Source organism: Erinaceus europaeus, chromosome 14, assembly GCF_950295315.1.
Source record: "Erinaceus europaeus chromosome 14, mEriEur2.1, whole genome shotgun sequence".
NCBI classification, from domain to species: Eukaryota; Metazoa; Chordata; class Mammalia; order Eulipotyphla; family Erinaceidae; genus Erinaceus; species Erinaceus europaeus.
The window spans coordinates 12843676-12915764 of NC_080175.1; the positions used below are offsets into that span (position 1 = coordinate 12843676).

General features: G+C 40.5%; 1 protein-coding gene across 1 annotated transcript; it reads right to left on the minus strand.

The window, feature by feature from the left end:
• Positions 1-1354: 1354 nt before the first annotated feature.
• On the minus strand, positions 1355-48655 carry FHIP2A (FHF complex subunit HOOK interacting protein 2A). The gene is made up of 18 exons (XM_060171224.1): positions 48276-48655; positions 40552-40630; positions 31615-31784; positions 29172-29276; positions 28382-28504; positions 24511-24804; positions 24112-24308; positions 21829-21943; positions 20614-20690; positions 20328-20520; positions 19974-20143; positions 18216-18359; positions 15948-16038; positions 13129-13272; positions 5421-5561; positions 4769-4872; positions 4555-4656; positions 1355-3218 (listed from the first exon to the last, which is right to left on the minus strand). The coding sequence occupies exons 1-18, from the start codon at positions 48318-48320 to the stop codon at positions 3212-3214; spliced, it is 2301 nt and encodes a 766-aa protein (XP_060027207.1). The 5' UTR covers positions 48321-48655; the 3' UTR covers positions 1355-3211.
• Between the last annotated feature and the right edge of the window lie 23434 nt (positions 48656-72089).

A 72089-nucleotide genomic window follows, 5' to 3' on the forward strand; every position in this document is an offset into this window, starting at 1 on the left:
CCATGGAAATGAGTGAACACTGGGAGTTGGGCTTGTAGCGCAGCGGGTTAAGCGCAGGTGGCGCAAAGTTCAAGGACCGGCATAAGGAAATGAGTGAACACAACATGGGTACCATTAAGAAACTAACCATAACAACAAAAAGGAAACAACTATAAACATTAAAGGCTATCTTGCTTCTCAAGATTCACTTCTATAGCATTGCCTTCACGTCCTTTCCACTTTGCTATTGATAGGACGAAATAACAATGAGACACTTTGATTCCCTGGCAGTCTGAACTAGGTTTGGGAACTGAAGATCTGATTCTAAATCCCTGTTCTAAAGTAGCTGAAGGCTAGAAGGGTAGTTTCAACCCATAGTCCCTAAATCTTACTCCCCCCCCTTTTCAATTTATTATGCTCTTATTTTCTTCTAAATCTCTCTGGTCTAATACTGGCTGAACAGAATCACAATCACGAGCAGACAGGATTAGTAACTAGATTTTCCTCTCTATGGTTGTAAAGATTCATTATGTTTCTTTCAGTTCCTAACTAAGAGACTGACAAGTACTCAAGTGAATGAAATAATCCTAGTGGCGAACTGTTTTAAATGTCAAAGAGAAAAGTTGTTCTTCTTGAAAGTTTTTATAAGTATTTGAAGACATAGTGTTTTGAATTATTTTCCTGAGACTTGCATAAACATTTCGTCCTTAGAGAAGTAATTATCAAGGAGTAGGGTGGTGAATACATAGGAAGGTCATTCACCCAGGAGAGTTCTCGTGGTATACACATCCCCCCACCCACACACCCTCACACACACACACATACACACACCTACACACACACACCCTCACACACACACATCCCCCCACCCACACACCCTCACACACACACACATACACACACACCCTCACACACACACATCCCCCCACCCACACACCCTCACACACACACACATACACACACCTACACACACACACCCTCACACACACACATCCCCCCACCCACACACCCTCACACACACACATCCCCCCATCCACACACCCTCACACACACACACACACATACACACACCCCCACACCCTCACACACACCTACACACACACACCCTCTCACACACACACACATACCTACACACACACACCCTCACACACACACACACATCTACACACACACACACACACACACACACACACACACACACACACACGAATATTATTCCACCTTTTCTCCCCAGAATCAGTGCTATTGAGGTCCACTGATTATTGTGCCTTAACTTTCAGTATGTTTTGAGTTACTGTCCCCTCCCCCCCCTTCCCGGGTTACTGTTTTAGACATCAGTGAGCAAAATGTTTCCAGAAAGAAATCTACAAAAACATAACTTTTTAAAATTACGTTATTTATTTTTAGATGATCCCTCTTATTCCTGCATGCACTGTTAGCACAAAGAATTGAACTTGATCACAACCTCCTTTGAAGAGAGGGTAGGTACACAATGGCCATTTGAAGAGTTTCTCCCAGATGGTTCAAGAATTCCAGGCCTTAATAACACTGTCAGTAACCTACAAAAAGCTCCAATAAAAACTTTACCAAATTTCCTTTGTTTAATGTAAACAAGGCAGGAGGCAAAACAGTATTACAGTAACACTATTTTACAGGGCCCAGAAATATGATTATCTATCATGTTTCAACACATTAAGTGTCACAATGACATGCATATTCTGATTAGCTGTGCAACCCAAAATGCAATTACCATGTGACCTGTGGCTTTGGTGTTTCCCTGTAACTTCTGTCGATATATATGGACTTCATAATTAAATGGCAGATGTGCTTCAATGCAATAACTTATGGAAATGTTACCATGAATTATGAAGTAATTCCGTAATTGGTGCCCTGGAAAATTAGGTGTAACAATCTTTACACTAGCAATAGTGTAAGCAAGCTAAGGATGTTGGTCCTTATATATAGATATCTATATATACATATATACACATGTACATACAAAATAATATACAATTAAACCAAAAAGCTATGAACCCATCCATAGCTCCCATATTGCACAGATACATTATGAGAACATTACATCGCTTCAAATGTGACTATTACAAATAATTGACTAAAGACAAATATGAGATCTATCACGTAAAGAGTGTGTGGCTCATTACTAAAAATAAATTCAAAAACTACCAATATAATGTTAGAGAAAATGTTAAATAAAAAGTATCACCTATTTCTACTAATGTGAAAGCAAGGCTAAAATTCACTTTGGAATTTGCTATGACGACTGATAAGGTGGTACATCCCACCCAACAAACTGAGCATGTTAGCCACTGGCTTTGCAAGTATTGAATAACAGAAATATTCACCTTCCAAAACTCAGCCAGAGACAGACTAGTGACATTGTGTACTATTTCCTTGACAAATGCAACTCACTGTGAGAACTTGTGCTGGTTCTAGGTCTGAACTAAACATGGGGGGTGAGAGGGGAGACTCAGAAGAGAAATTATACCTTAGGCTTTAACTGATTACAAACCAAAGTCCTTACAATAACTTAGGAAAATAATTACAATTATGTATATACACAAAATTAAAGCTTATCTGAGCTTGGCTTCATGGATTAACTAAAAGGTCCCACTGTATATAAATCAAAGATAAAACAGTATTTGGTTTGAGAGGTCACATCATTGCTAGTATATCTACCGAACATCAGGAAAACATCAAAAATATCTCATATCTCTCAATGCTGTTTTAAAAACAGTCATATCATGTCTAAAGATGGAGACTTTGCCATGTTCCTTAAACAAACTGATCAGCATAACGGTCAACTGAATGTTTCCAATCATGAAAAACCATTTAAAGAAAATACATAAAATAACTATTTCCTGTTTTGTTGCTCTTCATTGTTTTATACAATAAAGTTTCTTAGACCGAGCACTGAAAGAATTGCATTAGGTGTTGTTGTTTGATCAGTGGTAAGCATTCTAGAATTACTAATAGTCCTATCCTTTTGATATTTTCTTTTAATAAATAGCAAAAAGTGTATATAAAGTCAATCAGGAAACTGAAATAACAAAATTTGTAGGGGCTAAAAAGCAGCTTCTATGCACGTGCTGCTTTTATGCACGTGCTGCACGGTGTATATATGCAAATGCGCTACATTGAAACACCTTAGAAGGGGCAGCAGCAGCTCCTTTCTGTCTGACTGGAAACTTGTGACAGTCTGCTCCTCCAGGTGTCAATAACTGGAAAGATAAGCAAGAATATGGCATTGCTAATAAGTGAACGGAGGAGGAGGAGGAGAGGGAGGAGGAGGGGAGTGTGGGAAGGGGAAAGAAGAAAGAATAAGAAAGTTGAAAAGCTGTATTTGTGTGACAGACATCACTTAAGGAAAAGGACAGGAAATACAGCTTTGCCAATCAAGCACACAGGCACACATTGTGCACAGCCGTTTTGCTACAGGACTCCCACCCACAGATTGGCTCCTGCATATATACCCGTTCACATGCACATCCAATTCACCCAAAGCATTTCATGTATAAACAGGACAGACTGGCTTGTGTCTTAAATTTCTTTAGAATTATTTCAAAGACTGAATGAAATGAGGGGGAAAAATGTAAACATGAGAGAGGTCACTGGCATTTTGACTGTTCCCTAAGAGTTGTCAGATACTAACACACTCAGTTCAGTAAGAAAAACGGATTATAAAGCAACCTCATAAATCAATTTTCTGAGAGGGAGAGGGGTCTTGTGTGGGGGGGAGTAGGGGAGGTTCTCAACCCAACATATGTTAATTCGTTTAAAAAATATTGTTTAAGTAAACTACCGAGGGTGAGCGCAAATTCAACAACACAGTTTAAATAAACTGGGACCCATACTGTGAAAAATTAATCACTAACATGGCTATATGCACAAAAAAAGTAAAAGAAGAATGTTTGTTTTTTAAAAATATATATATTATATATTAATCAAGAATTTCTTTGTCATATTAAATTGTTATCCTTAGAAAAGCTGAGGAAAATTAATGGTGCCCTACACATTTTTATCTACTATTAATACATTTGATGGTTCCTACATTGTATTTTATATTGGTTTTTTTTTTTTTGCTCATTTACAGTTTTTTTTCCATATTTTGTTTGATAAGAATTCTGACCTTAAAAAGTTATAAAATTAGTTATTTTTTTGCTGTTTCTTAATTCAAAATAATAGAAGCATTTGAGTCCCAAAGAATGTCAAAATGCCTTGCTACCTAAAAGGATATTAAGATAACAGAAATATCATCATCATAATGCCAGAATTTTCCAGCTTTTCAGTTATCAGCACTGCTTATTTCCTGAAGTTCCTTTGATTGTATCCTGGATTCAAGGATGTGCAATCTTACATGTAGAACCATTATAACAAAGTCAACGAGAAGAGCATTTTATATTTTACCAAGTCTCCACTCAATAGATCCTTAATGGTTCTACGTCTGGTTGACAGCGATTCTTCTTTTAAAAAGGCTTTTATCCTCTCTTGGCTGGCTGGCTCTGGACGAAATGTGTACAGTTCTGTTCCCTTCCTTACTTGAAAGGTGCCACTTACGGTGTGGAGGAAGCATGGAATTTCACAAATGCAATTGCAGCCAGCTCCTTACAGAACTCTTCTAAAACGATCACCCCCTCGAGCAGTGTGATGTGGTCAATACTGGGAAGAGAAAGCAGTAGTGCATCAGTTCAAGACACTGGGAGACTGTCAAATTTGGGAGAAGTTTTTGGATTGAGAAAAAAAAAAAAAAAGGTGCAAAAATCTGACTTACAGAGGACCTTCAGGTTCCAAACCAAGTAATCGCTTTCTGACTAGCAGAAGTTTAGGGGTAAAGTCTTGAATGCGCTGGATGCGAACCATGAGGTCTCCAACCACCTGTGTCACAGAGACAAAAGGAATTCAACTCTAAAGTGCGCCACAGACTTTCAGAATACACCAAGTGTGCGTGTGCACACACTCTACGTTCACAGTCCATTTCCTGTTATTCACAAGTGTCAGGCTGGAGTGAGAGCTCAGTACTAGAGGACAGGACCTGTAAGCCTGTGATCACAGAGCCTCAGGTTCAATCCCCAGCTCTGCTATATACCAGAACTGAGCGATGCTCTGGTCTCTCTCATAACAATAAATAAATAAAACTTTGCATAAAAATAAATACTGTATCACCTTTCTCTATTTCTATAGTCATCTTTGATGCAGGACATATATCTAGCTAGTCCTTAAAATTCATATTTAATTTACATATCAAGTTACACATGTCATTTAAAAGAATGCACTTTTCTTGTCCCTTTCACATTCTGTAGTAAAATTACTCTGAAGCAATAGATGTGTAATATTTTTCATTCTGTGGTGCCAATGCTCAGGGTGTGAACTGGACAGGTTAGGTCAGCTCAAGGGAGTAGAGCAAAGCAAACTGAGTAACTCACCCTGACAATTACAGAGAAGAGAGACCGGCAGCCAGAAGCCAGGTTCACATACGGATCCAAAAGGTACTCGTGGATGTGTGGATGAGGGAAGAGAGACAGTCTAGACAACACCGAGGTTACTTGCAAATTTACATCGTATGGCTGTGGGGAGGTGGAAAACAAACATTTTAGTGCGTGTACCTGAGCACTGGATTTATCATTTCAGACCGTCTTCTCAGGTCAAGGAAAACCTGACACCTACTCATTCTTCCACACGATGAAAATAAAACTTAGCTCTTAACTATCTTTCCCAAAATGCACTGACATACATAGTATAGTCCAAAAACTCTAAAAAGTTCATAGAAAGACAGAGGGGATGCATTCAAATCCTTTAAAAATATCAGCTTAACTTTAGAAAGAATATTCTAGGGGGCCAGATGGTAGCGCAGTGGGTTAAGTGCACATGGTGCAAGGCCCAGGTAAGGATCCCAGTTCAAGCCCCTGGCTCCCCATCAGTGGTTGGGGGGGGGGGGGTTGCTTCACAAGCTGTGAAGCAGGTTTGCAGGTGTCTATCTTTCCCCCTCTCTTGATTTCTCTCTGTCCTATCCAATAACAACAACAACAACAACACTAAACAACAAGGTCCGCAAAAGGAAAAAAAAAAGCCTCCAGGAGGGCACCGAGCCCCAGTGATAACCCTGGAAGCAAAAAAAAAAAAAAAAAAGAATAAGAAAGGAAGGAAGAAAGAAACCATATTCTAGATATCTTTGATTTTCATTTATTACTGGAGCACTAGCCCTCACCAAGCAGTAACTGTCTACAGTTCCTCATATCTTTCTTTGGTACTCAGTATAGCATTTTTACTTGAATTCTACGCTTTTATTTTCCATTTGTTTATTCTTTATAGGAGTAACAACTTAAAGAGGCTTTGCAGAGTATGCCAAAATCAAAGCAAAGGGCACATAATAAATAGAAAGTCACTGTGCCTTGAACTTTCAAGAGAAACCTCTCACCCCTTCCAGTTCTCTTCTTCCACACAGCCAAGAGGAAACTCTGTGGCCAAAACAAAGCTGACTTCAGAAGAAGCTGACCAGAAGCTGGGTATGTTGCAACATGGGGAAAGATAGTAAGGTTCAAGGAAATAATCAACTATTAAATGTGGTCTCTGAATGTGCTCTTCTCATTCACTGAGTAGCTTCTAAAACCCTGATCATAATTAATATTAATTAAGGGGTGAATATCTGGTATTCCAAGGACAAGGAATGCTTAAAAACAGATGCAAAAGACATCAAAGATATTGTTACAAAATAAAAGCTCAAGCCCTGTGCTTTTTCTTTCCTTTTTTTTTTTTTTTAGCTTACTAATAAATTCAGGAACACAGATTTTATTTTTGGAAAGAAAAACTATCCTTGAGTCACTCTTATTCAGAAACCTAGTCTTAAACAAGATAAATGAAAGATGTGTTCAGACTATTACAGTCTGAAGAGTGTCTACAACAACTATCCTACATCAAAACACAACTCATAACAATGAATCTTAAATTTTTTAATCTTAAAATTTTAAGAATTCAATTGGCAAAAAAAAAAGTAGATAAAACAATGTAATAATAATAATAATAAACAGAGCACTGCTTAGTTTTTGGCTGATGGTAGTATGGGGGATTGACCCTGGAACTTTGGAGCCTCAGACATGAAAGTTTTTTTTTTTTTTTTTTTGTATAAGCACCATGTTATCTCCTTCACTCTGAGCAAAAATATAAAACATAGCTTAAGTACAGTGTTGCATGTGACTCATTATTTCAGCGAACTCAGGGCTTCAGATATATTGCCACTTAAAACTATACTCCCCTCATAATTGAACAAGAACCTACAGCTGTGCTTGTTTAAGAATTTAAAGTTCAGGGAAATAACACCAGCCCTAGTGCAACAGACAGGCACATCTGAAGCACTAGAGAGAGAATATGAGAATTTAAGGGTGACTCAGATTATTTCCTAATATTATGAAAATGAAAATGAAAGTTAGCTAGGTGGAAACTACCCCATAATACTCTTGAAATGGCCTCTCTCCTTCAGATTGGTAATAACTTTCAAACAAACTGGCTTTTTAAAGGGATGACACTAGTATTTTTTTTAAATCTATTTAAAACTAGGGGCCCAGGAAGTGGTGCAGTGAGAAGAGCATTGAACTTGGCAGCACACAGTCCCTAGTTCAATTCCCAGCGTGCTTTGTGCCAGAGTATGTTCTGGTTCTCCTCTCTCTCTCTCTCTCTCTCTCCCCCTCTCTGTTTTGTGTTAATAAATACAGCTAAACTGATGTCAGTCTTTGACTTCCTCCTTTCTTGCTTTTCTATTTTATACCTTTATCTTTTATTTTTAATTTCCTTATTGGGGGATTAATAGTTTACAGTTTGACAGTATAATCAGTCTTAGCCTTCCTACTAGACCCAATAGGCAAGTAATCAAAATTAAAAGATTCAAGTAAAAATTGTAAAGCTTCAATGAAGGGGAGGGGGAGACAGCATAATGGTTATGCAAAGAGACTCTCCAGCCTAAGGCTCCAAAGTCCCAGGTACAATTCCCCGTACTACCATTAAGCAGAGCTGTGCAGTCCTTTGGTAAAAAATTAGTTAATTAAAAAATAGAATAGAAATGTAAAAAATTTCAATGACTTGATAGTCTCTGAAATATCTACTAGTACTTGCATCTAACAAGACTATATATTTTAATTTTTTTCTCCTTTTGTTGCCCTTGTTTTGTTTTATTGTTGTTATAGTTACTATTGTTGTTATTGATGTCATTGTTGGATAGGACAAAGAAATGGAGAGAGGAGAAGACAGAGAGGGGTAGAGAAAGATAGGCACCTGCAGATCTGCTTCACTGCTTGTGAAATGACTCCCCTGTAGGTGGAGAGCCAGGGGCTCGAACCAGGATCCTTACTCAGGTCCTTGCACTTTGTGCCATGTGCACTTAACCTGCTGCGCTACCACCCAACCCCCAAGACTATATATTTAAAAAAAAAAAACAGCTTTTAAACTGCTTACTTCATTGAACTCTTAAAAGGCAATTTAAGTAGGTGAACACAAATAATACCAACTTCACTTTGACAATAAAAATCTGTGACAAATGCTAAATTAGTTCCTCATCAAAACTTTCACTGTGAGCTCCTGGATAAGACCCTATCTATAGGGAGTCGGGTGGTAGCGCAGTGGGTTAAGTGCACATAGCACAAAGAGCCAAGGACTGGCGTAAGAATCCCGGTTCAAGCCCCTGGCTCCCCACCTGCAAGGAGGTCGCATCACAGGCGGTGAAGTAGGTCTGCAGGTGTCTGTCTTTCTCTCCCCCTCTCTGTCTTCCCCTCCTCTCTCCATTTCTCTCTGTCCTATCTAACAACGACGACATCAATAACAACAACAACTACAACAACAATGAAAAACAACAAGGGTAACAAAAGGGAAAATAAATATATAAAAAATAAATTTAAAAAAAAGACCCTATCTATATTCAAGCCTGCCACCACCACCACCCACTCACATCGGAAGAAGCTTCAGTACTGTGGTTTCTTTCACTTTCTCTCTCTCTCTCTCTCTCTCTCTCTCTGTCTCTATCTTAAAAAAATTAAAAAGCAAAATAAAATAAAAAGCCTGGGTGTCCTCTTTTGGTATTTATATTTGTTATGAACTTCAGCATTTTACTATTATCTTAAATCACTGTAGTTATAAATAATATTAAAGGCCTGCTATAATGTTTTAAAATGAAATTAATGTTGTGACAACATAATCATGCCATGAATATTTTATGGCATTAACTTCTCAATTACACATACAGAAACCGGTCCCTTTAGTAATTATCTGTTTCACAGTTAAGCTACCTAGCCTGGTTATCTTGACTCTATTTGTGGGTATTTCCTAAGAAAATATAAGCAAACATCATCCTCAGCAAAAACAGTGAGAAAAGAAAATGAAACTGAAGCGGGCTTGCTCAGCACACCACGACAGATCTTTAGACCTGACTATATCATGTTCTCACTAAAAAACAAGTGGAAAATTCAGGGCGTTAAAGACAAAGGTTTCAAAGGCTGGGTTTCATAGCTTATCAGCTGTTAAGTCACATTACCTGAAACTAAGGACTTTATTTATAAAGGAGTATGAGAAATATATCTTGCTGTAGTTAAGGGATACAGGAAGAATGAGCTGAGGTGCTACTATCAATCAGCTGTGCATCAAGTGCTACCCAGAGAAACAAAAAGAATTTTTAGGGGTTAAGAGAGAATTCTCTTTCCCAGCAGAGCAAGCTCCTCCCCAAGAGGGAGGTCCAGGGTCTAAGTATCTGCAGTACAATGGGGGCACCAAAGAAGACACACAGGGTGCTTAGGGGTGGCAGAGTTCTCTCTCTCTCTCTCTCTCTCTCCTTCCCCCCCTCAGAAAAATGAAAATGCTGGCCTGGGAAGTCACAGCATTACTGTGCCTGCGCAAGTCACTCCTCATGTTAATAAATAAAGGGGGCCAGGTGGTGGCGCACTTATCATGCTCCCAGTCCCCACTGCAAGGGGAGAGCTCCACAAGCAGCAAAGCAGTGCTACAACTTTCTCTCTCTCCTCTTTATTTCTCTCTCCCTCCCCACCCCCTTTACCTATCAAATTTCTCTCTGTCCTATCAAATTACATAAAGTTAGGGATGCATTGGATCGACCTTCTCGTGGTGCATCCCGTGAGTACCCATTCATTGGGGAAACTGACGATCCTTCTTAGCCGACTGAATCCACATGGATCCCAGTCACTTTCAAAGCCAGCAACAAGCAGCTCCTGACAGTTTTCAACCTGACCTGTTGACTGGCTACAGAAGAAGAGCAAACGCTAGAAGAAGAACATAAAGCTAAAAAAAAAATCTCTAAAAACAAGTGTGTGAAATCCTTAAATATATAAATAGAAGGAAAAGAAGAGAAGTATATTAAAGAAGGAGTTTAAAGTAATTCAGGATATCGTCTTCAATGTATCCAGCCTCCACCAGCTAGAGGGAAAAATGCTTAGGTGTGATAAAAATGCAGAGAATCAGTTCCGTTCAGAAACTTTTCACACTTGATACTTTTTTAGTGTGATTGGTCAAACTTTGCAGAGAACTGACTTGACACTGGTTGTTGATGCTGCATATTAACCTAACTAGGTGGTCCAGGCGGTGGCACAGTGGATTGGGCTCTCAAGCAAGAGGTCCCCAGTTCAATCCCTGGCAGCACATATGCCAGAGTGATATCTGGTTCTTTCTCTCTCTCCTCCTATCTTTCTAGTTAATATATAAAATCTTAAAAAAAAAAAAACTTAGGCTCAAAATAACCTCAATAACACACAGACACACAAAAGACCACAGACTGACAAATCCTACCACCCTGAGGGCTACACAATCATCCATTACAACTATCTAAGTACTTTGGTTGTTAAGTTTTAAAACAAACCAACATACAAAGCAATAAATGGATAAGCAACTGAATTGTAGGAATATAGCACAGAACTATTAAGGAGTTAAAAGAAGAAAAGAGGCCTAGCGAGACAGCATGTGGTTATGAAAAACGCCTTTCATGCTTAAGACACCAAGGGCCCTAGATTCAATCTCCAGCACCACCATAAGCCAAAATCAAACAGTTCTCTGCTGGAAAAGGGGGGAGGACTGGGGGAGGCAATCATGTGATGGCACAACCAGTAAAGCACATCACCATGTGCAAGGACCTGGGTTCAAGTCCCCAGCCACTACCTGTAGTAGTGGGGAGGGAGCTTCACAGGCAAAAAAGGAGTGAAGCAGAACTAAAGGCATCTCCCTTTTCCTTTCCCTCACACTCTCTCACCCTTTTTCTCTCTGTCTCTATCACAAAAATAAAGTTATTAGTAAGGAAAAAAATGATTTGACTACTATTAGAAACAATACTAATGGAAGTCCTATCTACTGCATGGTGTATTGCACCAAAGTAAAAAGATTCTGGGGTGGGGGGAGGGTCCAGGTCCTGGATCATAATGGCAGAGGAGGACCTAGTGGCAGTTGAATTGTTATGTGGAAAACTGGGAAATGTTGTGCATGTACAAACTATTCTGTTTTACTGTCAACTGTAAACCATTACTCCCCCAATAAAGCCATTAAAAGAAGAAAAAACACTACTGCAACATTTCTTAAATTAAAATGTATTTACTTGGCTTTTTGGCTAGTGAATACAGCCTACTTAAAAAGTAAATTTCTTTCCTGATTCCCTGTGCTCACATAAATATTTAATTAAAACGTTTTATTTATTTATTTATTTAAAAGGCCACATACTCTAATATATCACATTGTCAAGTAAGTCATGACATATAAAAACGCAGTTATGACTCTTTGGACAACCCAATACAACTTAAAATGAATTTCAGGTTGGTTAACTCAATTTCTAAGAGGCAAATACTATGCCCAGCTGCTTTACCTCAGGTGGATGTCCCTATGTGGAAAGTGCCTTAGTGTTCTACGCTTTACCTCAGGTGGATGTCCATATGTGCAAAGTGCCTTAGTGTTCTACGCTTTACCTCAGGTGGATGTCCGTATGTGGAAAGAGCCTTAGTGTTCTACGCTTTACCTCAGGTGGATGTCCGTATGTGGAAAGAGCCTTAGTGTTCTACGCTTTACCTCAGGTGGATGTCCGTATGTGCAAAGTGCCTTAGTGTTCTATCGCCTCTTTGTCTATGAGCACGTCTATAATCCCAAATTCATTTTTGACATTCAGTGAGCACATACAGAAATATATCAGATAAAGGTAACTTTCCTTACCTTGTAATAGAAGTAACCATTTTAATGGCATCTTCCCCTTATGAAAATAGTTATCAATTATTAAGTTCTTGGCAGAAGCAGGTTCATCTATTATTCTAAAATTTATAATTACTGTGCAACTTTAGTGAGACCAAAGTATAAGGAATTCTGAGTTGGAAGTGCCTGGCAGTGGTATACCCAGTTGAGCACATACATTACCATGTGCAAGGGCCTGGGTTCGAGACCTTTCTTCCCACCTGCAGCGGGGACACTTTATGAGTGGTGAAGCAGGTCTGCAGGTGTCTCTTTCTCTCCTATCTTCCCCTCCCCTCTCACTAATAAAAAATTAAAATAGAGAAGAAGAGGAAGGAGGAGGAGGAGGAGGAGGAGAAGGAGAGGAGAAGAGGAGGAGGAGAAGAGCAGGAGGAGGAGGGGGGGAGGAGGAGGGGGAGAAGGAGAGAAGGAGAGAAGGAGAGGAGGAGAGGAGAGGAGGAGGAGGAGGGGGGGGGAGGAAGGGGGGAGGAGGAGGAGGAGGAGGAGGAGGAAAGGCCACTGTGGTTATGCTGGCCCAGAGCCCCAGCTACAACTCTGGTGTGGGGGGGGGAGAATTATGAATTGAACTCGGAAGTTTTACTCATCAGTATTTGCTACTAATTGTACCAACAAAAAAGGTTTTCTGAGTTCCAACATAAAAGGAAACCATCACCTCCACACCTCCACCCCATGTTCAGGACCTTAAGGCAGTGGTTGGTGATAGGAACAACACATACGATTCTGACAAGACAAAGCCAACAGGTCACAGAAATGCTTTCAACACAATGAATGTGTCAGAAACCTATCAGTTGTTAGCAATCACATCTAGGAGAAGGTCACTGAGTAGCAGAACTGAGCAAACAATAAAGCCAGCTTCTTAAAGACATAAACTAAGACTTGTGCTGAACCAAAGGTTCACAAAGGACTAGGAAAATGTATTACCTGATCCAGAATTCTTCCCATTCTGTCAAATAAAACCTTCAAAAAATGACCTTCAAAGAAAGCTGCTTCTAGATTGCACTTTTCCAATGCTTTTGGCGACCCAGGCCACTCCCATCTTAAGCAGATAGCGCAGTAATCCCGGAACTGGAGGAAAAAAAAAAAACAAACATTTGGAGCATTAAACAGGGGGAACATCAGGATGAAACAGGAATGATTTCTTCAAATAGGCATATCAAAGTCCATTTTCTGTGAAATGTCAGAGAAGGAAGAAAGAGATGACTCAAGATAACACCCTAACCAGCACCATAGTAGAAGATTATACTTCCAGTGACCTACGTATGTTGAAGAAAATAGACATCCTTTAACTTAACCAGCAACCCCTTTAATTGCTATGTGTAGGTTCTTCCCTTTCAAGGAGTTTAACTCTTATTTTTATCATAGATTCAGAGTATTCAAAAAGCACAGGGTGGGACAGATAGCAGTGGTTCTGCAAAGAGACTCTCATTCCAGAGGCTCCAATGTCACAGGTTCAATCCTCCACAACACAAGCCAGAGCTGAAGAGTGCTCTGGTATAAAATAAAAATAAAAAAAAAAAAAAGGAAGAAAATATCTAAACTTAAAGAGCAATGTAAGTCTTAGACATGCCTTTTTGTTTGTTTTCCTTCTCTTCTTTTTGAGGGATTGGGCCAGGGGGCAAACCAAACCTAGAGTCTCATACATGTGAACCGAGCCATGTGCTCAAATGCCTTCTGAAATGTCACATTTACCAGACAGGAAGATGCACATTATTAAGAAAGGAAGCTGGATCTTCCTGCAATGTATTTACACTAGTGTGTTGTTAGGACATGGTGCTGCTGTTCAAAGTGTGGCCCATGGACCAGGTTCGGTCCCCCAATTATTTGCTGCCACTGACATAGATGAGGACAAACAGATGAGTGAAAACAGACAGAAACTTGAGGGAGTTGGGTGGTAGCGCAGCAGGTTAAGCGCAGGTGGCACAAAGCGCAAGGACCGGCTTAAGGATCCCGGTTCAAGCCCCTGGCTCCCCACCTGCAGGGGAGTCACTTCACAGGCGGTGAAGCAGGTCTGCAGGTGTCTGTCTTTCTCTACCCCTCTCTGTCTTCCCCCCTCTCTCCATTTCTCTCTGTCCTATCTAACAATGACAACATCAATAACTACAACAACAATAATAAAACAAACGGCAACAAATGGGAAAATAAATTTTAAAAAAAACCCAGGAACTTTTAACAGTAAATTTTATGAACATTAAATCTAATCAAAGGCTTTTTATCTTACTTCTCACTTTACTGATAACTCAAAAGCTTCTTCAATATGCAGTTTACCTGAATTTAAACAAAAGTGTTAAGCAATTTTCTTCCACATCCTTTCCCTTCCCCTACTCTCCTCCTGTGTATTCAGCAAAGCAATGTTACTGATCTCTTTGGTTAGGAAACTATCCGGAATTAAAACAGAAGCATTCATTTCAATCTTTAGGTGAACAATGTATTCAAAACAAATGGGAAGGTAACTTCTTCAATGTGAATTTAATTTTATTTCCTTTTTTTCTTTATTGGGGAATTAATGTTTGCCATTCGACAGTAAATACAATTGTTTGTACGTGCATAACGTTTCCCAGTTTTCCATATAATAATACAACCCCCACTAGACCCTCTGTCATCCTTTTTGGACCTGTATTCTCCCCACCCACCCACCCCAGATTCTTTTACTTTGGTGCAACATGCTTAATATGAATTTTAAATTATTTGGCTTTCAATTTTCTTTATAAAGCCACATCCTAGTTATTTTACATTAGTACTTCTGAAATTCTGAACCAGAAAGTCTTACTAGGGGCTGGGTGGTGGCGCACCTGGTTGAGCGCACACGTTCCAATGCGCAGAGACCGAGGTTCCAGCCCCCAGTCCCCACCTGCAGGGGGAAAGCTTCACAAGTGGTGAAGCAGTGTTGCAGGTGTCTCTCTCTCTCCCTCTCTCTATCACTCCCTTTCCTCTCAATTTCTGGCTGTCTCTATCCAATAAATAAATGGAAGATAATAAAAAATAAAATCACATATTTCTCTTCTATGCTTTTTGTCTGTTTTCTAGTATTTCTGAAACAATCACGGAGAAAGCAGTTTCACTGAGGGAGAAATCAGTCCCAGTATAAAGGAGGGCAGCAGAATGTGAGCAAAGAGAGGGCTCTTGTAACCTCATGTCTGTGGAAAAACGGTGAGAAAAAAAGGGTTAACAGCCTGGGGGCTGAGTGGCGGTGCACCTGGCGGAGCACACCTGTCAACCTAAACTGAGTCCCAGGGCCCCACCTGCAGGGAGGAAGCTTCACAAGCAGGGGTGCAGTGCCACAAGTGTCTCTCTCTCTAAACCCCCCTTGCTTCTAATTTTGCTGTATCTATTGAATAGATAGTTATTTTTTAAATCATGCTTTGGATGGACATGGGAAAAGATCCAGGGAAGCTATACTTTCAAAGAAAGGAGAGAAAATGGCAAGAGGGAGAGGAGAGAGAGAGAGAGAGAGAGAGAGAGAGCAAGCAAAGGTGGGGTGGGTGGTGGCACACCGGGTTAAGCGCACACAGTATGAAGCGCAAGGACCCGCACAAGAATCCCGGTCCGAGCCCCTAGCTCCATACCTGCAGGGGGGGGTTGCTTCACAAGCTGTGAAGACAGGGGACAGGGGAGAAACAGAGCAGTGAGAGTGGAATTTCATGTCGGGCAGAGAAAAAGAAATCTTTGGGGAAATGGCTGTGTGCGAAGTGACAAGATAGGTGTTTACATTAACAGACTTCGTCTCGTGACACTTCACTGACCTGCCTGTGAGCATCTCGGAGGTAGGTGTCGTATCCAGTGCCCTCCACATGGTAGGATGACTTTGCTTCATCAGGTACCAGACAGAGAAAACTTGAACAGAAAAGTCAGGATCAGTAACATAAATGTTCTATTTGGCTTCTTTACTTGTATGAAAATATCTGGCAGTGTGTTCAATTCAGTCAAGTATTATTCCAAAGAGAAACTCAAAAAACAGAATGTTATATGAAGTCTTATGATTAGCTTATCTTCAGTCAGAACATTTACTGATTAGTCCATTATTTTAAAGGTTTTATTTTAAAAAATAACTATTCCCTATAGAGGGCACACATTACCGAGCACAAAGGCCTGGGTTCAAATCACTGGGCCCCACCCGCAAGGGGGAAACTTTAAGAGAGGTGAAACAGTGCTGCAGGTGTCTGTCTCTCTCCCTCTCTATATCCTCTTTCCCTCTCAATTTCTCCTTTTCTCCATCAAAAACAAACAAGAAAAAAGACATCATTCCGGTACCGAGCCCCACTGATAACCTGGTGACAATTAAAAAACAACAACAACAAAAAAAAAACGAAAGCAAACAAACAAAACCCCCTAGTCATTCCACTTAAAGTAGAAACCGCAGACAAGAGACACTGTTTCCCTTTTTACATTATAGTACACCCATAGATTATCGCGGTATTCGACAGCCTCAGGAAATCAGCTCTCCAATGCTTGTACTTGAAGATTTATATATCCTAGTTTTACATTCTGAGCCACAAGCAACTTTCTCTAAAGCCACCTGACAGAACCAGGTATATCAATGAATGACAGACAACACAGCAAAGGGTGGGCAGGGAGGTAACTCATGGCAGGGCACAAGAGAGCAACTAAAATAAAACTACTAGGAACTCCATGGGCGGGAGAGCAATGCTTTGCATGCTCTTTCTTTCATTAAAAAATTAATAGGGGGGATCGGGCGGTAGTGCAGTGAGTTAAGCGCACGTGGCACGAAGCACAAGGACGAGCTTAAGGATCCCGGTTCTAGCTCTGGCTCCCCACCTGCAGGGGAGTAGCTTCACAAGCAGTGAAGCAGGTCTGCAGGTGTCTATCTTTCTCTCCCCTTCTCCATTTCTCTCTGTCCTATCCAACAACGACACCACCTACAACAACAATAAAACAAGGGCAACAAAAAGGGTAAATAATAAAAAAAAAAAAAATTAAAAAAAAGAAAGCTGTAACTATTTAAAGCATATAGTTGGACACTAAATGTATGGCATGAATACCACTATTGTCTGTATTATAAACATATCCATCACTTCAAAAAAACAATAATAATAGGGTAGGGCTGGCATAATGGTTATGCAGAGACTCTCATGCCTAAGGCTCCAAAGTTCCCAGGTTCAATCCCCCACACCACAAGCTAGAGCTGAGCAGTGTTCTGGAAAAATAAATAAATAAAATTTTAAAAAGGGGGGGGCAAGACATGGTTCACTGGGCAGGGCACCTGCGGTGTAATCATCATGGACCAGGCTCAGGCCCTAACACCACAGGGGAAGTCCCTTAGTACTGAAGGGAGCTGGGCTCTGGTGCACTTCCCTTTCTCTCTCTCCCTAGATCTGAATTTTAAAAAAAGAAGCCCAGGCAAAACAAAGAAGTAAGTAAGTAAATCGACCAACCAATCAATCAATCAATCAATCAATCAATCAATCAGGGTTGGGGGGTTAGCACAGCGGTTGTGCAGAGGACTTGCATGCAAGAGGTCCCAAGTTCAGTCCCCAACACCACCAGAGTCAAGGCAGTGAGCTGCTAAACAAATAAGCAAACATTAGGCTGGGGCAGTGGCACAGCAGTCGAGCACAAGCATGAAACTCTGTTGATCTCCAACGCCACACACATTAGTAAGTAAGATTAGAACTATAAAAACATCAGCTAACGAGAGAGTCCCGATGTTCAACACGCATGAGTAGAGTGAGTCTAATGACTACAATTTGTCAAACTGGGAATCTGCAATGTTGCTCTGATTGTGAATCAATTATTTACTAAAAAGTAGGGTGCTCTGGAGTTTCACTTAACAACTATTACTCATTTTGTTTCTATACTGAGTAGTGTTTCCCTTTTGGTACTGATTAATTCCCAAGCTTGTCACTTGTTATATAAATATGCCACAAAGCTGACATGATCTTCAAAGAAAGGAAAAGTGAGTTTGTAATTTATCTTTGCCACAAAGAGCAGAGCTAGTCTATGTTATGAAAACACGGTGAAGAGACGCAAGTCAAACCTGTGTAGCAACTCACCTATTTACGATTTTGTGGACTTCGGTTTTTCCATCACTTTTGGGGTGCTCTGGCGTAGTGGGAGGTGAAGAACTCAGCCATTCTTGGTTGGGTAAAGTGTTATCTGGTGAGATGTCAGTAAACAGTGGATCTTCTTCCAGATCTCTAAGTTTAATTTAATGATACATGGAAAAATATTTTTGTTATATTTTCTTTAAAAAAATTTTGTTAGTATTATTTTATTTATTGGATAGGCAGGAGAGAAATCCAGAGGGAAAGGGAGACAGAAAGACACCTGCAGCCCTGCTTCACCACTCACGAAGCTTTCCCCCTACAGTGGGGGCCAGGGGGTTGAATCTGAACCCTTGCACATTGTAACATGTGCCCTCAGCTATGTGCACACGGCCCCTTTTTTCTAAACCAAAGGATTCTTTGTTCTTAGAAAATATTGACTAATTCTCCTTATCTGTGGGTAAAGAAATAGTCTTATTTATATTTTAGAGAGAAATTAAGATTTTAAACTATCATCAAACTCAAGAATAAATGGGGGGGGGGGGTACATGGGTGGTGGAGCACCGGGTCGAGCACTCAAACTGCCATGTGCCAGAACCCAGGTTCAAGTCCTTGGTCACCAATCTGCAGGGCGAAAGCCTCAAAAGCAGTGAAGTAATGCTGCAGGTGTCTATCTCTTCCACTCGTTGTTCTCCCCCACCCCTTCTCAATTTCTCTCTGTCCTACTAAGTAAAAGAAAAAAGAAGAAAGGAAAAAAGGGGGGGAGGGGATCACCCACCACCAGCACTAGATTTGTCATGCAGGCACTGAGCCCCAGCAAAAACCCTGGTGGCAATATTAATAATATAAAAAAATTGATGGAATCTGTTAAGTTTTTGTTTGTTTGTTTGCTTTGCCTGAGCTGGACAGCTAACAGTCCACCTTCTGCAACCCATGATGATCCTGGGTCTATACACCAAGAGGGATAGAGAATAGGAAAGCTTTCAATGGAGGGGGTGGGATGTGGAACTCTGGTGATGGGAATTATATGGAATTGTATCCCTCTTATCCTATGGTCTTGCAGATTTTTTTTTTTTTTACCCCTCACCTGGGTATTTTTTTATTTCTTTTTTTTTTTTTTTCCCCATTTCTTAATTGGGGAACTAATGGTTTACAGTGAACAATAAAATACAATAGTTTGTACATGCATAACATTTCCACATAACGATGTAACCCCCACTGCCATCATGTTCCAGGACCTGAACCCTGAATTTGTTAACTTTAATGAACAGACAGTACCACTTGCAATTTAAAGGGACAATAACATTGGGGCATCCGAATCTTATTTATTTTTTTAAAAGCTTATAAACTGGTATAGGGTTTTTGTTTGTTTATTGTCTTGTTCTGTTTTTTTAATATTTACTTATTTCCTTTTTGTTGCCCTTGTTTCATTGTTGTTGTAGTTATTGTTGTTACTGATGTCATCGTTGTTGGATAGGACAGAGAGAAATGGGGAGAGGGGGGGAAAACAGAGAGGGGAGAGAGACAGACACCTGCAGACCGGCTCCACCGCCTGTGAAGCGACTCCCCTGAAGGTGGGGAGCCTGGGGCTCAAACCAGGATCCTTATGCCAGTCCTTGCGCTTTGTGCCACATGCGCTTAACCCACTGCACTACCGCCCGACTCCCCTTGTTCTGTTTTTTATGAGTAAGGGGGAAAAAACTAAGAGAGAGAAAATGACCATTCTAGCTAAAATCAGTAAGCTCATGGGATGGGGCAGAAACTTACACTGCTCCTGCTATCAATCCGTTCTCCACCACATCTTTATCTTCTGGGCACACGGGTTTATATTCTGTATAGTTTCTTTCGCCAAGGTTTCTTAGGACCAAGTTGTAAAGGATGTGCTCGTTGGGTTTTTGTAAAAGATGTTCAAACATCCTTAATGTCATTATGCTGATCTAAAACCGCAGAATAATAAATGCTAAGTGAAAAGTGCCTTTAAATGAACCCTTCCCGCCTCCTGCCATCTGTTTCCAGTTTTTATAGTCACATTAAACGAAGACTGTTGAACACACTGTGAGCACATTAAAAACCAGTATTTCTGAGATGCTGAGTCTAAGTCTAAGTCACTATATAGCTTACCTCATCAGATATGTGGTCACAATGCTCGATTAACCTCTGCCTTAAAGGATGTCTGCCTGCTTCGGCCAAAGTTTCTGGCTCCCTCTGCTCTCCAAGGATAAAATACACCATTTCTTGCAGCAAGACGCCAGAGGTCACTTGCCGAACGATGCGATGCAGCAGCGCTGTCGCTGTCAGGATACCTATCTCGGAACTGGGCACGACAAATGGGTAGTGAGTGAGTGGGCGAGGAGAACGAGAACACTGTGACCTTTTCTGCTGTTCTGAAAGGATAGCGGCCACTCACGTTTGCATTAACTGGGGCTCCATGACGCCAATAAAAAATCTTTCATGAACCGCTTTGGCAAGAGCAACAGCAGTGGTCTACAAGACAGGAAGAGCATCATTACTTTTTTCTTAATGGGAAAGAGATAGCTCAGTTTGCACTCAATCAAAATTCATGTCGGGGGATAGACTTGCCTGTTCGCCATCTCGTTTATGTTAGAAAACCTAGATCACATATTGGGCTCTTTAATAAAACTGGCGTAATGCACCAAAGTAAAAGACTCCGGGGTTGGCTGGTTGGGGGGTGGGGAGAATACAGGTCCAAGAAGGATGACAGAGGACCTAGTGGGGGTTGTATTGTTATACGGGAAACTGAGAAATGTTATGCATGTACAAACTATTGTATTTACTGTTGAATGTAAAACATTAACTTCCCAATAAAGAAATTAAAAATAAAATAAAATTTCCACAAATAAGAGAAGCTGGGTAAAAATACTATTCTTACAGTACTAGTATTTCCCCCAAAGAGACTGTTACCTTATAAAGTGGTGTAAGTGATACTTAAAAGAAATGTATGGGGGTGGGGCAAAGGCTGGGCAGTAGTAACATGGTTAAACGCATATAGTATGAAGTGCAAAGTCCAGCACAAGGATCCCAGTTCGAGCCCCTGGCTCCCCACCTACAGGGGAGTCACTTCACAGCGGTGGAGCAGGTCTGCAGGAGTCTATCCTTCTCTCCCTCCCCTCAATTTCTCTCTGTTCTATCCTATAAAAAATGGCCTCCAGGAACAGTGGATTTGCAGTGCTGACACTGAGCCCCAGTGATAACCCTGGAGGCAAACAAAAAAAAAAGAGAGAGAAGAAAAGGAAAGAAAAGAAATGTATGGGGGGTCTGGGAAGACGGCATATTGGTTATGCAAAAACGACTCTCATGTCTGAGGCTCTGAGGTCCCAGACTCACTCCCCAGCAGTGGTCTGGTCTTTCTGTGTCTTTTTCTCTGTATCTCTCTCATTAAAATATTTTTAAAATAATCATTGTGCTATCTATTCCTGCCCCTACAACTGTGGTATATTCTAGAGTTGTAACACAAACTTATAAAAAAAAAAAAAAAAAGGTTTTATTCTACTACGTGTGACATTCTAAGACAAGCTATATCTGGGACTATAAACTGGCCACTCAAATTTTTATTTAATAGCCATTTAAAAACTATCAATAGACAAAAAAGATATATGCAAACCTTTTGTGCTTCCTTGATGAGTTGATCACAGTAATCAAACCAGGAGAGAAATGAAATTAAGGCTCGTTTTCCTGGAAACGCAGAAGCATCTTCCTTATGACTATATGAGTCCAGACTGCAGGATACAGAAGAAATGCTAAATTCTAAAGTCACGCAAAGCATCAACCCTAATTCAGCACACGTGGGAAAGGGAAGGCTCACAAATGAACTCAAACAGAACAATGTATTTTCATACGTAAGCACAAAACACTTGGACAGCTCTTCTTGATTTTGCCTTAAATCTGAACAAGTAAAAGGAACGAGAAGTCGGACATTCTCAGTTGCTGGGATGGGAGACCAGGCAGGTGACAGAGTTGTCTGCAAACTGAAGTGATCATTTGCTTCTCCTCCTGCCTTAAACTACAACTGTGATTTTAAAAAAGTATATTTGATCTATTGTTGGGTAGAGACAAATAGAGAAGGAATGAGGAGGCAGAGAGGAAGAGAGAGAGAGACCTGCAGCACTGCTTGTGAATCTTACAGCCTCAGCAGGGGGACCCTGGGCGTTTGAGCACTGTAGCATGAGCACTGTACTGGGTGCACTGCCACCCAGCCCCTTTCATCTATAATGTCAACAAGTGGGTCTGCCCTGCAGATGCTGACAGAACCCAGGGTGAAATATATAAAGTAAAAACCAACAATCACTACAGGTTATTATGTCAAAGTATTGGACAGTTTATAGGCAGTGGGATTTTGAGCAATCCTACTGATGTTGTATTTTACTGATTAGTAACTAATGTTGTATTTTACTGATTAGTAACTAATAAGTTCTGCAATAATTAATTTCCTAAAAGAGTACTGGGACAACCCCCTAAAGATAGGTAGAGGAGTAAAAGTGTCAGGAGAAACAAAGATTCTTTACAAGCAGGTCATAAAACACAAGAATGCCCTAGGGGCTTCTTCTTTAAGCACTTTGCTTTTGAAAAAAAAATTGTCATATAAAATAATTGGTCTTAATCTAAGTCCTTAAAAATTAATCACTGTATTATAAAGGAAAAATAGACTAACTATGCAACAGTTGTATTTTTCCCTCACCAGTTCATATCCATTGATTGCTAACAAATTTAAAATAAGCCTTGAAAAAAATTCCATTTAATGATCACTGATAATGTTACTTTTTAAAAATATTTATTCCCTTTTGTTGCCCTTGTTGTTTTATTATTGTTGTTATTATTGATGTCGTTGTTGTTGGTTAGGACAGAGAGAAATGGAGAGGAGGGGAAGACAGGGGGAGAGAAAGATAGACACCTGCAGACTTGCTTCACAACCTGTGAAGCAATTCTCCTGCAGGGGGGGAGCTGGGGGCTCGAACCAGGATCCTTACATTGGTCCTTGCACTTTGCACCACGTGTACTTAACCTGCTGCGCTACAGCCAGACTACCATGTTACTCCCCCCCCCCACCCCCATTAAAGGTTTCTTTCTTTTTTAAACCAGAGTATTGCTCATCTCTGGTTTAAAGTGGTGGCAGTGGTAGATTGAACCTGGGACTTTGGAGTCTCGGGCATGAAAGTCTTGCTTAACTATTATGCTATCTCCAATTTACAAGTGGGCTACACCTTATGTTCATAGCTACACTGCATTACTCATTATAGTCAAAAAGTAGTAGCAGCCTAAATGTCCACTGACAAATGGCTACAGAAGTTATGGGATATACACTCCATGGAATACTATTCTGCAATCAAAAAGATGACATTATATCATTTGGGACAAAATACATGGATGGAATTGGAGATGATTATGCTTACTGATATAAGTCAAGAGATGAAAGAGGGTGGGGGGGTAGATAGCATCATGGTTATGCAGAGACTCTCGCGCCTGAGACTCCAAAGTCCCAGGTTCAACTTCCTGCATAAACCAGAGCTGAGCAGTGCTCTGGTAAAAAGAAAGAAAGAAAGAAAGAAAGAAAGAAAGAAAGAAAGAAAGAAAGAAAGGAAGGAAGGAAGGAAGGAAGGAAGGAAGGAAGGAAGGAAGGAAGGAAGGAAGGAAGGAAGGAAGGAAGGAAGGAAGGAAGGAAGGAAGGAGGGTTTCACTATTATGTGGAATCTAGAAATAGAAGTGATATACATGAACAAAAACAAACAAACAAAAACACAAGCAAACAAACAATTCCTAAGACTTTGTTAGAAATATAGTGATTGTCTTTGGGAGGTGTAACCCACTGTTAATCACAAATAAGGAAGGGAAAAAAAGAGTGAGGTGCATGAGAACTTATGAGAAAGAATACACAAATAATGGGCCTTACCCCCAGTTAATGGCTTCCACTGTTTCAATGTCTAAGGGGTCCACTGACGGAGGCAGGGCCCTGTACAGAGAGGCAAGTCTGTCTGTCAATAGTTGGCACAGACAAGTGCTCTGTGTGAGGCACCTGGCAGCCGCGGGCTCCGGCAAACTTGCCAACAGCATCAGGCCCTCGCAGGCTTTCACTGCTATCCGGCCATCCTGGGGGAAAGAATACACATTCCTTCGAGTCTTAAAACAGATACCCTTCATGATGTTTGGGAAGATTCAACACAAAGAACTCATGTTTTACACTGAAACAAGAATAGCTTTCTTCTTCCCATTTTAAATGCATGCAGCTATGATCAAATTGAGGGGATGGGGCGGGGAGGAAGGAGGGGAGGAGAACAAATAAAAGACTCACAGGACTCCGAGTGAGATTTAGCAAAGAATTCACTAAATTGTAATCCTGGTTTGGACGGACGACTGAGGCCTCTGGCAGTGGAGTGATACTGAGATTATCCAAGCTAGTGGACACATCATCCGTGTGGTGAAGAGGTTCATTTTCTGAAACTGTTTGCTCTGTTCCAGTAGCATCAGACAGCTCCTCCAGCTGACAGGACTGCCCTGTCTCTGTTGACAAGGAATCTTGACCTTTTAATATGTCTTCTGGAATTACACTTGGTGTGCCTTTGGAAGCCAAGGATTTCAACTTATTCTGAAAAGGAATGTGGATTGTGTTTGGAGTCACATCAAAAGTCTTATAAAAGAAATTTGAAAAAAATGCTTCTAGGATGAAGATTCCAGTGTCTAGCTAAATGAAGCAACAGATAAAAAAAAGTTCTAACAAGTGGAAAGAAAGCATGCAAACTTGCAAGCATTTCAGATCTTTCAAAATCTTTTAAAATGGGGAGTCAGTCACACTCTTCACACCATCTATAAAATATTTCACACTGACTGTAGCAAGTGAACAGTTCGAGGGATAGCTATTTGTTTACCACTGAAAACAACAGATATTAATAGATTAAGGAAAGACTCAGGAGGGCTAGATGATAGCTCACACAGAAGAGTTCACACCACCATAAGCAAAGACCTAGCATCAAGGCCCTAGCACATTAGAGCTCATGAACAGCCAAGCTTCGTAAGGATGGACCAGAGCTGTGGTATCTCTCCATCTCTCTTTTTCTATGATATTGAAGGAAAAACAAAATTTAAAAAAGGGAGGGGAGGCTCCACTGGGAGCAGTGGAATTGTGCAGATATAAAAAGTCCTGGCAGCAAAAAGTGACGGTTGGAGAAGATTTGACAATTTCAATAAACAGTTGTTTTCTTACCACTTGACTACTGAAAGCAGAATCTCAATGTTGCTTCTTTTTAAGATGAGTTTTCTAAGATGATTTTTTTTCCCCCTAAAGATTTTCCCTTATGTGGTCCAAGAGGTGGCACAGTGGATAAAGCATTGGACTCTCAAGCATGAGGTTTTGAGTTCGATCCCCAGCAGCACAGGTACCAGAGTGATGTCTGGTTCTCTCTCTCTTCCTTTCTCATTAATAAATAAAATAAAATAAAAAGATTTTTCCCTTATAACACTTGTGCTCTATAGATGTAACACTTTGAGGGATAAGTTAGTCTTTTGTCTGAAATATTGACCGCTTCTTCCTAATACCTATACCCTAACACAGATAGAGTCCTAGTTGAAGCAAATTGTTAGTTTCAAGGCAAAAAATATCTTGATAGGGACAAAGCAAGGTAATGGTAACTGCTATATATCTTGACTCTGGTGGTGAATACCCAACTAAATGCATCTGCCAAACTCAAAGAATTGCAGACCAAGATACATATTTTGCACTGTATCAAACTCACACCTTCCAGAAGAAAAAAAAAGGGGGGGGTACATAAGGGGTCCGGTGAGCCAGGAGACAGCTCACCAAGTACGGCTTATCATGCTCACGAAACAGGTTCAAGCCCTGGCACCACAAGATAATATCACAGAAATGAGGGAAGTTCTATCATTTTGGTCTTTCTTCCCCTCTGTCCAAAATAAAAGAGAATGAAACAGTTGGCCTCAAAGTGGTAATATCATGCACGTACAAGTCTCTAGCACAGAAGAAGAAGAAGAAGAAGAAGAAGAAGAAGAAGAAGAAGAAGAAGAAGAAGAGGAAAAGGAAATAAAATAACTTTAGTCAAGACACTGAAAAAGCAAAATTGCTTTTTCTAAAGAAAAAAAAAAAACCTCAACCCCACCAGTGTCCTGGAGCCCTGATTCCCCAGAGCCCCGCCCCACTAGGGAAAGAGAGAGACAGGCTGGGAGTATGGCTCGACCTGTCAATGCCCATGTTCAGCAGGGAAGCAATTACAGAACCCAGACCTCCCACCTTCTGCATCCCATAATGACCCTTGGTCCATACTCCCAGAGGGATAAAGAATAGGAAAGCTGTCAGGGGAGGAGATGGGATACGGAGTTCCGGTGATGAGAACTGTGTGGAGTTGTACCCCTCTTATCCTATGGTTTTTGTCAGTGTTTCCTTTTTATAAATAAAAATTAAAAACAAAGCAAACAAAAAAACCCAAATGACTTCACCGCTAGGATAAAAAGAGGAAGAGGAGGAAATGAAAACAGGAAGTGTATACAAGTTATTTTCTAAATTCAACTGGAAATAAAATCCAAAATACCAACTGATTTAGTTCAAGTATGAGCTGGTTAAGTATAGCTAAGAAGAGCCAGGAGGAAACAGAGCAGTCTCAAACTAGTAGACCAGCTTGCTCTCATCTTAGACAAATCTTTATACTCCATCCGCACCGAGGTCAGAACAGAGCAGACGTGGCTGAGAATACCATAGTTCAGAAAGGCTGTGGCTTCTCTCCCCCCACTTTACCCTTCAAGTTGCCCTGTTTCTAAACTTTAGCTTTGTGTTTGTCCAGTCCCCCTACTGCTTCCTGTACACCTGCCTCATCTACATACTTGCAAAATCATTTTCCTTGGGATATTTCAAGTTAAAATAAAAGTGATCTTAAAAAAAACTGGGGGTAGGGAGTCAGGTGGTAGCGCAGCGGGTTAAGCGCAAGTGGCACAAAGCACAAGGACCGGCCTAAGGATCCCGGTTCGAGCCCCCGGCTCCCCACCTGCAGGAGAGTCGCTTCACAGGCGGTGAAGCAGGTCTGCAGGTATCTATCTTTCTCTCTCCCTCTCTGTCTTCCCATCCTCTCTCCATTTCTCTCTGTCCTGTCTAACAATGACAATATCGATATCAACAATAATTACAACAACAATAAAAAAACAAGGGCAACAAAAGGGAAAAGGAGTAAATATTAAAAAAAATTTTTTTTAATTAGGGGAAAGCAAAATAAATCCTGATACCCATATACACAATGTAATTCCCCCTAATTTAAATTTTAAAAGAATTTATTTATTTATTCATAAGAAAGATAGGCAGACTGTGTCCCATCCCATCCTCCCCCTGGGACATAGTCTTTTAGTGGTGGGAATGGTGTTTATGTACACACCTATTAATTTGTAGTTATGTAAATCACTATTTAATTAATATGAGAGGGGAAAACTGATTGAATGCCTCAAACTTTTTAATGCACAGACCACAGGCTGAGTCTTTGATATACTGACTCTCTTAAAAGCTAAGACCAGGGAGAACAAAAGCAACCGGTGGCACAGCTGTATACAAATACTGTCAGAGGACATAAATTATGGTGATGTTGTGTATGATACAGCAAATCCTAACAGAGGGATTTTTCACAGTTAACCCAACTGCCAAATAATGTGATTATAGCAATAACTACCTATTGCCTTCTTAAACAAATTAAGAAAGGAAAGAAAGGAAGAAGGAAGGAAGGAAGGAAGGAAGGAAGGAAGGAAGGGAGAGAGAGAGAGAGAGAAAGAAAGAAAGGAAAAAGAAAGAAAGAAAGAAAGGAAGGAAGGAAAGGAGAGAGAGAGAAAGAAAGGAAGGAAAAAAGAAAGAAAGAAAGAAAGAAAGAAAGAAAGGAAAAAAGAAAGAAAGAAAGGAAAAAAAAGAAAGAAAGAAAGAAAGAAAGAAAGAAAGAAAGAAAGAAAGAAAGAAAGAAAGAAAGAAAGAAAGAAAGGAAGGCAGGCAGGCAGGCAGCAGGGGGTGGGGGGAGAACCAGAAATCACTCTGGTACATATACTGCCGGGGATTGAATCCAGGACCTCATAGTTGAGAATCCGATGCTTTTATCTACTGCACCACTTCTCAGACCACCTAATTCAATTTTTATAACAGTTTAAACATCAGTATATTTTGAAGGTTAACAGTTACTCTACTATACCTCTAGAAAAAAATTAACCAGGTAGGGATCCTGTTTCAGCTTTGCACACACAATACAGAGAAACTGAATTTCTTCATTTTCCGTTGGCGTTGCAAGGACTTCACCACAAAGCCGAATTAATTTCTGTTGAAAGAATTTTAACAAAGGTTACCTTAGATGAATGGCAATAGCCATTCATCTAGCTTACAGATATTCAAATTTCAAATAATGTGATACATCTGAGATTAATAAAAAAAAAATTGACACAATTTACAATCGAAACAAACTGACTAGTAGTAACTTCTTTCAGATTTATCATTTCAAATATTTAATGAGATGTACAATAAATTATATTTGGCATGTCACATGATAAAGGTGAAATTACTGTATGCAAACTCAAGAGAAACAGAAAGACACAAGATGCATTTAACACAATATGCATAAAGGAAGCTCAAAGTACTTGATAATTTGCATGCTACTTTTAAAATAGTTTTCTTTACTGTTTTAAATCTTTTTTTTTTTTTGCCTCCAGGGTTATTACTGGGGCTCACTGCCAAGAGGGAAAGATAGAAGGGAGAGATAAAGACAGATATCTGCACACCTGCTTCACTGCTTATGAAGCAACCCCCTTGCAGGTGGGGAGCCAGGGGCTCGAACTGGGATCCTTGTGCTTCGTATTATGTTTGCTTTACCAGGTGTGCTACCGCCCCCCCCCGCCCCCCTTGTTTTCACTCTTCAGAAAGCATATGAAATTATTTCTACACAAAAAGAAATCAACCTAAGTAATTTATATGTGAGGAAAACAAAATACCTGCACTGGCCTGTGAACGTTAATGTGTGGAAGTAGGGGCTGCCGGATTCTTCCCAGAAGCTTAGTATAGAACGCCAAGACCTGTTGTTTCATTCCTGGAGGGCACTGAGTACAGGGAGAAAGGAAAAGCACAGAAAAGAGAATATACTTCAATGCTTTTTTTTTTAAAAAAAGGAGAGAGACAAGATATCGAAATGCATTCCACCCTCATAAATCAATGTAGTCAGCCAGTTAATGACTAAGTCAGAATAAAGTTCTTATTCAAACACTAATGACAGGTATTACAGAAATGCAATTACAGCTGGGACTATAGAATGTAGTGCATGGGACCAAGACTGATGTAATTACAAGCAGCATTGTGACCATTTGATGTTAAGATTAAGAGTTTGGCTTAGGTAACATCAACCTGCTTATATTCTAAATGCTAGGGTAACATGAAATGATTATAATTGACTCCCTGACCAAAGCAAAAGCAGAGTCTCACTATTCAAGGACATATAATCAATAACTTTCAGTTATGTATATGTAAGAGTAAATGAAATCTTCTTTCACATAGATTCAAAAAGGACTCTTATGGTATAAACTATTATGACTTATTCTAACAATGTTATCTTTTAACTATTTGCAGTTATTATGACTGTAAGCAATGAATACTTGATAAAGAAATTTTTATGACATTGCACTTATTTTAAGTATTTGTTGAGAACTAGATAAAACTGGTGATCATTGACACAGTGAATTCAGATTCAGAGAGTATCAACTCACAATGTACTATGTTCTATGTTTAAACTGCTATACTGCCTTACATTTAAAATACAGGCACAAATTGAGTAATTGCAAAGTATCATCATGGACACACTATGTAGTGATAATATAAGCTACGATTTTTAAATGCAGTGATGTGTTTTAAGGTAGAAAAGACCTTACACGTGGTCCAGGAGATGGCGCAGTGATAAAGCTTTGGACTCTCAAGCATGAGGTCCCCAGTTCGATCCCTGGCAGCACATCTGCCAGAGTGATGTCTGGTTTTTCTCTCTCCTCCTATCTTTCTCATAAATAAATAAAATCTTTAAAAAATAAAATAAAAAATAAAAGACCTTGCACTATTCACATAAAGCACTAATATAAAAAATAAAGCACTAATATTTGCAATCAACCATAACATGATAAACTTACTAGTGCAATTAATAAATATATATTCAACTTAAGTGTTGTACAAGCCCTCTCTCCAAACAACAGGAAAGAGGAGAAGAATAAACTGCTGGGTATTGTGGATGTGTTGGCTAGAAAAAAAAATGGATTAAATTTAAAAATAAAGTGAGTGTTATAGATTTAGTATAAGCAAACTCTTTAAGATAACGCTACTTGGTGGTTAAACATGTCTCTGGTGGAGATGTTAGACTTTCACATGAATTACATAAATTTATAGAATAGAAACACAGATTTCTAGAGTTTGGGGAAGCCTGTTGAAGACCAAGACCTTGTTTTTAAATAGAAGAAAGATTAGCCAAAGAGACACATCAGTGACAAAGTCAGGGCTTATAACCTGAAACAAAGTCCTTCCTCTTCCCTCACACCACTCAGGTGGTGCTTAATACTTGCCTTTACAAGTAATTTGTAATTTGGAAGTTTTGAGGTACAAATTTATATACATATATATAACTTTTATTTTATTTTTTATTTATAAAAAGGAAACACTAACAAAACTACAGTGTAAGAGGGGTACAACTCCACACAATTCCCACCACCAGAACTCCGTATCCCATCCCCTCCCCTGATAGCTTTCCTATTCTTTATTCCTCTGGGAGTATGGGCCCAAGGTCATTATGGGGTACAGAAGGTGGAAGGCCTGGCTTCTGTAATTGCTTCCCTGCTGAACATGGGCATTGACAGGTCAATCCATACTCCCAGCCTCTCTCTTTCCCTAGTGGGGTGGGGCTCTGGGGGAATCCGGGCTCCAGGACACAGTGGTGAGGTTGTTAAAACACCTCAAGATTCTGTAGGCTTAAAGACTTGAATTGGCTCCATTCACCAATGGAGTTAATGTTGAAAAACAATTAACATTCTCTTTCAAGATTATGAAAAACAATTCCTAGTTTTGTATCTGAAATTTCATTGAGTTCCTTCTCATTTCCTTAGATTCTGAGCACAAGTACTTGAGTTTGTTTTCACAAATATTTACATAGTAACTTGAGTCAGCATAAATACCAACTGTTGTCTAGAGCTTTGGGAGTTAGGCTTCCTTATGGAGGAAGCATTCATATATGTTACCCAACCTCCCCCCACCCTTTTTTTCTTCTTCTCCTGACAAAACTGATTTGACTGCTGCTATGTATAATATTTACTCCCCAAAATAAATTTCGTACTTGGCAACTTCTTTATCTCTAAGACTTCAAAGGATGTTATGACATGACAAAGAACGTAATGTGGACTAGGAACTTACATCAGCTTTCCCCAAGGTATATAATGTTTCCAAGATCTTGTGATGAAGCAAATACTCCATACACGGTCCCGTCTCTCCAGATTCCCGTTCATTTTCTTCTTGTACCAATATATCTAACATCTGTTCCAGATGAGATGGAATATTTGTGTCTGTCACTGGGGCTTTATCATCTGAACAATAAAAAAACATTCATCAAGCATTTTTAAACTACATATTTGTACCTGAAATACTCTTTCTTCCCCTATTCCTCTTCAAACTGAAAAAAAGAAAAAAAAAACTGAATGAAAGTTATTTACACTCATGGCCCAATTATTTTTTCTCGAATTTAGATGGTTCTTTTAGCTATATTCTTATCCAAAAACTTGAACCAATATTCCAAAATACATACCACAAGCTAAACTCTGTACAATGATTCAGAAATAAAGACCATTTATTCGGGGAATGGGTACACAATCAGGAAAAAAACACATGGAAAGTCAAAATTTTATATAAATTAAAATTTTTTTTCAGTTAATGCAGGAAGATCTGAATTTTAAGTCTCTTTATAGGGAAACAGTCTTGACAATTAAGCTGTATAATGTCCTAGAATATGTGACAAAAACAAGTTCTGTTTGGTTAAAAAATACTGGAAAGCCAGGCACATAGTTTCTGAAGCTCAACTCTACCTGTCAAAGGATTAGGAGTCCCAGAAACTCAGTTAAAATTGTCTAGGCTGAGGAGATAGCATAATGCTTATGTAAACAATTTTCATGCTGGAGATTCTGAGCTGCCACTGGTTCAATCCTCAGCACAACCTATAAACCAGAGCTGCATATATATTCATACTCATATTTTTAATATGCTTTATTGACAGTTTTTCCCAAAACTGCTTCTCAAAAGAAATTTAACAAAATGTTAGTGAAGAGAGAAATTGAGAAAAGAGGGAAGGTAGAAAGAGAGAAGAGATACCTGCAATTATGCTTCACCATTGGTGAAGCTTCCCCCTGTAAGTAAGGACAGGGGTTCTGAGCCCAGGTCCTTGTGCGCTGTAATGTACACTCAACCAGGTGTGCCCACTTCCCAGCCCTGGCCATTTTTTAAAAAATAATTAATTCCTTGATAAATTTTTTTGTATCACAGTACATTCAATAATCATGGCCATACCAACTTATCCTTATTATAGCCAGGCTCAATTATTATTTTTTTAAATGATGTATACACTTATTAAAATGAGGAGAATCATAATGTCACACTGGCACATGTGATGCTAGGGCTTGAACTCTGAACCCTGCGTTTTCAATTCCCATCCTCTAGCCACTACACCACCTCCTCAGCTTTGGGTTAGATCATTCTTAGTATGATGTGAGATTTCCTGAGACATTTAAGTACAAGACGTTTAAACACATCCTGAAATGCTAAGTTCCCACTTATATCTATCTCTGATGGCATTTAATACGACTACTAGTCTGCACAAACCAGTACACGAGGCAACCGTGCACGCGAAGTGCTGCCTGGGCTGTATACATGTGCATGGAAGACTGTGCACAGAGCAACCGTATGCTAAGCCTTGTGAAGAAAACAAGGACAAAGTTATAGGTCAGTCTTATTCGGAGGAAGACATATATATCATTTAACATAAGACACATCAAAGTGTTAAAAGCATGGGACCTGGAAAAAGAAAACTTGGGGGCTGGGCAGTGGCACACCCAGCTAAGCGTACATAGTACTAAGCTCAAGGACCCACACAAGGATCTGGGTTCGAACCCCCTACTCCCCACCTGCAGAAAGGATGCTTCACAAGCGGTGAAGCAGGTCTGCAGGTGTCTTTCTCTCTCCTCGCCACCCCCCAACACCCCCACTTCTCTCTGTCCTAATAAAAAAAAAGGAGGGAGGTTGGCTGTTAGGAGCAGCGGATTCATCATGCCCTAGGCACAAAGCTCCAGCAATAACCCTGGTGGAAATAAAAAACAAATAAATAAAATAATAATAATAAAAAAGAAAATATGGATTCCAATCCTGGCTTGATCCCTTTTAGCTGGTCAACCTGAAAACTCTGTAAGCCTTGGTCAGCAAGGCCTGTAATATGTAGTTAATCAATAGCAGGAAGTATTACATGGTTTCAGGGAAATAGTGTATACCAATCCCATTGCCTTGGTACATAATAAGAATTCAAGAATGTTAACCTACGGTACCTTGTTTCATGTGCTTCTAAATACTTTTTTTATTTATTAATGAGAGGGGTAGGAGGAGAGAGAGAGAGAGAGAAAGGGAACCAGACATCACTCTGGTACATGTGCTGCTGCAGGGTCCTCGTGGACCTCAGGACCTCATGCTTGAGGGTCCAACCACATGCTTCTAGAATGAGTGGCCTAGTGCTAATAAAAGATAATTTACATTCATCTGAAACTTACTATTTTTTTTTATTGAACAGAATATTTCATTGGGGAAAATGATGATTTACAAGACTGCTGTTGTCACAGACAACTTCGTATCTCCCCATGTTTTCCCCAACTACAGATTTTATATAAACGTTCCAGGAAAGAATCAGTGTTCAGTGGTCTGGGACGTGGTGCACTAGATATGGCACTGGACTCTCAAACATGAGGTCCCGCATTCAGTCCTCGGCAGCACATGTACCAGAGTGACGTCTAGTTCTTTCTCATTAATAAATAAAATATTTTTTTAAAAAATCAGTGTTCAAGCATGTTTTGGTAACAGTAGGAAATAGGGGAAAATGACTAGAAAGGAGTTTTTAAATTGAGAAATAAGTGAACTATAAATCTACTTTGATGTGATTAAAATCATAGCTCACTAGAAGATAAGATCTAGTTTCCACCATCTACCTTCAGGGTTCCTAAGTTATATTTAGGTTTCCGTGGCTTCACCCATGTGACTCTCTACCTAATATCTTTGCCCTTTAATCTACTTCAGATCTCTGACTCATGCTTTAAAGCCCATGTCATACTAACCCTCTTATGTGCCCCTTCTTTATTCCCTCTGTCTCTGACAAACTTACTTGTCTCATACTGAGCCATAACAGGCACACTAGCTCCTGCTATAGTGCAAAAGTTCTTTAGAGAAAAGTCTTCTTTAATTATTTTTTTTACTTACATTTTATTTGATAGAACAGAAATTGTGAAGGGAGGGCAGGGGTAGATAGCATAATGGTTATGCAAACAGACTGTCATTCCTGAGGCATTGAAGTCCCAGGTTCTATCCCCTGCACCACCATAAACCAGAGCTGATCAGTGTTCTGGTAAAATAAATAAATAAATAAATAAATAAATAAATAAATAAATAAAAATAAGACAAAATTTTTAAAAAAAGAAAGAAAGAAAAAAGAAATAGTGAGGGAGTTGGGCTGTAGCGCAGCAGGTTAAGCGCAGGTGGCGCAAAGCACAAGGACCGGCATAAGGATCCCGGTTCGAACCCCGGCTCCCCACCTGCACGGGAGTCGCTTCACAGGCGGTGAAGCAGGTCTGCAGGTGTCTATCTTTCTCTCCCCCTCTCTGTCTTCCCCTCCTCTCTCCATTTCTCTCTGTCCTATCCAACAATGACGACAACAACAATAATAATAACTACAACAATAAAACAACAAGGGCAACAAAAGGGAATAAATAAAAAAAATAAATATTAAAAAAAAAAGAAAAAGAAATAGTGAAGGGTCTTTTAAGAGAGAAAGTGAAAAACTTGTCCCTTACAGGTGGGGACTGGAAGCCTGAACCCAGGTCCTTCCTCAGGGTAATGAGTAAACTCAATCAAGTGGCAACCAACCAAGTGGTAACCCAACAAAGAAAAATATTAACATCTTCATCTTAAAACATTTTATCTTCCTTCCTTCCTCTCATTTAAAAAAAAAAGAATTTTATTACCACCAGGGTTAACACTGGGGCTCGGTGCTGGCACTATGAATTCACTGCTCCTGGGGGCCATTCCCCTCCCTCTTTTTTTTTTTTAATTGGATAGGACAGAAAGATTGAGAGGAGAGGGAACAATAGAGGAGAGAGATAGACATCGAAGACCTACATCACTGCTTGTGAAACTCTCCCCTACAGGTGGGGAGTGAGGCCTTGAACCCAGGTCCACGTGCACTTCAATTCATGCGCACTTAACCAGATGTGCCACCACCCAGTAGCTACTGTTATGAAAATATGCATTTTCTTAAAGATATGGAGAAGCAAAAGACTCACAAGAGCTAAGAATACTCATTTGAAAAAGGCAGCTCCTCTCAAAATATGTCATTCTAGAGCTTTTGTTTAAGCATCCAGATGAAGTGAGAAATGCTATTTTATGAAGGCATCTGTTATACATCTACGTCTACAGCAGTGTCTATGGACCAGTAGGCATGTACAGAAATATATCAGTGTTTGCATAGTCTGACTTTTACTTATTGCACCAATACAATTTTTTTCTAGTAAAAGAACTTCCAAATCAACTATTTTCACATTTCCTGTCAATTAAATGGCAGGTGTTCAATCTGCACATCCCGAGGTGTTTGTCTTTCCAGAGGGGAACCCGAGGGGGCTCTGGAGCAGTGCTACTGTATTTCCTTAACTCAGAGGTTGCAAAACTTCAGTCAGTGAGATAAATTCAGTCAGCTCATCTGTTTGTTTTGTTTTTAAGTTGTGTTAAAGAGGGAGGGGGAAATCTTCCATCATTTCCTTCCTTCCTTTCTCCCTTTATCTTTCTCTCATTAAAATAAAATAAAGTATTTTTTTAAAAAGGGAGGGGGGAGAGAGAGAGGAAGGAAAAGAGAGAATTCTCATTCTTCATCATACTGGTGATGACTTTTTGTGTTACAACAGTGGAACAGAGTAGCTGCAACAGAAAACTAAGGAGCCCACAAAGCCTAGAATATTTACCACTGGGCCCATTACAGAAAAAGTTTGGGCTGGCCAGTCGGTAGAGCAGTAGGTTAAGTGCACATGGCTCGAAGCACAAGGACTGATGCAAGGATCCCAGTTAAAGCCCCTGGCCCCCCACCTTCAGGGAGGTTGCTTCACAAGCAATGAAACAGGTCTGCAGGTGTCTTATCTTTCTCTCCCCGTTTTCCCCTCCTCTCAGTTTCTGTCTTATTCAACAACAGCAGCAATAACAATAACAAGGGCAACAAAAATGGGAAAAATGGCCTCTAGGAGCAGTGGATTCGTAGTGCAGGCTCACGAATACCCTGGAAGCAAAAAAAAAGTATGCTAATCACTAGCCTAATTTATTCATAATTCTCTGCATTCATGGGCTAGTCTTCCTGTTCACTGAGAAACAAACAAACAAACATATTTCTTTCTTCTCTTACAAACATATGTTCTGTTTTCTACCTAAATCATTTGTTTATGGCACCAGCACCAAGGCTTTGCACTTTCATGATTCCAATGTCTAGGTGGACTCTCCCCCGACCCCTTTTAATTTCAGACAGCGACAAACAGGGAGAGAGAGAAGAGAGTATTACAGCACCAGCCCACCAGTCCTGAGGCTCCCATGCATGGTTCTCCCATGTGGTGCTGGGAGCTCAAGCCCAGATCCTCAAACAAGGTAAACTGAGCTATCTCTGAGTCACTCACCTAATTCCTATGGATGAATGGTCCATGAGTCTTTTAAAGCTAAGTCTCCTCTTGGACATTCGACCCTATACTGTCCACCTTTTCCTATTACTACATTCACATCTAGCTGTACATGACTCTATCCAACTAGCAGTGAGTGAGACTTGCGTGGCTGGAGCTAATAGTTTGATGCCTAGCATAGCACAGAATAGTGAGGTGTTCTGGCTTCTTTTGTTTCTCAGAGGAAAATGTCTCAAATTAGATACAATAAACCTTTAAAAATACAAAAACTGCACTATTTTCAAAAATGTAAGACCCTTCATGACATCCTCTCTTCCTCTGGCAATAGCTCCACTTCCAGTTCCCTTTGTACTGACAGTCTTCAAGGGCAGTCAATATACATAGTCTGTTCAAGTTCTCCACCTGCTCTCTCTTAAATGTATTCCAATTAGGTCTTCTCTTACTATCTTGCCATTAAAATCGTCTTATCAAGAGCACTAATGAGCTCCCCATGGCCAACTCCAAAGATCCACACTTAACCTTCATTAATTTGACACCAGCAGCATTCGACACAATTAATCTCCCTCTTGTCCAGCTTCTAAGACCTGGCTACCTTCTATCTCACCAGTGAGAGCGAGCTTTCCTTTCCCAACATTTTTATCTCCCTGACCTCTCTACACACAGAGCACACAGGTCCAGCTCCTGAACGCACACCTTCTAATGATCCTCTCTCTGGAGATGATCTCATCCACTCTCGAGGATTTAAATCCTGCTATTATGCAATTCCACATTGACATTTCTATTTTCAGATTGCTGGTTCCAATAATATAGATCCACGTGGATATATGTAATGAGCGTTTTCAACTCAGCCCATTCAGAGTACTCCTGAAGGTCTGTTCCTCTCGCCGTCTCCCTATTCTCAGTCAGTAGCTCCTCCTATTTTTCCAACCACTTGAGCCCAAAATTTTAAACACATTCACACTTTTATTCTCTCATCCTCAGTACCCGACTCATTAGTAAAGCATCCTTCAGAGCAAGCCCAGAATAAAATCTCTTACTACACCCTCCCTGCCTGAGTCGCCATCACATCTTGGACCCTCACGCTTCTACCAGCTTTGCCTCCACATCCCTTCAAACAAAATTGTTTTCACCGGTGGTCTGGGAGGTGGCACAGTGGATAGTGTTGGACTCTCGAGCATGAGGTCCTGAGTTCAATCCCTGGCAGCACATGTACCAGAGTGATGTTTGGTTCTTTCTCTCTCTACTCCTATCCCACTCATTAATAAAAAAAAATAAATAAAATATTTTTAAAAAATGTTTTCACCGAAGCCAGAGTGGGCCCTTGTAAAACAGATTCTGTGATACTTCTGCTTAAGACCCTTTAGCAGTTTTTCCACCTTGGAGTAAAAGGCAGACAGTGCTTTACAAGGTCCTAGGTAAGTCTGCACCCCACCTGCCAGATGCCACACACTCCCCCCACCCCTTTTTTTTTCTCCTTATTCCTTCTGCCAGAGCCATACTTCCTAGATGTTCCTGGACCATGGCAAGCACACTGTGTGGCTGTGTGCCCAGCCCCGGGGTTTATGCACTGAGTCCTCTTCCAAAGGAACCCCAAGTTCGCTTCCTCTGTGCTTGAGATTTGCGTTCAGAAGTCACTGTGGACAGTAAGGATTTTTCTGTCCTTAACTAGTCAAGAACCTACCCTACTCCTCAAAGTCACTCTTTTCTCCACCCCTAAGTCTGCTTCACTTTCTTCTCAGCGTGCAGCACCTGACACACTGCATATCTGTCTAGTCTTTGCTTCCTTGTTCAGCTGCTTTACCCACCAGTACCTAGAATAAGAGGCCTCTCATACATAGACACACCTCCTCATCCTTATTTATTTACTTATCTTTATGGCCATCAGGATTATCCTTGGGACTTTTTGAGAGACAGAGGAGAAAAAAAAGGTAGAGACACAGAGATGGAAAGACACCGCAGTACTGCTTCACCACTCATAAAGCTTCTTCCAACAGGAGGGGCTCTGGGCCTTGGCACACGGTAATGTGTGTTCTCTCTCATCAGCTGCACTACTATCAGATGTCTCTGATATCTGATTACTGTAAAAAATGGCGACTAATCCCTAGCACTGCAAAAACGGTATCATCTGTTTTCCATCTACACCATGCCTCGGCCTCACGTGAGCTGAATGTGCAGCTTGAAGATACGAGAATCCGGCATGAAGCCCAGCCAGTCTATCTTGGCGTTACTCTCGATCGCACTCTGTCATTTCACGAACATCTCATAAAAACTGCAGCAAAGGTGGGCGCGAGGAATCACATCATTGCAAGACTGGCCAGCTCCTCATGGGGTGCAAGCACTTCCACACTACGATCATCATCTCTGGCATTATGCTATTCCACTGCAGAATACTGTGCCCCAGGATGGTTCCGTAGCCCCCATGTCCACTTGGTCGATTCCAAATTATATTCCTCCATGAGGATCATTTCTGGAACCATCCGTTCCACCCCGGTTCCATGGCTGCCAGTTCTTAGCAACATCGCCCCGCCAGATATTCGTCGGGATGCGGCATCATCTAAGTTCATTTCCCACGTCTACGCTCGACCGGACCTGCCAATATACGCGGATATCTTCGCCCACCCTGTCCAACGCTTGACGTCTCGTCACCCAATCTGGTCCCCTACGCCTACACTGAACTTCTTTGTTCCAGTCTCTTGGAAACAGAGTTGGCAGTCAGCTGAGGTAAAGAACAAACACCTCATCACAGACCCCTGTAAGCGTCAACCCGGCTCTGACCTAGCACGTTATGATTGGGCCCTCCTCAATCGCTATCGAACAGGCCATGGCCGGTGCGCCGCTATGTTCCATCGCTGGGGAGCCAGAGACGACCCGAACTGCCCCTGCGGCTACAGACAGACTATGACCCACATAGTCAACGACTGCCACCTCTCCAGATTCAAAGGAGGTCTCGAAACTTTACATCAGGCTCAACCTGACGCTGTTGACTGGCTACAGAAGAAGGGCAAACACTAGAAGAAGAAGAAGCTGTACTACCACCAGAGACTTACTTGCACACATTTCTTTGGGAAGTGGGGAAGAACCACTGACTTGCCCTTGTGCCACTTAATCACTTCTAGGCCAAGTTTCTCATTCAGATAGACAGACAGAATGAGGAGGAATACTATAGCCTGGGACTTTCCCTGGAGCCATGGCACTTCCCATGGAGCTGGAGGAGTGTGTGAGTGAGTGAGTGAGTGAGTGTGTGTGTGTGTGTGTGTGTGTGGTGCCTGAATCGAAAAGGATGAAAAATAAATTGTTCACAGATTTAAAATAAAAATAACTCTGCAAACTACTTGAACTATATACATTTTTAGCTTTGCACAAATTCCCCTGCATCGTTACCGCTGGCACTATTTCTCACCTGAAGTCTCTATGTAGTAGTGAGTGATTGCTTTCCAGTGGTAAACAAAATCTTCTTGTAGAGGAAGAGAAGGTGCAAGCTGTACAAAGACAAAAAGACCACAACAATTAAAGAATCTGGCAATAAAAGTTATCCACAGAGTATAACAACTTACTCACCTATGATACAAAAGCAGAATAAAAAAGGAAAGGTTGAACTTTTATTAGATTTTTATTCGCCAGACATTAAATGAGTGAGATCTATGGAGATGAAAATGACTCCAGGGAGTCGGGTGGTAGTGCAGCGGGTTAAGTGCACGTGGCGCAAAGCACAAGGACCAGCTTAAGGATCCTCGTTCGAGCCCCGGCCCCCCACCTGCAGGGGAGTCACTTCACAGGTGGTGGTGAAGCAGGTCTGCAGGTGTCTATCTTTCTCTCCCCCTCTCTGTCTTCCCTCCTCTTTCCATTTCCTATCCAACAACAACTCTCTCTGTCCTATCCAACAACAACTACAACAATAAAACAAGGGCAACAAAAGGGAATAAATAAATAAATATTTTTTTAAAAGAATCTTATAAAAAAAAGAAAATGACTCCAGTGGCCTGGGAGATGGCGCAGTGGATAAAGCACTGTATTTCTCAAGCTGAGATGATGTCCTGAGTTCAATCTCAATATAGCACGTGTATCAGAGTGACGCTCTGGTTCTCTCTCCTATCTTTCTCATAAATAAATAAAATCATTTTTAAAAGCATATTTCTCAACACTGTTATTAAGCTATAGCCCTGGTTGCTTTCCCCTTCTCTTAAACTAGTAACTAATGTGAGAGCATTACATGAAAACACCATATTCTGTTGCTGAAGTGTCAGTGACATGAAATGATCAATAACCAGGGATCTTTGTACCTAGGACTTTGAAATGCAAAAGAGTAAAAAGTTTCTATGTAACGAGTTACACATCATCACTATGGAAACAGGTACCAAAGTCAACTTCACAATCCGATTAAAAACGTCCTTTCATTAAGTGACATATAGTTGTAAAACTTTAAAAAGTCTGGACTAGGTAGTGCGTACTTTCAGCTAAGTAACTATGTGAACAAGAGACCACCAGTCCAAGTCCCACAAAGTCAAAACTGCTTTACATTTTGGCTTTGAAATTTACTTCATAAGTTTGACAACCAAAATTATACACCTTCTGGCATCTCATAACAAGCCTGTGAGTATTTCAGATGTGTGTTAAATGGACAGAAAAAAAAAAAAAGTCCTGGATGCTTTATGTCTCTAAAAAGAGTCAGAGCACTCCCCCTGTCCTACTAACATCAATAAATGTTGGTCAGAAAGCAGTGTTGACCCAGCTAACTGAAAGACCACAGGTTTCTAATCTGGGATCTTCAACAAAGGCGGCGGAGTGATCGCCCACTTTTATATACTTCATCTAAACAGATGATCTAAAAGGTCTGGTTACTCCCATGCTGCTTTTCCATTCTGATTTCTTGGTGTCCCTTAGCAGAGACCTCAAAGTTCAAAACCCCATCAAAGCAGTTCCCAAACTACTGGGTCTAACCTGAACACCGGTCTCTGTACTTAGGAAAAAATGAACTTGAAAAATTATCAGCAATCATCAACACCCAGTGCCAGTTCTTTTATGCCAATTCATGCCACTCTGAAGAGTACTGGGGTAAGAGAATGTAAGTATTCATCTTATTTTCAGAAAAATATATAATGAAAGCTGGGGAAATAGTATAGTGGTTGTGCAAAAGATTTTCATGCCAGAGGCTCTGAAGTCCCAGGTTCAGTTCTCAGCACCACTATAAGCCAGAGCTGAACAATGCTCTGGTGTCTGTCTCTGTCTCTCTCTCTTTAAAATAAAAAATTTAAAAATACAATGAAAAAGTCAGACCTGTCTTCAAAAGTCCTTCCTTCCCCCCCCCTTTTTTTAATTTTAAATATAGACAGAGGGGCAGAAACCACAGTGCCAAAGCTTCCTTCAATGTGGGGGATACCCAGCTCAAACATGGAACACACACATAACAAACCAGCACACTACCCAAGTGAGCGGATCTGCCACTGAGAAGCCTTTCCATTACAGACACAATTTCTTTTCTTTGGCTGGGGAGATAACATGATGTTTATGCACAACAGTTTCCATGCTTCAGCCTCTAAGGTTCCAGGTTCCATCTTTGGCACCACTAAGCCATAACTGAGCAGTGCTCTGGTAAAAATAGATAGATAGATAGATAGATAGATAGATAGATAGATAGATAGATAGATAGATAGATAGATAAACAGGGCTGAGAAGCTAGCATGATGATTATGCAAACAGACTTTCCGGCCTGAACTAGCAAACATCCCAGGTTCAATCCCCAGCACCACTATAGAAGTCAAAGCTCAGCACTACTGCGGTAAATAATAATAGTAATTAATTAATCATTTAGGACTGGGAAGATAGCATAATGGTTATGCAAAAAGTTTTTTTTTTCTCCCAGGGCTATCGCTGGGGCTCAAAGTCAGCACTATGAAGTCACAGCTCCTGATGGCCATTTTTCTTTTTTTTCCATTATATTCAATAGGACAGAAAGAAATTGAGAGGGGAGAGGGAGAGAGAAAGACTGACACCTGAAGACCTGCTTCACCTCTACAGGTGGGGAGTGGAGGCTCAAACCTGGTTCCTTGCACTTGGTAAAAAGCACACTTAACCAAGTGCACCATTGTCCAGCCTCCCAAAAGATCTTCATGTCTGAGCTACCATTCAGTCCCCAGCACTAGCATAAGCCAGAAGTGAACAGTGCTGACTAAATAAAATCAATACTATTACAAATTAAATATATAAATTATTTTTGGGTTTTGACAGAACAACATTACATAGTTAAATGTTAGTTGACTAACCTAAGCTTAAATGATATTTGCTATTTCAAGAAATGAACCCAGCTTCTTAAGTGTAAATACTGTAGTTTGTCAAAATTCTCCAAGGAAATTTAAAAAAAAAAAAAAGAACAAAAAAAAAGAACTACAACTTTTGTGGCCCTGGAGTTGGAAAAATAGATATGGCCTTGGACTCTCAAATATGAAGTCCTGAGTTGGATTCCCAGCATCGCAGGTGCCAGCGTGATGGCTTACCTAGAAGGGAGTATGCCTTGCCGTACGTGAGCCCCAAGTCTGAGCCCCTGCACCACATGAGAGAACAATGGTGCAACGGTGCTGGAAGAAAAGCCAATGCTATGATGTGTCTCCATCTGTCTGTCTGACTGTGTCTGTCTGTCTGTCTGTCTGACTCTGTCTCTCTTTCTCCAAGTGGAAAAGTGGCCTTGAGTGGCAAAATTGCACATGCATAAAGGCTTCGTTGAAAATAAATTAATTAGGTTTTGAAAACGCAGGCAATCGCTATCTCAAACCAAAATTGCCATGTATGCCTAACTTGGGTATTGCTTGCTGAGGCAGACTTCCTGCCCACGGTCCTTTCCACACAAACTCACTTCCTTCGGAGCTCCTTCCAACTGGTTCCTGACTCTTTCCAAGCTTGTAATTGTTGAAGTATCCACCTCTTCCACTTTACAATAGATTTGCAAGGGCTGAGCTTGTGCTCTCTTTTCATCACCAAATTCTTGGTTTTCAACTCAGTGATGACAGTTAGTATTCCATAATATTTACAAAGTGAATAAATGGACAACACAGCAGTTGCTACCAAGTTGCCAATTATGTGTAGTCTTCAAGTCCCACTCTTTAACCAGTGAATTCTGTAGTAGTTAGAACTGAGATAGCTGGAGGAGGCTATTCCACAACAAATTCCTACAAGCACCTAAAGTCAGCTAATTTCTTTTCCTAAAGAAACAATGCTTGTATCTAAAAACCTAGACTATCTTCGCTTATGTACCAGAGTGATGTCTAGTTCTTCCTCCCTCTTCTCCTAACTTTCTCATTAACAAATAAAATCTTTAAAAAAAAAAGGGGGGGGGGGAGTCGGATGGTAAGGCAGCAGGTTAAGCGCACGTGGTGCAAAGCGCAAGGACCAGCTTAAGGATCCCGGGTTCCAGGCTCCCCACCTGCAGGGGAGTCACTTCACAGACAGGTGTGAAGTGTCTGTCTTTCTCTCCTCCTTCTGTCTTCCCCTCTTCTCTCCATTTCTCTCTGTCCTATCTAAGAACAACAACATCAATAACAACAACAACAATAACTACAACAACAATAAAAAGCAATAAGGGCAACAAAAGGGAAAATAAGAAATTAAAAAAAAAACTTTAAAAAAAAAAGGTAGGACTCTTTTCTTTGACACTGCCCTTTAACCTTTAGAAGCAACTCTGTCCTCAAAGGGTGGAACTATCTGGAACAGCTTCTGGCACCTTAACCTAGCACAGACCAGGCTCTCAACAAATACTGAACTAACTAACTAGAAGGTGTTTTATTTGGAGAATATCCCAAGTATCCTTTGGAGAAGCTGTGTTAAAAGGGCTCAGTCCAACTTTAGAACTAACTGTAAGGCCTGACTTCAGATGTGTAACATGTGGCAGCTAGCTAACAGAACAGATTCAGCTCCCAAGATTGGCTAATCATTTCTACACTGCAGATAACAAGTACTTCTGAAAGAGGGAGGCAGAAATTACATTTACAATTTTTCTTTCTGTTCAAGGTGTGGATTTCTCTTCTCTGCCAAATGAATCAGCTTAATAACACACTTGCAAAAATAGTTATGCTTCCTTTTTCCTTTTTTTTTTTTACTTTAAGGAATTAACAGAAAGTTAGGAGAAACCACGAGTTAAACAGTAAGGAAAACTATCTTTAAACCTTGTTTAAACAAGATGAATAAACAGCTGGCCAACCCTTAAAAAAATTAATTGAAGGCTGAAGCAATTGAGTAAAAAAAAAAACCCTAGGAAGTTACTATACTAAAATAGTCGGAAAAAAAAATCACAGACCTGAATACAAATGAAGAAGATGAAGATGTCAGCATCTATATATAATTCATTCCCCTGCATAATTCTGCATGTTATGACAATAAATCTAAAAAAATGCTACATGGGGCTGGGTGGTGGCGCACCTGGTTGAGCGCATATTACAGTGTTAAGGACCCAGGTTTGAGCACTCAGTCCCTCAGCAGAGGGGAAGCTTTGCAAGTGGAAAAGCAGGGCTGCAGGTGTCTCTCTGTCTCTCTCTCCCTATCACCTTCTTCCCTCTTGATTTCTGGCTGTCTTATTTATCACTAAGTAAGAGTTTACTGTCAAAAGAGAAGGATCAAAGTTAGTGGGAAAGTTAGTACACTTTCATGAGACTTAACCTCATGGTAGTGTGGGAAGTACCACAGCTGAAAACATTAACTTAAAGCAAATAAAAGCACTGCTTTTGAAAGCGCAAGGCAGTAGTTAGGACCAGGTAAATAAAATCTGCCAGTTTTTTTTTTTCTTACTAACCTCAGCAGAGAACCTGAGTATCAGAGTCAGAGTCATTTTATGTGGTTAATTTGGTAGATGCTAACAAGTACAATTATAAAAAAGATAATGAAGACTGGAAACACAGGCCTTAGGACAAACACAAAAATGACTCTCTACTGGAACAGTAACAAGAACCATGTGTTTGGGGCAGGGTGGTGGTGCACCTGGTTGAGCACACGTTACAATGTGCAATGACCCAGGTTTAAGCCCCAGGTCCCCACCCACAAGGGGGAAAGCTGTGAGTGGTGAAGCAGTGTTGCAGGTGTCTCTCAGTTTCGCTCCCTATCACCCTTCTTCCCTCTTGATTTCTAGCTGTCTATATCCGATAAATAAAAAAAAATAAATAGAAATTTAAATTAAAAAGAACCATCTGTCTTTTTCTAAATACTTGCTTCTGTAAACAACAGTCTGGTAATGCTTATAAAAAATGGAACCCATCTTTTATTTCTAATTATGTCAATATTAGACTATATTCAAGATTAAAATTAGGATATTCTTGGTATTTTAAGTAGACAAATCATGTAAACGTCATTGCTTTTTATACATTCGAATTATTTAAACATATGCTGTAGATTGCGTATTAACAAGAAAGCTGTTAGGTTTAAAAATCGTCCTCTCCATACATACGACTGCTCCTCATTCATGAAAATTCTGGTCTTTCTGGACTGGATACACCAGTCTCCCCAAGAATTTGTAGTAGAGCTCAAATTAGCATTGCACATTCCCATGCTATCACTTAAAACGATAATTGTACTCGAGTTTTATTTCCACGGTTACATTTCTAAACCCACTTTATTTCTACTGGCCGGGGTGGGGTGAGGTTGGGGGGGTTAAGTGTTCAACTGTAACTTGATTTTAATAAATACCTAACGTGGATTTAAGTATCCTATCCGGGGAGTCAGGCTGTAGCGCAGCAGGTTAAGCGCAGGTGGCACTAAGCACAAGGACCCGCATAAGGATCCTGGTTCAAGCCCCGGCTCCCCACTTGCAGGGGAATCGCTTCACAAGCGGTGAAACAGGTCTGCAGGTGTCTATCTTTCTCTCCCTCTCTCTGTCTTCCCCCTCCCCTCTCCATTTCTCTCTGTCCTATCCAACAACAACGACAACAATAATAACTACAACAATAAGACAACAAGGGCAACAAAAGGGAATAAATAAATAAAAATAAATATTAAAAAAATAAATAAAAGTGTCCTATCCATAGATAGACCTAGATAGATGACATTAAGAAAAAAAAAAGTAGCCGAGTAATAATCATGCTTTTAAAGCACGCACCTATAAATGAAAGCAATTCAGCCAGAAGAAAGTAAAAGGTCTAGATCCCTTCCTATGAACTCTGCAAGACCCCCTCCACCCCGATTTTCTCTTATAGGATGATACTGTTGGGATATTTGAATATTTCTAGGCTGGTGTCTAAAGGAAAAAGTACAACTGCAGGACAAACGAGGTCGGTGCAGGAAAAGACAAAAAAAGAAAAGAAAAGAAAAGAAAAGAAAAGAAAAGAAAAGAAAAGAAAAGAGAGAGGGGGAGGGGAGGGGAGGGGAGGGGAGGGGAGGGGAGGGGAGGGGAGGGGAGGGGAGGGGAGGGGAGAGGAGAGGAGAGGAGAGGAGAGGAGAGGAGAGGAGAGGAGAGGAGAGGAGAGGAGAGGAGAGGAGAGGAGAGGAGAGGAGAGGAGAGGAGAGGAGAGGAGAGGAGAGAAAAAAGGAAGCAGATGGTCTGGGGCAGAAATGGGTGAGGAGCTGGTGGCGGGTGGTCTAGACCGGGAGACCCCGCAAACTGCAGGTCCACACCAGCCACCCGGGTGCGGCGGTGCTCGCCGCTGGGCCCGCACAAGCCAGAGCCGGCGAGCAGAGGAAGCGGGGTGCGGGGTGCGGGGGGCACCCCGAGGCGGGGACGAGCGCACCTTCCTGCCCACCCGCCCTCCCAGAGCCAAGCAAAACAGAACCAGCCCTGGGGGGAGGGGGGCCGGCGGGGCCGGCCGCTTCTTTTGTCCGGCCTGGGCCCGGGCCCTGCTCCCCGAGCCACCGAGTCTGGGGGCGCCCTCCTGGGACCCCGCCGGGTGCACCCCGACACCCCGGCCCCCATCGGAGGGAGCCCGCAGACGCCGGCCGGGCGGCACCTCCCGCCCACCCCGCGGCTGGAGGGAGAGGGTCCACGCCGGCCCCCGCAGGCCCCGGAGGCAGGGAGGGCTCGGACCCGGGTCAGGGCGCCCCCCACCCCCGGCGTCCGCCCCTCCGGCTCCCAGGCCGCCGGCTGCCCCGCGCCGGCGGGGAGCGTAGGCCGCCGCCATCCCCGGCCTGTCGTGCGCCCGCAGCCCGCGGCCTCACCGCCTCCACGGCGTGCTGCAGGATGGAGGTGAACTTGGAGAACATCCTGTCCCGGGACTGCAGCAGCCGCTCCCGGGACGACCTGGAGAGCTCCTCGATCCGCCGCCGCCGCCCCTGCTGCGGCTGCCGGGGCCGCTCCAGAGTGAAGGCCGGTGCGGGGCGGGGAGGACGAGCAGAGGCCGAGGCGGGCCCCGCCCGGTGGCTTCGGGGCGGCGCGGGCGGCGCAGCGGCTCCGGCGAGCGAGGGGACCCGGCGGGCGGCGACGAGGGCGGCGGGCGCGCTGTCGGGGTCCCGCGACGTTCTGCCCGCGGCGGCGGCTCAGCTCGGAGACACCGTGGCAGCCGGCTGCGGGGTCCTTCCGCCCGCTCTGCCCGCTGCGGCCTGCAGGGGGCGCCGCCCCGGCCCGGGAGGCCCAGCCAGGCTGCCCTGCGGCGGGGCGGCCTGACGCCGAGGGGGCGGGAGGCTCCGGGAGGCCGCAGGTCGCCTGGGGCGCAGCCACCGCCCTCTCCTGGCCTGTGGCCGCCGAGGGCAAAGCCCTGCTTACAGGTCTTTTAAAAAATTGTCCTTGCATTTAAAAAGAACCCAGCCGTTCTCGCCCGATTTTGTGTCTCCAGCGGAAGCAAGAGGCCGATTTTGCTGGCATGTCTGTAATCACTCAGAAGGCCTAAGGAAAAAAAAAAAAAAAAAGTATTCCAAAAACAAATTGGATCGTGCGGTTAGATGGATGCTAAGGTTGCAAGTCACTTATGACCATTAATGATTATAATGATTCAACATGAAAACAAGAAGCGCCCCAATGAATTAATGGTGGGATGGTTTATGTGTTGCATGCTGGGTAGGTAAGAGCAGTGCATTCAGTGTAACATTAAAAAAAAAATGTTTATGAGCGGGAACTGGGGGAATTACACAGTGGTTATGCAACAGAATTTCATGCCTGAGGCTCTGAGGTCCCAGGTTCCTGACACCATCATAATCCAGAGCTAAACAGTAGAGAGAGAGGGAGCACTTTTTTGGATTATTTTTCCTTTTATTTTTAAAGATTGATTGATGAGAAAATGAACCAGAACATCATTAGGAATTTCATGTCTACCTGTCCCAACACTTTATCCACCGCGCAATCTCTGGGACCACCATTTATTCAATTTTTTTAAAAGATTTTACTTATTGGGCAGGGGTAGATAGTATAATGGTTATGCAAAGAGACTCTCATGCCTAAGGCTCCAAAGTCTCAGGTTCAATCCCCTGAACCACCATAAGCCAGAGCTGAACAGTGCTCTGGTAAAATAAATAAATATATACATATATTTATTTCTCATATATATATATATATATATATATATATATATATATGAAAGATAAGAGGAGAGAGAGAAAGAACTAGATATCACTCTGGTACATGTGCTGCCAAGGACTGAACTCAGAACCTCATGCTGGAGAGGCCAATGCTTTAGCCACTGCCACCTGCCAGACCACACTCATTTATTTAATTTTTTAAATTTTTAAAAAATATTTATTTATTCCCTTTTGTTGCCCTTGTTGTTTTATTGTTGTAGTTATTGTTGTTGTTGTTATTGATGTTGTTGTTGTTGGATAGGACAGAGAGAAATGGAGAGAGGCAGGGAAGACAGAGAGGGCGAGAGAAAGACACCCACAGACCTGCTTTACCACCTGTGAAGCGACTCCCCTGCAGGTGGGGAGGTGGGGGCCATTTATTCAATTTTTTATGAGACCAGAATTCCATTCATTTCTGGCATGTGACTGACCTGGGGGCTCTGGGACCTCAGGCATGCTAGCCCTGAGCTCTGGTTGAATTATCTCCCCACTCCCAACATAGTATATTCTTTTCTGTTTATGAAGTGATACTGGAAACATTACAGAGAAGAAATCCAGAGATTCTCCTGAGTGTAGGATAGAAAAGAGGACCTTACAGTTAATCACATGGGTGGAACCTTCTTAAAATATTATGCAACGGTATATTAGCCAAGCCTTGAATAAGCATGATTCAGGCCTCTAAGCTGTAGTTTGCTAGGGCTGATACGAATTATGAAGATATTCATATCCTGGAGAACTTTGTGTCTTTGCTTCTAGTGGTAGTTTATCAAAAAGACCATTAACTTCTTGATAAGATGAGGGTGGAGTCAGTTTTGCACAACCAGTGATGTAATTATACATTGGTAATTGTTTGCCTTGACCAGAGAAAAGGCAGCAGCAGTAAACAGTTGTGTGCTGAAGGTGGGTAGCCTAAATTCAAATTCCCCCTCAGACTAGGCTGTAGCTTGCACATATTATCTTATGTGAGCATCCAGGTTCAAGCCCCCATCCCATCCCCATCTGCAGGGGGAAGCTTCACAATAAGAGCAATATCACAGGTGTTTCTACTCTCCCTTTCTTCCCTTCTCTTCTCCTCTCTATTTCCCTGTGTCTCTATCAAAAAAAAAAAAAAAAAAGAAAAGAAAAAAAAAGGGAAGAATAAATGTTTCCCAGGAACAGCGGAGTCATGTCACAGGCATCCATTCGGCCCCAGTGATAGGCCTGATGGCAAAAATGAAATCTGATTAAAAATAAGGGGGTGGGTATTGGAGACAGGCAATGTCACACTCTCTAGAGCACACATGTGACCTTGGTTCAAATCCCCAGTCCCTACCTGCAGGGGGAAGCTTCACCAACAGGAAGCAATATTGTAGATGTCTCTCTTACTCTCTCCCTCTCTACCACCCCTCCCTCTCAATTCTTTTCTCTCTATATAAAAAATAAACTATGGAGGTTCCCCAAAGATGGCAGACTGAGAAGCTGCTAGTGGCTTGAGCTCTGACCACATTTTCTGGAAACAGTAGGATTTTTTGCCTTTAGTAGGCCAGTCAATAAGCGGTCCTAGCGGTAACACCAAGGAGGTGACTATAACTTAATTTGGGTTAAGAAATAGAGTAGAAAAAAAGGGGGAATTTTTTTTTCCGTTTAATTATAAAGCATACCTTCTCCCCCTCCCTGCCCCCCCATAACCAGTCCCTGGGGACCAGCTCCTAGCAGGCTCCCCTGCTGAGCTTCTATCTTTACCAAATTTCTGTCCCACCAGGGGGTATCATTCATTCTAAGTCTATACCCTTCTGAAACCTCTGGCCTTTTTTTTCTTTCTAAGTAGCCAACCCCCCCCCCACCTCACCCCACATAGCTAATTAAATAATTAAAAATAAATAAGTAAATAAAATCTTTCCTTTCACCGCTCTTTTATGACTGTTCTTTTTCTTATCTTTTTCTTTTTCTCTCTCTCTCTTTTTTCCCTTCTTTTTCTCATTCTTGTCATCCTTTCTTCCTTAATCCTACAGCTTCCAAAGCCACAGGCCCCAGCCCCCACACCACCAAACAGTGTGCTTCTTTGAATTCACTGATACACATTTGGGAATTATTTTGGGGAAGAATTCTGACTCAGTGTGGACTCTCACTGCCAGTGTGTATGCTCAACTTCCCTTCCTCCTTTAGCCACCCCTAGAATGTACACTGGACAGTAGATTTGCATAACTGTCTATTTCAGCCATCCTTGTCTAGTCCTGAGGGTTTTTTTTTCTTTTCACTGCTCTTTAATTACATCTCTTTTTCTTCTCTTTTCCCTTTTCTCTCACTTGTCTCTTTTTTCTTTTTTTTTTTTTTTTTTATCTTGTCATACACTTCTTCCTTCTTCTTTGCCTTTCTGAATTTGTGAATTATTTTGGGGAAGAAATCTGACTCAGAGTGGACTCTTTATGTGTGTATCTCTGCTCTACTTCCCTTTCCCCTCTTGTTACCCCTAGAATATACAGTGGATAGTAGATTTGCATAACTATCTATTCCTGCTATCCCTTCTTTCTTTTCTCTTTCTTCTTCACTGGGATTTGGTTACTATTTTTTCACGGACTAGAGAAATTGTTTGGCTAACTGGTAGTGATTAAACTGCTTCAATACTTGCTTCAGTTGCTACTGTAATTCCTGAGGTTGGTGAGTACAATTGTCATAAAGGTATTTAGTACAGTGTTGCTTGTACTCAAGACACAACAACTGAGGAACAGAGCATAAAAAAAAAAAACCACATAAATTAAAAAAAATGGGTAGATCAAAAACAAATAAAACTGCTACTCTAATGAATGAAGACAATAGCCCAGAAGAAACTACAAATCAGCCAGAAGTAACCATAGATAAGAAAAGTATGCAAGCAATAATAAACTTATTAATCACAGAAATGAAAACAACATTGGAGGAAAGGAATGGCAGTATTAGGGAAACAACAGTTGAGACCCCCAAGGAAAATACTGATTATCTTGAGGCAATTAGAGAACTGAAAGCTGAAATAGCTGTAATGAAGAAAGAAGCTGAGGCAAGGGAAAGCAGACTAACAGAAGCAGAAAACAGAATTAGACAGAGGATGAGTTAGAGAAAATGAAGAAAGAGGTGAAAGAGCTTAAAAAGAGATTGAGAGACACTGAAAACAACAACAGAGACATATGGGATGATCTCAAAAGAAGTAACATTTGCATAATTGGCCTGCCAGAGGAAGAAAGAGAGGAAGGGGAAGCAAACATTCTAGAGGAAATAATAGAAGAAAACCTCCTAGACCTGAATAACAGAAAGGACATCAAGATTAGAGAGGCCCAGAAAGTACCAAACAGAATCAACCCATACCTGAAGACACCAAGACACATCATAGTCACAGTGAGAAGAAGTCAGGATAAAGAAAGGATCCTAAAGGCTGCAAGAGAGAAACAAAAAGTCACATACAGGGGAAAACCCATAAGATCATCTGCAGACTTCTCCACTCAAACTCTAAAAGCCAAAAGAGAATGGAAAGATATCTATTGAGCCCTGAATGAAAAAGGGTTTCAAAAAAGGATAATATATCCTGCTAGACTTTCATTCAAGCTAGATGGAGGGATCAAAACCTTCTTAGACAAACAACAGTTAAAGGAGGCAACCATCACCAAACCGGCCCTGAAAGAGGTTCTAAAAGACCTCTTACAAACAAGAACATCACTAAAATACTGGCAATATATCAGAGCAAACAAAAAAAAAATTTTTTTTGAACAATGGCACTACAATAAATTAAATCCATAATATCAATAAAGGTCAATGGCTTAAACTCACCCATCAAAAGGCACAGAGTTGGGGGATGAATCAGAAAACATAATCCAACCATATGCTGCTTGCAAGAATTCCATCTGTCACAACAAGATAAACACAGACTTAAAGTGAAAGGATGGAAAACTATCATACAGGCTAACGGATCACAAAAAAGGGCAGGAACAGCCATTCTCATCTCAGACACAATAGATTGTAAATTAAATAAAGTAATAAAAGATAGGCAAGGACACTACATAATGATTAGAGGATCAATCAGCCAAGAAGACTTAACAATCATTAACATCTATGCACCCAATGAGGGACCATCTAAATACGTCAAGCACTTACTGAAAGAATTTCAAAAATACATCAATAGTAATACAATAATAGTGAGAGACTTCAATACCCCACTCTCACACTTAGCCAGATCAACAAAGCAGAGAACCAACAAAGATACAAGAGAATTGAATGAAGAGATTGACAGACTAGACCTCTTGGACATTTTCAGAGTCCTTCACCCCAAAAAAATGGAATACACCTTCTTTTCAAATCCACACAACACATACTCAAGGATAGACCACATGTTAGGCCACAAAGACAACACCAATAAATTCAAGAACACTGAAATCATCCCAAGTATCTTCTCAGACCACAGTGGAGTAAAACTAACATTTAACAACAGACAGACAATAATTAAAAGTCACAGAATTTGGAAACTAAACAACATACTCCTTAAGAACCACTGGGTCAGAGATTCACTCAAGCAGGAAATTCAAATGTTCCTGGAAACAATTGAAAATGAAGACACAACCTATCAAAATATTTGGGACACAGCTAAAGCAGTACTGAGAGGGAAACTTATAGCCATACAATCACATATTAAACACCAAGAAGAAGTTCAAATGAACTACCTTACTGCACACCTCAAGGACTTAGAGGAAGAGGAACAAAGGAACCCTAAAGCATCCAGAAAAACAGAAATCACTAAAGTTAGAGCAGAAATCAACAACATCAAAAATAAAAGAACCATACAAAAGATCAATGAAGCCAAATGTTGGTTCTTTGAAAGATTAAACAAAATTGACAAACCCCTAGCCAGACTCACCAAACAAAAAACAGAGAAGACTCAAATTAATAGAATTGTAAACGATGGAGGAGATATCACAACTGACACCACAGAAATCCAGAGAATCCTGCGAAACTTCTATAAAGAACTATATGCCACCAAGCTAGAGAATCTTGAAGAAATGGAACAATTCCTAGAAGCATATGACCTTCCAAAACTGAACCAAGAAGAACTACAAAATCTAAATGCACCAATCACAGACAAAGAAATTGAAACCGTTATTAAGAACCTCCCCAACAACAAAAGTCCTGGACCAGATGGCTTCACAAACGAATTCTACAAAACTTTCAGGAAACAGTTAGTACTCATACTTCTTAAGCTTTTCCATAAGATTGAAGAAACAGGAATACTCCCTTCCACCTTCTATGAAGCCAACATCACCCTGATACCAAAAGCTGATAGGGACAGAACAAAAAAGGAAAACTACAGACCAATATCTCTGATGAACATAGATGCCAAAATATTAAACAAGATCTTGGCCAACTGGATACAGCAACATATCAAAAAGATTGTTCATCACGACCAAGTGGGATTCATCCCAGGAATGCAAGGCTGATTCAACATCCATAAGTCAATCAATGTCATTCACCACATCAATAAAAGCAAAGCCAAAAACCACATGATTATCTCAATAGATGCAGAGAAAGCCTTTGACAAAATCCAACACCCATTCATGCTCAAAACTCTACAAAAAATGGGAATAGATAGGAAATTCCTCAAGATAGTGGAGTCTATATATAGCAAACCTACAGCCAACATCATACTCAATGGACAGAAGCTGAAAGCATTCCCCCTCAGATCAGGGACTAGACAGGGCTGTCCACTGTCACCGTTACTCTTCAACATAGTATTGGAAGTTCTTGCCATAGCAATCAGGCAAGAGAAAGAAATCAAAAGAATACAGATTGAAAGGGAAGAAGTCAAGCTCTCACTATTTGCAAATGAAGAATCCAGCAGAAAATTACTGGAAGTTATTAAGCAATATAGCAAGGAATCAGGCTACAAAATCAATGTACAAAAATCAGTGGCATTTCTTTATGCAATCACTAAATCTGAAGAAGACATCCAGAAAACACTCCCATTTACTGTTTCAGCAAAATCAATCAAATACCTAGGAATAAAGTTGACCAAAGAAGTGAAAGACTTGTATGCTGAAAACTATGAGTCGCTACTCAAGGAAATAGAAACTGATACCAAGAAATGGAAAGATATCCCATGCTCATGGATTGGAAGAATATCATCAAAATGAATATTCTCCCCAGAGCCATATACAAATTTAATGCAATACCTATCAAAGTTGCACCAAGCTTCTTTAAGAGAATAGAACAAACACTACAGTCATTTATCTGGAACCTGAAAACACCTAGAATTGCCAAAACCATCTTGAGGAAAAGAAACAGAAATGGAGGCATCACACTCCCAGACCTTAAACTATATTATAAAGCCATCATCATCAAAACAGCATGGTACTGGAACAAAAATAGGCACACAGACCAGTGGAACAGAATTGAAAGCCCAGAAATAAATCCCCACATCTATGGACATCTAATCTTTGATAAGGGTGCCCAAAGGATTAAATGGAAGAAGGAGGCTCTCTTCAATAAATGGTGCTGGGAAAACTGGGTTGTAACATGCAGAGGAATGAAATTGAACCACTTTATCTCACCAGAAACAAAAATCAACTCCTAATGGATCAAAGACCTAGATGTCAGACCAGAAACAATCAAATACTTAGAGGAAAACATTGGTAAAACACTTTCCCACCTACACCTCAAGGACATCTTTGATGAATCAAACCCAATTGCAAGGAAGACTAAAGCAGAAACAAACCAATGGGACTACATCAAATTGAAACGCTTCTGCACATCCAAAGAAACTATTAAACAAACAAAGAGACCCCTCACAGGATGGGAGAAGATCTTCACGTGCCATACACCAGACAAGAAACTAATCACCAAAATATATAAAGAGCTCAGCAAACTTAGCACCAAAAAAGCAAATGACCCCATCCAAAAATGGGCAGAGGATATGAACAAAACATTCACCTCAGAGGAGATCCAAAAGGCTAACAAACATATGAAAAACTGCTCTAGGTCACTGATTGTCAGAGAAATGCAAATTAAGACAACACTAAGATACCACCTCACTCCTGTAAGAATGGCATACATCAAAAAGGACAGCAGCAACAAGTGCTGGAGAGGTTGTGGGGACAAAGGAACCCTTTTACATTGCTAGTGGGAATGTAAATTGGTACAGCCTCTGTGGAGAGCAGTCTGGAAACCTCTCAGAAGGCTAGACATGGACCTTCCATATGATCCAGTAATTCCTCTCCTGGGGTTATAACCCAAGGACTCCATAACACCCAACCAAAAAGAGGTGTGTACTCCTATGTTTATAGCAGCACAATTCATAATAGCTAAAAAACCTGGAGGCAACCCAGGTGCCCAACAACAGATGAGTGGCTGAGAAAGCTGTGGTATATATCCATAATGGAATACTATGCAGCTATCAAAAACAATGAACCCACCTTCGCTGACCCATCTTGGACAGAGCTAGAAGGAATTATGTTAAGTGAGCTAAGTCAGAAAGATAAAGATGAGTATGGGATGATCCCACTCATCAACAGAAGATCTGAAAGGGAAACTAAAAGCAGGACCTGACCAAATTGTAAGTAGGGCACCAAAGTAAAAACCCTGTGGTGAGGAGTAGACATGCAGCTTCTTGGGACAGTGGGGGGTGTTTGTGGGTGGGAGGGATGGGTCACAGTCCTTTGGTGGTGGGAATGGTTTTTATGTACACTCCTAGTAAAATGTAGTCATATAAATCACTAGTCAATTAATATGAGAGGGGGAAAATTAATTGTATGTCTCGAAGTTTTTCAAAACACAAACTGAATCTTTTCAATATATGGGATGTGTAATTGATATGCAGACTCTCTCAAAAGCCTAGACCAAGTAGATCAGAAGCAACCAATAGCACAGCTATATACAAGATACTGGGTACTGTACAGCAAACCCTAACAAAAGGACTTGTCAAAGTTAACCCAATTACCAAATAATGTGATGATAACATTAACTATTGATTGTCTTTTTGAACCCTAAGACAGCAGGAACCTCACATCTCCACTATAGAGCCTCTACTTCCCCCAGTCCTGGAACCCTTGGATAGGGCCCACTTTCCCGTATGCCTCTCCCAATCCATATCAAATAATATTGCATCTGCCGATCACAACCTAACCAACACAACGATTGCCACCTCAACATGCTTCACTTCAGACTGTGTCCAGAGACTTCACGTGTGGAATGACAACCCTTCAACTTCATTACTTGGGTGAGACCTTTCCTTTCATAGTATACTCTAATTCCATCTCAGGTGGTTCACTTTCTAACAAAGTTCCAAAACCTAGATATACACCAGTTTCGGTGAGAGAGAGCATATATATGTTCACACGTATCCGTAAACTACTGCAAAATATATACCTGAAAGCAGAAGTGCACTAGAGTTTGCAGTGAGTAGCCCCCTAACATTTCCCCTCCACTATTCCAAGCTTTGGGTCCATGATTGCTCAACAATTTGTTTGGCTTTGTATGTTAACTCTCTTTTCAGTCACCAGGTTCCAGATGTCATCAGGATGCCGGCCAGGCTTCCCTAGACTGAAGACCCCACCAAGGTGTCCTGGAGCTCCGCTTCCCCAGATACTCACCCTGCTAGGGAAAGAGAGAGGCAGAATGGGAGTATAGACCAACCAGTCAACACCCATGTTCAGCGGGGAAGCAATTACAGAAGCCAGACCTTCCACCTTCTGCAACCCACAATGACCCTGGGTCCATGCTCCCAGAGGGATAGAGAGTGGGAAAGCTATCAGGGGAGGGTGTGGGAAACGGAGATTGGGTGGTGAGAATTGTGTGGAATTGTACTCCTCCTACCCTATGGTTTTGTTAATTAATCCTTTCTTAAATAAAAAATAAAATAAAATAAAATAATAAAAAAATAATAAACTATGTTTAAAAGATTACATTAAAAATAAATAAACCTTACCTCTGCTGTTCACCCTGGCAAGTGGAATTTCTGATCTCTTTGTGCTTTCGTTTCCTTATCTGTGAAAATAGGGGGAGCAGAGGAGTGTTGGGGTGGGGAGCAGCATCTACCTTATTTGTTATTAACTTTATCTTTGCTTGTATTAGTAGCTGTAGTACACAAATACTAGGGGCCAAGGAGAGAAGCATGCATTTAACCTGCCACCCATCCCCCCAATATATGCCTCTGGCAAAAGATTAATTCTCTAGGAAGGGCCTTGGAGACAGAATGAAGATCATCTTTGACATAAAGTCTTCTAAGGAGGATCCCATCTATGGAGAGGGCAGAGCTTGGGTCAGTAAATCTTGAGTTAGTGCGCCTTTTTTGGTAGCCTACCTAACTGACACTCCCTTTCCTCTTTGCAAAGAGCTCTGGGTGAGCCAGACTATTAACAATCCTGTGTAGGGCCAGTAGTTGGTGAGTCAGGATTGCTGAGTCTCTCAGATGTACTGGAGGGATACATGTCCATGCCAAATATTTCCTTACTTTCTCCCTTATCAGTCTGCCTCATGCTTGTCTGATTATTCATTCAAACTCTGAAGAACAGAATGGCGCAGGATAATTTCTTTCCATCCTCACAGCCAGAAGGTAAGACTTTAGGAGGAGGCTTTAATTTATCTTGTCTTCTTTTCTCTCCTGTTTTTGCTGTCCATGTCCCCGCATGGTAGTTAATTTTGACTATAATTTTCTGTGTACTAGTTCGCAGAATATTGGGGGCTTCCTCTGTTATTTGCAAAAAAGTCAGAGTATGCTCCCCACCAAATTCTAGTTAATTGTGTCTGCTTCAACTAGGAGCTTGCAATGTTTATTACGATTACTCACAGTATAAGAAGGTTACTTATAATGTTAACCATAATTATTTTCCTAACCTAATTGTTACATATTTACATGGCATTTTGCATTTTTATAATGCTGATAACCACTAATTGTATGAGGAGGTTGTTTTAAAATTTATAGTTGTTTGCATATGATGATGTCTGTCTTTGTGTACTTATTATAAACAATAAAATAATATGCTTAGCTCTAGATTTATATCAGTATTCAGGGTGCTGATTCATCTACCTGATAATCTAAGTTCTAAAACATGTAAGACTAGAATTATAATTAAGCAGATGCTCTTAGTACCTATTCTCATTCAATAATTCTTACAGCGACACTAACTTAATCACCAGTCTTATGAATGAACAGAGTTATACCTGCTTTAACAAAGTGTGATTTAAGATAGAGAATAGAATAGAATAGAATAGAATAGAATAGAATAGAATAGAATAGAATACTCAATTAGAACATTATTTCTCTGGCTTATGCCAAATCCCCACTAAAATTAAACCATTTGGGGGAGAAATAACACATTAAATTCTTATCATTCATTACATGTCAATGCACTTTTTTTTTACTGTGATAGGGCATTCATTTACACTATTTTTAAAAATTTCTTTATTGGGGGATTAATGTTTTACATTCAACAGTAAATACAATAGTTTGTACATGCATAACATTTCTCAGTTTTCCATCCATCCATACATACATATATACATACATGCATAACATTTCTCAGTTTTCCATCCATCCATCCATACATATATACATACATGCATAACATTTCTCAGTTTTCCATCCATCCATACATACATATATACATACATGCATAACATTTCTCAGTTTTCCATCCATCCATACATATATACATGCATGCATAACATTTCTCAGTTTTCCATCCATCCATCCATCCATATATACATACATGCATACCATTTCTCAGTTTTCCATCCATCCATCCATACATATATACATACATGCATACCATTTCTCAGTTTTCCATCCATCCATCCATACATATATACATACATGCATAACATTTCTCAGTTTTCCATCCATCCATCCATCCATATATACATACATGCATACCATTTCTCAGTTTTCCATCCATCCATCCATCCATCCATCCATATATACATACATGCATAACATTTCTCAGTTTTCCATCCATACATATATACATACATGCATACCATTTCTCAGTTTTCCATCCATCCATCCATCCATCCATATATACATACATGCATACCATTTCTCAGTTTTCCATCCATCCATCCATACATATATACATACATGCATACCATTTCTCAGTTTTCCATCCATCCATCCATACATATATACATACATGCATACCATTTCTCAGTTTTCCATCCATCCATCCATACATATATACATACATGCATACCATTTCTCAGTTTTCCATCCATCCATCCATACATATATATATACATGCATACCATTTCTCTGTTTTCCATCCATCCATCCATCCATCCATATATACATACATGCATACCATTTCTCAGTTTTCCATCCATCCATCCATCCATATATACATACATGCACACCATTTCTCAGTTTTCCATCCATCCATCCATCCATATATACATACATGCATACCATTTCTCAGTTTTCCATCCATCCATCCATACATATATACATACATGCATACCATTTCTCAGTTTTCCATCCATCCATCCATCCATCCATCCATCCATCCATCCATCCATCCATATATACATACATGCATACCATTTCTCAGTTTTCCATCCATCCATCCATCCATATATACATACATGCATACCATTTCTCAGTTTTCCATCCATCCATCCATCCATCCATCCATCCATCCATATATACATACATGCATACCATTTCTCGGTTTTCCATCCATCCATCCATCCATATATACATATATGCATACCATTTCTCAGTTTTCCATCCATCCATCCATCCATATATACATACATGCATACCATTTCTCAGTTTTCCATCCATCCATCCATCCATCCATATATACATACATGCATACCATTTCTCAGTTTTCCATCCATCCATCCATCCATCCATATATATATACATGCATACCATTTCTCAGTTTTCCATCCATCCATATATACATACATGCATACCATTTCTCAGTTTTCCATCCATCCATCTATCCATATATACATACATGCATACCATTTCTCAGTTTTCCATCCATCCATCCATATATACATACATGCATACCATTTCTCAGTTTTCCATCCATCCATCCATCCATCCATCCATCCATCCATCCATCCATCCATCCATATATACATACATGCATACCATTTCTCAGTTTTCCATCCATCCATCCATCCATATATACATACATGCATACCATTTCTCAGTTTTCCATCCATCCATCCATCCATATATACATACATGCATACCATTTCTCAGTTTTCCATCCATCCATCCATCCATATATGCATACATGCATACCATTTCTCAGTTTTCCATCCATCCATCCATCCATATATACATACATGCATAACATTTCTCAGTTTTCCATCCATCCATCCATACATATATACATACATGCATAACATTTCTCAGTTTTCCATCCATCCATCCATACATATATACATACATGCATAACATTTCTCAGTTTTCCATCCATCCATCCATACATATATACATACATGCATAACATTTCTCAGTTTTCCATCCATCCATCCATACATATATACATACATGCATACCATTTCTCAGTTTTCCATCCATCCATCCATACATATATACATACATGCATAACATTTCTCAGTTTTCCATCCATCCATCCATCCATATATACATACATGCATACCATTTCTCAGTTTTCCATCCATCCATCCATCCATCCATCCATATATACATACATGCATAACATTTCTCAGTTTTCCATCCATACATATATACATACATGCATACCATTTCTCAGTTTTCCATCCATCCATCCATCCATCCATATATACATACATGCATACCATTTCTCAGTTTTCCATCCATCCATCCATACATATATACATACATGCATAACATTTCTCAGTTTTCCATCCATCCATCCATACATATATACATACATGCATAACATTTCTCAGTTTTCCATCCATCCATCCATCCATATATACATACATGCATACCATTTCTCAGTTTTCCATCCATCCATCCATACATATATACATACATGCATAACATTTCTCAGTTTTCCATCCATCCATCCATACATATATACATACATGCATAACATTTCTCAGTTTTCCATCCATGCATCCATACATATATACATACATACATAACATTTCTCAGTTTTCCATACAGCCCCTACTAGGTCCTTTATCATCCTTTTTGGACCTGTACTCATTTACACTATTTAACTGTTTTAAGGAAGAGATTCTCAGACTGATTTTTTTTTCCCATTCAGTTTCACATAAAGAGACAGAAAGAGCAGGAGGAGGAATACTTCTGCACTGTTCCACTATCTTTGGAGCTTCCCCTAGTGCTGAGGTGTTCCCAAGTGGTGCTGGGGCTCAAACCCAAAATTTCAGACATAATATGATGTGTCCCGTTTGGTGAACTATCTCCCAGTCCCCAAATTAATGTATTAAATTATTTTCTTTTTAAAGATATTTACATATTCCCTTTTGTTGCCCTAGTTGTTTTATTGTTGTAATTATTATTATCATTCTTGGATAGGACAGAGAAATGGAGAGAGGCGAGGAAAACAGAGAGGGGGAGAGAAAGACACCTGCAGACCTGCTTCACTGCTTGTGAAGCAAATCCCGCCCCCTCCCCAGCACCACCCCCACCAGTAGGTGGGGAGCACTGGGCTCAAACCCGGATCCTTATGCTGGTCCTTGCGCTTTCCCCCACGTGCTCTTAAACCGCTGCTCTACTGCCTGACTCCCTGAAATTATTTTCTAAGTTCATTTTAGCCAGTGAGCAGGCCAGAAGGTGGCACAGTGGATAAGGAATTGAACTCTCAGCAATGAGGTCCTGAGTTCAATTCCTGGCTTACCATATTCCAAATGATCCTTTGGTCCCCCCCCCCCCCCCAGTATTAAATAAACCTTAAAATTTTTGTTTTAGTCAGTGAAAACATGGGAAAATACATAAACCTGAAATTCAGTTTTACTGGAGTTGCAAAAAAGAAGAAAGGAAATGGACTAGGCAGACTTCTGGTTACACATAAGGATCAAATTTAGCACAATTCTCTTCTCACCTGGAATTTTTCAAAGTCCAAACCTAAAATGACTGCAAAATTAAGAGAGATAAAGAGAAGCACAACTTTGAGAACTGCAAAATTGTCACCAAAAAAAGTAACTGCTGAGTTTGACCTAAGAAAGACTCAATTGGGAGTCAGGCGGTAGCGCAGCGGGTTAAGCGCACGTGGCGGTAGAGTTCAAGGATAAGTGTAAGGCTGTAAGGCTTCCGGTTCGAGCCCCGGCTCCCCACCTGCAGGGTAGTCGCCTCATAAGCGGTGAAGCAGGTCTGTAGGTGTCTATCTTTCTCTCGCCCTCTCTGTCTTCCCCTCCTCTTTCCATTTTTCTCTGTCCAACAATCACGACAATAATAAAACTGTGACAAGGGCAAAAAAGGGAATAAATAAATATTTTTTTTAATATTAAAAAAAAAAAGACTAAATTGTACAGGTGATGAAAGTTCATCAGGGCCCTGCCTGCTGCCTGAAGGCCACAGAATGGCACCAGTGTGTGGGGGGGGCGCCCCCCCCAGCATAATGCTTATGCAAACTGATTCTCATGCCTGAGGCTACAGGTCCCAGATCTCCCTCTCCCCCACCTTAAGCCAGAACTGAGCAGTACTCTGGTAATAAATAAATAAATAAAGTAAATTTAAAATCTATTAAAAAAATATATATATAATGTCACACCAACCTTTACAAAAAAGGCAAAAAAACCCCACCTTTATTGGTGTTTGAATGGGCAATAGAGATCAGAGTGATGCTTAAACTAACCTCTGCATTTCCTATGTGCCTTTTTCTCTATCTTACAAAAAAAATCAAGAGTAAGATTACAGAAAGTGGTTTAAAAATAAACTCCTCAAAGATTATAGATTTAGAGATTATACAAGTAGAATAAAGGGCTAGAAATTCTGTTTTTGGACTGGGGTAGGTAGCAAAATGATTATGCAAAGAGATTCTCATGCTGCCTGAGTCTCCAAAGTCCCATATTCAATCCTCTGCACCACCATAAACCGGAGTTGATCTGGTTTAAAAAAAATTTTAAAAATCTGTTTTGTCTATTTCTAAACAAACAAACAAAAAGCGGCAGCGTAGGAGGTGACACAGATGATAAAGTGTCAGTTCTGGGTCTGAACCTCAGTATCATGTGTTCCAGACTTTTTTTTCTTTTCTTCTTTCTCTTTCATTAATACATAATAAAATTAGTCCTTTTTAAAAGGAGATATTTTTATCACTTAAATTTACTGTATTTTATTATGTTGGATAGAAATTGAGAGAGAAGGGGCGATAGAGAACGAGAGAGAGAGAGAGAGAGAGAGAGACATCTGCAGCTCTGCTCTACCACTCATGAACCTCCCCCCACACACAGGGGCGTACTGGGGACTTGAACTGTGTGGTCCCTGCACATAGAAATTCATGCTCTACCAGATGTGCCACCACTTGCCTCCTTAAAAGGAGATCTTAAATTCTATTGTTTGCCTCTAAGGCAAAAGACAAGCAGGAACAAGAGTGAGTCTTTAGGGCCATTTAGTCTTTTGGCCCTCTTGGTCATGAGGGTTTTCTTTAAATGCTGCAACAGTTTTTCTAGACAGAATGTAAATGTGCTATTGTCATCTAGTTAACCCAATTTATCAGTATCAGGTCACTATGTTAGATAAATAACCCTGTCCCTTCGAGGCCATGGTTTCAGTCACAACTAAAGTCAAGAACCAGAGACCTATTAATACATGCACAGAACTTCTCAGATGACTCACAAATTGGTAGCATCTGAAAGCAGAGTTAGGACTGAAAATAGCGGAAAGGAGAAAAAGTGTGGTTAGCCTTGGAGAGAGCCCTGGCTGATCTGGTTTCAAATTAGAGCCTTCGTCCCAGAAAGAAGAAGAATTTCATAGTAGGAAGAAAAAAAAAAGAAGTAGTGATGATAAAGTGGAAGTAAGCCTTATGAATGTTGATTCATGTGTTCCCAAAGTTCACCATCCATTTGGCTCCAAAATAGAGGCATCAGGCTGACACTCCCAGGTGGAATAGGGGAAGGGTTTTCTCTGAGCAAAGACTTAAAGATCCTACAGAAAGAATCTAGATAATTCCTCAATGTTGCTCTCAATTGACAAGCTCTGTGCACTTACAGCTTCAAATTAGTGTTGTTTTTTTTTCTCTATGTTTCTTTGTGATAGAGGATAAGAGAAGAGACACCTACTGTCGTATGCTTTACATTGGTTTGTTCTAGCCCTCCCCCGCCAAGAGAATTAGATCAGTCCAGTTAATTTCGCGGGCCCGCTTGGCCCCGCCCCTAGGGACCCCGCCAGAGTTCGAGAGTGACAGAGTTACAGAGTAAGAGAGAGTTCCACAGTTGAAGAGTTTCAGAGTTCGAGAGTTCCAGAGTTGGAGGGTTCCTGAGTTCCAGAGTAAAAGAAAGAGTGCTTGCGCCGCCGCAAAGAGACAGCAGAGTTCTGTTTGGTGATTAGTTTGTCTTAGTTTATGAATCGTTGTTCCTGAATAAAGAAATACAGCTTCCCTGCCCAGCCGTTGTCTCCGCGTCTCTGTTACCCGCCGTGAAGCTAGACCCGCCCGGCAAGAGCCTCCGAATTTTAACAACAACCTACAGCATTATTTTACCACTTGTGAAGTTCCATCCTGATCAGGGAGCAGGGGCTTGAACCTGGAACCTTACACATGGTAATGTGTGTGTTCTACTGATGTACCACCATCTAGTCCCCAAAGTTAATGCTTTCGTGCACCCCTCTTCTTTAGGGTTAAACAGCCTGGAGTTATCAACAATGTGAGGGAAACTTGGAACAGTAAAGATCAGGCCCAAGAGGTAAGGCTGCCTGTCTTCTGTCTTCTCTTCTCTTCCCTCCCCTTCTCCTTTTCCTTTCTCTCTCTCTCTCTCTCCCTCTTTTTCTTTCTTTCTTTCTTCATTTTCAGACAACAGAGGGTGAGAGACAGAGAGGGAGAATGAAACTGAGAGGAGGGACACCTGCAACACTGTTCCACCACTCATGAAGCCCGGATCCTGCATTCGGTAATGTACTCACTCTCCCAGGTGAATTGAACCACCACCTGGCCCTGAAATAGAGTTGCTTTCATTGGCCAGATAGAAATGAGAAGTCTTTACAAATATATCACCACCACTGTCACTTTTATTTTCAGAGAGAGAGAGAGAGAGAGAGAGGGGATGTTGAATCTGTAAAACAAGAATTTTGTTGTTGTTGTTTGCTTGTTTGTTTCACCAGAGTCCTGCTCAGCTCTGGTTTATGGTGTTGCTGGGAATTAAACCTGGAACCTGGGGGCCTCTGGTATAAAAGTTATTTGCATACCATGTATGCTATCCTCCTAGCCCTTGTCTGCTATGTCTTAAAAGTAGCCCTTAGTGGTCGGGGAGGTGACGCGATGATGACTTTGGACTCTCAAGCATGAAGTCCTGAGTTCGATCCCTGGCAGCACATGTGCCAGAGTGATGTCTGTTTCTTTCTCTCTCCTCCTGTCTTTCTATTAATAAATAAATAAAATCTTTTTTTTAAAGTAGCCCTTAAAGAACAAAAATAAAGAAATCAAGAATATAGACAATAATAAGGTATATCAATATTTTCACAATAAAGTGAAAATTTATTTTACTTTAATTTTTTTTTGCTTGATAGAGAAAGGGAGAAATGTAGAGGAAAGTGGAGACAGAGAGACACTTATAGCACTACTTCACCATTCATGAAGCTTCCTCCTTGTAGGTGGGGATCAGGGACTTGAACCCCTATAAAGTGATAATGGAAAGGTCAGGACTAAGGGACAGCTGGTGAGAGATTCAAGTTTGAGTCTGGTCCCCACCACATTGAAAGAAGCATCAATAACATGTTCTCTGTCTAGCTCTATGTGCCCTTTTCTCTATCTTAAAAAAAAAAAATTGAGAATAAGATTACAGAAATTGGTTGAAAAACAAACTTCTCAAAGATTAGAGATGATACAGATTAAATGGAATGAAAATAGTTTAAAAATTAGAGAAACAGACAGTGTGAAGTTGATACAGACAGTCTCTCCTACATGAGGCTCTGAGGTCCCAAATTCATTCCCCCACACCACTATCCAAAGCTGAGCAGGGCTGCGGACAAAACAAACAATGCACATACACACACACACACACACACACACACACAACCAACTCAGCATATGAATTGAGAGACTGAGGAGAAGACATTAAATCTAAAAATTAGTTGAATTTTATGGGTTGATAAATGTGAGTTTTCAGCTTGAGAAAATCTGTTACATATCAGAACAATGAGTGAAAATTGACTAATTCTAATGGACATTGCTATGAGAGTTCGGAACACTGGATTCAAGGACAGATCTCACTGAAGTTCCCATGAGAGAAATTCATAGCAAGAAGCAAGGTTATTTATTTATTTATTTATTTATTTATTTATCTATTTATTTATTTTTGTCTCCAGGACTTGAACCTGGGTCCTCACTTATTGTAACCTGTGCACTCAACTCGCTTATCGTAACCTGTCCAACTCAACCTGTGCCACCACACAGCCCCAGAATTACTCTTTTTTTAAAAATTTATTTCTTTATTGGGGAATTAATGTTTTACATTCAACAGTAAATACAATAGTTTGTACATACAGAACATTCCCCAGTTTCCCATTTAATAATACAACCCCCACTATGTCATTTATCATCCTTCATGGACCTGTATTCTCCCCACCCACCCACCCCAGAGTCTTTTACTTTGGTGCAATATGCCAATTCCATTTCAGGTTCTACTTGTGTTTTCTTTTCTGGTCTTGTTTTTCAACTTCTGCCTGAGAGTGAGATCATCCCATATTCATCCTTCTGTTTCTGACTTATTTCACTCAACATGATTTTTTCAAGGTCCATCCAAGATCGGCTGAAAACGGTGAAGTCACCATTTTGTACAGCTGAGTACTATTCCATTGTGTATATATATACCACAACTTGTTCAGCCACTCATCTGTTATTGGACACCTGGGTTGCTTCCAGGTTTTGGCTATTACAAATTGTGCTGCCAAGAACATATGTGTACACAGATCTTTTTGGATGGATGTGTTGGGTTCCTTAGGACATATCCCCAGGAGAGGAATTGCAGGGTCATAGGGTAGGTCCATTTCTAGCCTTCTGAGAGTTCTCCAGACTGTTCTCCACAGAGGTTGGACCAATTGACATTCCCACCAGCAGTGCAGGAGGGTTCCTTTGATCCCACACCCTCTCCAACATTTGCTACTATTACCTTTTCTGATGTATGACATTCTCACAGGAGTGAAGTGATATCTCATTGTTGTCTTGATTTGCATTTCTCTGACAATCAAAGACTTGGAGCAATTTTTCATGTGTTTCTCGGCCTTTTGGATCTCTTCTGTGGTGAATATTCTGTCCAAGTCCTCCCCCCCATTTTTGGATGGGGTTATTTGTTGTCTTGTTGTTGAGTCTGGCAAGCTCTTTATATATGTTGGTTATTAAACTCTTATCTGATGTATGGCATGTAAAGATCGTCTCCCATTCTGTGAGGGGTCTCTTGGTTTGGGTAGTGGTTTCTTTTGCTGTGAAGAAGCTTTTTAATTTGATGTAGTCCCATAGGTTTATACTTGCCTTAGTCTTCCTTGTAATCGGATTCGTTTCATTGAAACTGTCTTTAAAATTTATGCAGAAAAGAGTTCTGCCAATATTTTCCTCTAAGTATTTTATAGTTTGTGGTCTAACATCCAAGTCCTTGATCCACTTGGAATTTACTTTTTTATTTGGTGAGATACAGTGATTCAGTTTCATTCTTCTGCATATTTCAACCCATTGTTTCCAACACCATTTGTTGAAGAGACTCTGATTTTTCCATTTAATGGTCTGGGCACCTTTGTCAAAGATTAGATGTCCATAGGTGTGGGGCCTCACTTCTGGGCTCTCAATTCTATTCCACTGGTCAGTGTGTCTATTAATGTTCCAGTACCAAGCAGTTTTGATGAAAATGGCCCTATAATACAGTTTGAGATCTGGGAGTGTGATGCCTCCAGTTCTGTTCTTTTTTCTCAAGATTGTTTTGGCAATTCTAGGTCTTTTCTGGTTCCAGATAAACATTTATAGCATTTGTTCTATTCTCCTAAAAAATGTGCTTGGGATCCTGATGGGGATAGCATTAAGTTTGTAGATGGCTCTGGGCAGTATATTCATTTTGATGATGTTAATTCTTCCAACCCATGAACATGGAATATCTTTCCACTTCTTTGTGTCTTTTTTAATTTCTTTGAGTAGTGACTCATAATTTTCAGTATACAAGTCTTTCACTTCTTTGGTTAGGTTTACTCCTAGATACTTTATTGTTTTTGTTGCTATAGTAAAAGGAATTGATTTCTGGATTTCAATTTCTTCTAACTTAGTGTTTGCATAGAGGAATGTCACTGACTTTTGAATGTTAATTTTATAGCCTGACACCTTACTGTATTGCCTGATGATTTCCAAAAGCTTCTTGCTGGATTCCTTAGGTTTTTCCATGTATACTATCGTGTCATCTGCAAATAAGGAGAGTTTGACTTCTTCTCTTCCAATCTGTATGCCTTTAATTCCTTGCTCCTGCCTGATTGCTATGGCAAGAACTTCCAACACTATGTTGAATAGTAATGGTGATAGTGGGCAGCCCTGTCTCGTACCTGATCTGAGTGGAAATGCTTCTAGTTTTTCACCATTGAGTATGATGTTGGCTGTAGGTTTGCTATATATAGACTCCACTATCTTCAGGAATTTTCCATCTATTCCCACTTTTGTAGTGTTTTGATCATAAAGGGATGTTGTATTTTGTCAAAGGCTTTCTCTGCATCTATTGATATGACCATGTGGTTTTTGGTCTTGCTTTTGTTGATGTGGTGGATCACATTGATTGATTTACATATATTAAACCAACCTTGCCTGCCTGGGATAAACCCCACTTGGTCATGATGAACAATCTTTTTGATATACTGCTGTATCCGGCTGGCTAGAATTTTGTTCAGTATTTTAGCATCTATGTTCATCAGAGATATTGGTCTGTAGTTTTCTTTTTTGGTTGTGTCCCTGTCTGCTTTTGGTATCAGGGTGATGTTGGCTTCATAGAAGCTGGCAGGGAATGTTCCAGTGTCTTCAATTTTCTGGAAGCCTTTTAAAAGTAGAGGTATTAGTTCTTCTTTGAAGGTTTTGAAGAATTCATTTGTAAAACCATCTGGTCCAGGACTTTTATTTTTGGGGAGATTTTTGATGACTGTTTCAATTTCATTAGCTGTGATGGGCCTGTTCATGTTATCCACTTCCTCTTTACTTAGTTTTGGAAGTTGGTAGGTATCTAGGAAATTGTCCATTTCTTCCAGGTTCTCTAGCTTGGTGGAATATAGTTGTTCATAGAAGCCTCACATGATATGTTGAATTTCTGCAGTGTCTGTTGTGATTTCTCCTCTTTCATTTACTATCCGATTTATTTGGGTCTTCTCCCTTTTTTGTTTTGTGAGTCTGGCTAAAGGTTTGTCGATTTTGTTTACTCTTTTGAAGAACCAACATTTACTTTCGTTGATCTTTTGTATGGTTTTCTTATTCTCAATGTTATTTATTTCTGCCCTAACTTTAGTGATTTCTGTCCTTCTGGTTGCTTTAGGGTTCCTTTGTTGTTCTTCTTCTAGGTCTTTAAGATGTGCAATCAGGCTGTTTATTTGTGCCTTTTCTTGTTTCCTAATGTGTGCTTGTATAGCTATGAACTTCCCTCTTAGGACTGCTTTAGCTGTGTCCCAAATATTTTGATAGCTTGTGTCTTCATTTTCATTGAACTCTCGAAACATTTTGATTTCTTCCTTGATTTCCTCTTTGACCCAGAAGTTGTTAAGAAGTGTACTGTTGAGCTTCCACATTTTGGGACTGTTATTAATCTTTTGTTGATTGTTAAGTGTTAGTTTAATTCCACTGTGGTCTGAGAAGATGCTTGGGATGATTTGAATGCTCTTGAATTGGCTGATGCTGTCTTTGTGGCCTAATATATGGTCTATCCTTGAGAATGACCCATGTGGATTTGAGTAAAATGTGTGTTCCAGTTTCTTGGGATGAATGACTCTGAAAATGTCCAATAGTTCTAGTTTATCTATCTCTTCATTTAGCTCTCTTATGTCTTTATTGATTTTCTGCCTGGATGATCTGTCAAGTTGAGAGAGTGGGGTGTTGAAGTCCCCTACTATGATTGTGTTGCTTTTAATATATTGCTGTAGCTCTTTCAGTAGAAGTTTGATGTATTTAGATGGCTTCTTATTGGGTGCATAGATGTTAATAATTGTTAAGTCCTCTTGATTGACTGATCCTCTGAGCATTAAGTAGTATCCATTCCTATCTTTTTTAATCTTACCTATTTTAAAGTCTATTGTGTCAGATATGAGAATAGCTGTTCCTGCCCTTTTTTATGGGCCATTGGCTTGTATGATAGTTTTCCATCCTTTCACTTTAAGTCTTTGTCTTGTTGAGTTAGATGGGTTTCCTGTAGACAGCATATTGT

Coding starts and splice junctions, on each gene's coding strand:
- FHIP2A (XM_060171224.1), bottom strand. CDS start 48,320: ATGTTCTCCAAGTTCACCTCCATCCTGCAGCACGCCGTGGAGGCG. Junction 24,309..24,510: donor TAAATCTCACTCGGAGTCCT/GTGAGTCTTTTA, acceptor TCTTTCCCCCAG/GATGGCCGGATAGCAGTGAA. Junction 21,944..24,111: donor GTGGAAGCCATTAACTGGGG/GTAAGGCCCATT, acceptor TGTATCCTGCAG/TCTGGACTCATATAGTCATA.